Genomic DNA, 60948 nt, shown 5'->3' with positions numbered 1-60948 from the left:
GTTGCTTTCTGTAAATTTTTTTTTAAAGCAGATGAAAAAGATCACAGTAGGAATCAATTGACTAGATTCATATATCAATCTAAAACACAAACTTAGAATGGTACATGAAATCAGCCACTGTTTTGCAGTTGAGGAAGTACTGCACCATTCATAAACTGGGTTGTGTAAATTATCCAGATGAATGTCTGAATCAAAAGTAAACCCCATGACTTCCAAGTAAGTGTACAATTCTGAACTGCTTCAGGCAATTATAGAGGTGATGACAGAATGCGTTATTTCCCCCCCAGAATCAGTTATATGTCATTACTCTGTATTTACTGTATGTACTGCTGTTTAGTGTATTTCAAATACACAAGGAGTACTGTATATCTTTTGATGATCATATAAACGTCCCAAATAGGTAGCAGAATTAGATTACCACTTACATTTCTCCCATTAACTTCTTTTAAAAAATATTTCTAACAGAAACGGTAGGCATTGAAGAATAGGAGCTTAACTGTGATTGTTCCTCTAAACTGGGGTCTAGCATAGCTCCGGCCTCCCTTCAATACACTTGTGGGGAGGAGGGGGCTGGGGGCCGTGAATCACAAACTGGAGAATGTAGCCTTCTGCCAGACAGAATTAGACACACCTAAAGCCTGTATCCCTTCCTCTGCATATAGGACTAATCTCTGCTGCCTTCCCTGGCGCACTTAATTTTAAATTTAATAAATAAATAAATAAATAAATTACTAAATATGAGATTGGTGGGCTGACAACCCGACAGATCTTTCCACTTTCTATCCCACGTTAATGACATTTCCATACATTTCGGATTACGTCCCAGACTTTTACGTTGCTCTGATTCAAAGCATCCTAGGGACAAACCGAGCAGGGTAGCCCACCTCCCTCCCTTCTCCCTGCTGAGCATCCTTCGGCTTCCGAGTCGTCCGTCCTTCCTTTCTCCCTCTCCCCCCGCGGAGATTTCTCAAAGCAAGCCTTTAGGTTTCTCTTGTACTCTCTTGACTTTCCCTGGCCAGGACTAGAGAGCACTTCGGGAATTATAGTTCGCGAGCGGTTCTCTGGGCCTCGTCATTCAGGGGGCCCCTGGCAAAGGGAAAACTACAAGTCCCAAGATGCTTTGCGTACGCGCTGGGCTGCTTCCACCACCATCATCATCACCACCACCACCACCACCCCCGTGCGCGGGCGGCGGCTGGGCCAGAGCGTGTCGCGGCGGCAGGTCGCCCGTAAATAAGAAGGCGGGAGGGGGTAGGGCGGTTGCGTTCCGGCGGCCGAGCGACCTCCTCTCCCTTCCCTCGGCCCTGGACCCCGCCCTGCTCTCTCTTTTGGCGGCGGCGGCGGTTTGTCTCGGCGAGGCTCCGCTACGCCCGGCTGGACAGACGCAAAAGGCGGAGGGCGAGAGAAATGGCTGAGACCGTTGCGGACACCAGGCGCCTCATAACCAAGCCGCAGAACCTCAACGACGCTTACGGGCCCCCGAGCAACTTCCTGGAGATCGACGTCAGCAACCCCCAGACGGTGGGGGTTGGGCGGGGGCGCTTTACAACCTACGAGGTCAGAGTCAAGGTGAGAGATCTCAGTGAGGCGGCTGCCTTGGAGGGCTGGAGAGAGGAGGCTGGACTGGGTTCCTTTAGGGAAGAGGCGGGTGGTGGTGGAGGAGACTAACGCCTGGCTTTTCGAGCTTGGGGTATCGATTCGAGTTCTCAAAGGGGTGTAGGGCCCGTTACTCTTTCCCTCTCCTTGTGCTGTCAATATAAGCCTTTCCTGGGGAAGATTCCAGCTAAAGGGTCCCCCTTACTCTCTCCTCTTTCTCATTTTCTTGTCCTCCTGCCTCCTCACAGGAAGGAAGATCTTTATGGGCCCAGCACTTTCAGGCAAGGTTTGTAGATAAGATGCCCCACTTCAAGGTCCCCCATGGATTGCTCTCCATTATCTCACCCTGGCATGCTTAATTGAGGCTAAGAGAGATTCCTTGTTGCCAAAGGTGACTTGGGGGTGGGGAGGGCATGCTTAATGCAAACAGTTTAATGTGCTCAAAAGTAAATACAGTCTTGAATCCTGCTGGATTCAAGCTTTTAACTCCCTGCCTACTCTACCATGCAAAATGAATTAGATTAAAAACCACATGGAGCAGGATTCTTAAAGCTAAGTCAAGCTCCCAGTTATTGGTGAACTTTTCAAATGCTTGAAATTTAAAAAAAAACAAAAAAAAAACGAATAGTTCGGTGTTTGTTATCTCTTCTGCCCAAAATGTAGTTTGCTTTGGCTTTGCATTTGTCTGTGCTGTAGCCATGTGCTGATCTGGCATAAGAATTATGCAAAGTAGAACCTCAGCTGATTTCTCCCACTTCTGTGTGGGTTTCGCAACCTTTCTGATACAGTACTTCAGTGCTTAAGTTACTCTCTCTCTAGGAGATTATCTTTCCAGGAATTTTGAATGTGTTATCCAAGGGAGAAAAAAACAGAAAACTTATCACAAATACATGTCTGCATTTAACTTTTACTCCTATTTGTATGTAACATTCTCAAATATATTCATCCTGTATTAAAGAATCCTGTGTATTTACTCAGAAAGAGGGTACAATTGTAAATGAATTCAAATACAATTTTCTAAAAGTGAAATTGCAAATATTAGTACATATTACAAAAATACACCTTTGTACTAAAAAGGGTAACACAGACAACATTAAGGAGTGTGTTAAATTATAACTATGTTTATAAAACAGTAAAAACATCCAATGCTTCAGTAATGTATTGCTATTTGATGGCAGTCTTTCAGTAATCTTTGCCTTTCACTGCACTGAATAAAATGTTTCTCTCATTCAAAAAAGAAAATATAGGGAACTTTTCAGTATTCTCTAAAATCTTTCAAATTTTCCGTTGGAAAAGCAGAAAGTCCCCGGGCTTCCTTTTTCCTGATTTTTCTTGGGTTCCCAATTTTTCAGGGCCTTCGTTACCATTGGAAAATTATCAGGCAAAGTTCTGATTCTAGATCCTTATATAAAAAAGAAATATAAATTTCCTGGTCATTTGACAAGAAAAAAGTTATTTTTTTAGAAAAATGGCCAGTAAAATGTTCCCTGAATGCCTATAAGAAAAGTTTTATAGTGGTTTGTCTGTTGCGTGACTACCTGACAAAAACTTGTCAGAATTGCCTCTGAATACAGAAACATAGGCTTGTTTTTTCACTTCCCTCTAGTGTGTCCATAGTTCCTTTTGTACCACAAAAGGAAGCCCAGCCTGACTTTGTTAAGGATGTGTGTTGTTCTAATGACTATCTCCTTTGAATGGTATTTCTCTGCTTGGCTGCCTGCATTTTTGTAAGTTAAAGACTAATCAAGAGAATGTATTCTGTTGTGGATACCTCACATTCATCTTATCTCCATGATCATGAAGAGATAATTTCAAGGCTATTTGGTTTTAAAAGAGTGTGTCAACTCACTCTTGGTATGGAGGATTTATGTCTTCAAAGAAATTATAACAGATAAGGACCTACACCTGGATCATACAGATTGCTTCTTAAATATGTTAGTAACTTGTTTTGATAACTTGTTCTGTCCTTCACCTCCTAAACACCAAAGCTTTAGATTATACATTTAAAAAACAAATATTTTAACGTGCCATATGCAATTCTAGAGAGTTGTACAGTTCCTTAAATTATCATAAAGTAAACATATTTTAGATGTTTGCCTTTATTGTAAGTTTGATATGAAGCAAATATGGCTGGCATTGGTCCCTGATCTTTTGTACTCACACATTTCTAGAAAAGTTGAAGATGTTGACAAATCTGTTGACTGGTGCGCTTATTGTTTCCTGAAGTTAGAAAGAACTTGGAATATATCTTATCTCTGTATGTGAGTAGATAAAGAAGATTAATGTGTGTACTTAAGACATGCCTGGTAGTTAATAGTATATCAGCTGAGATAGGGTCATTTTGACTCTGGACAGAGTGGCACTTCCCTGGACTGAGCTGGTATGCAGTTTGGGGGCCCTCGAGCAGTGGTAACTCTGCTTGGGGTGGGGGGAAGGGGCTTTGCATAGATTCATTTAGTGCTCCAATTGCGCCCTTTCTTGGACCAGGAGGCCTGACTCTGAGTCACTCATGCTTTGGTTCCCTTCTGTTTGGATTACTGCAATGAGCTCTACATGGGGCTGCCCTTGAAGACCACTTGGAAACTTCAACTGGTCTAGAATGCATCAGTGCACACAATAATGGGCTGCCTAGGTTTGCCCATGTAATACTCTGAAATGTGAACTGCATTGGCTTCCAGTTTCTTTCCAGGTGCAATTCAAGATGATAGACACCGGTTTTTAAAGCTGTGAAGTGTTGACTTGTGGCATGTCACCTTTGGTATGCATATCAGAAATTCACCATCGCTGCCCTAAGGACATCTACCTATGCTACTAGATCGGATACGGTGGGCATACTTCTAGTCACTCTAAATATTGCCATCTTATGGGAACTTTGTGTGGTAGCCTCTGCTCAATGGAACAGCCTTCCCCCCTGAAGGTCTCTGCTCTCTTAGCTTTCTGAAAAGCATTGAAGACCTGGCTTTACTTCCAAGTGTTGGGATAAGATAAAGTGACTACACATCACATTTAACTTGGCACCAGGTTTTTGTTTTTAACATATTTAATTTTTACAGTTTTAATATGCTGTTTTAACTTTTGATTGAGAGCTACCCAGAGTTGGTTAAAAGAGGGGCACCTATATACAGGTATTCCTCAACTTTTATTCTTCAATAGTTACGTTTAGTTTAGTGTCTGTTCAAAGTTACATCAGCTCTAAAAAAGTGATTTATGATAATTTTTCACGCTTATGACCATTGCAGCATCTCCATGGACTTGTGATCGAAATTGGAGCATTTGGCAACAGGCATGTATTTATGATATTTGCACTGTCCTGGGACATGCCATTTGTAGCCTTCCCAACTGGTTTCCAACCAACAAAGTTAATGGGGGGAGCCTGTTTCATTTAACAACCACATGATTCACTTAACAATTGCAGAGAGTTGCTTATGGGAAAAAGGTTATAAAAATGGGGTGCAACTCACTTAATTGTCTTGCTTAGCAACAAAAATGTTGGGCTCAACTATCATAAGGACTACCTATAAAGGTTATAAATAAACAAGGATGAGGTGGTTAGGAAAACCTGTGTCTTAACAACTTGAAAGAATTGCTTTAGACTGAGTAGGCAATACTGCATGAGGTGGACCAAAACTATATTTTGTTCTAAGACAGCATTTTTATAATGTTACATGAGGAAATACTGAGATGGCAACTTATGATGAAGCCTTCTTGCCGTGCTTCCTTCTTACACACTGCCACATATTTGGTTGTACTTGTTCTAGGAAAACCTTTGATCTTAAACTAATCCAATAAATGAAATTGTTCAATTTCTTCAAAATATATTAACCCAATCAAAGGTTATTGTATTTCTTGCAGGAAATACTTTGGGAACCATGTTGCAGGAACTGTGTTTCTGTTCATAAGTGCTATTTATATGAATTATAAATTAAGCATTCCAACTGTTAATTCGGTCTTACGGATCAGTGCCAGCCGCCAATACCTGTACAATATGGCCTGGATTGCTACTATAACAAAGCTGGCATTAATAAGAACAAATGCAACTTTCAAAAGGAACAGTCCTGAGTGTCGCACCAGTAAATTGCAACAGAAAATAGGTAGTCCTCAATTTACAACTTTAATGGAATTTGCTCATGGTAATAAGTCGTAATGGTCATAAAGCGGGCCATCACATGACTGACCCAATTTTATTACAGTACCTCTTCTTTTGCGGTGGTCATTAAGCGAATCACTATAGTCTTAAAGTGAACCCATGGTCATTGAGTGAACTCATTGATCGCTATGGGACGTTTTTACCCAAAACAAGTAAATGCCAGTTTTTGACAAAAACGTCATAGATTACTGTCATGTGACTGTGGGGTGCTGTAAATGTGGGCTGGTTGGTAAGTGCCTGAAATGCAGTCTCATGATCATGTGGAGGGGGACTTCAGAACTGGGTTGTATGTATCTTTTGGGGGGGGGGTGTCTATCATAATTTCGGGATTTTAAGCAGCCTGTCATTAATTTGAGAACTACCTGTACTGTAGATGGACTATGTGAATTGCTGCATTGAAATCTTAGATTCCTCAAAAGCCAACAGAGTAATATTTAAAAGCATGGGAGGCAATAATGATTGAAAAATTAATTCAGCTATTGTGAGACTTGAAGAATTCTTCAATTAAAGATGGGTTTATTTACAATTAAGGCTCAATATTAATTTCTGAAGAAAATGGATGGTTTAGAAATATTATATAAATATATGACCGCTTGAAGTTACGATGTTGCGGAAGGAGATTTCCAAGCAATCTTTAAAGTTGTGGCCATAGCAGCATCCCCAAAATCATGTAATTGTGCATTGGGGACACATTTATGATGGTCGCATTGTCCCATGGCCACATGATTGCTGTTTGAGACTTTCACAGTGGGCTTCCAAACAGCAAAATCCATGGGGAAACTGGCAAGAAGTTGCGAGTCGCAGTTGGCTTTTAATTATTGTGGGTGATTTCCTTAATGACCACAGCATATGTTGGGATATTGTGAAATGTTTCACTTTATGACTACATTGCTCAGCGACAGTTGCCAGTCCCAAATTTTGGTTGGTGAGGACTACCTGTAAATTACTTCCAGCTGTACAAATGTCTTTTTTTAATAGAAATATTAAATATGGCTATTTTAAATGTTGGGTTTTATCTAAAAATGATATATGTGTGTGTACCCCCAATTTCTACTGGACAATTTTGTTTGTTCCCAGCTTGGTTATATACTCTTCATTTACAGGTTACAGTTTGGATGATGCCTCATTTTTTTTTGGACCAAATAGCATATTTCCAGTTCAGCATATATCTGCTGAATGTGAAAAGTGTTCCTCCTGAATTAAATATATCCTACACTCCTATTTTTGTTGGTTACACACACCATTTCAAGTCATAATATGACTTAGTTAAGGTTTATCGTGTTGAGTAAGTCCAGCCATTGTAAGGCAGGATTGTGAAGCCACCCTGCTGATTACATATGTTATGTATCTATGTTGCCAAGCTTTAGGATGAATAACTGCTGAATTTGTTCTTCCTTTTTCTTGAGTTACCAAACTCGTTTTTTTTTCTTTCTTTCTTTGATGTCATCTATGACTACAACTTGTTGGGTTACAAGTATCTCAGAATCCCAAGGCTAAAATTAATTTGTAGACTACACTTGATTTCTAAGAGCTTGGGAAGCTTTGTGAAAATAACTAGTATCAAGTACATGAATCTGCAGTACGTGTCTTTCACAAAAGACAAGGTCAGATATCTTTCCTTCATTTAACTAAAAGTTATCATTGAAACTTCTAATGGAACCTGCCTTTCTTAGCAAGGCTCAGATTAGATACTCAAAAGCTATTAGGTATTATATTTACCACTTCACGTATATTAACTTTAATATAAAGGAAATGGATTTATTCTTTCGTGCTCAAATGTTTTAAAAAGTAGTTACTGTCTTAATATGCCATCCAAAATATCTTCATTGATAAGTTGATTTAGTACTCTATGTGAACACATGTTCCTCTTACCCTTTTGGCTTCTTGTTTTAAGGAGTCTTGGGGAGATAAAGAAATTAGCAGTGCACTCCACTTTTACTTTAGAATTTTTAGCTGAAATGGAGAAGAGCTGAAACAAAGTAAATAGCAGGTGATGACTAAAATAATACTTCATGCATTGTTTGGGTTGCCGTTGTGATAAAATAAGGCTTGCTTTCTAATGGAATTCTCCTTTAACAAGGTCGTCATTTTTTTAAAAAAAAATCCCTTGCTTCTATTAAGCCAGTTCCTGTTCTTTGAAAACTTTGGGGTAACTAATGGAAAACTGGTGACATTTGCTAGTTAAGAGTCTTTACAACAGTAAAGAGTTAAAATTATTTATATAATTATTAATACAAAGATTGTGTATATGTGCGCACACACACATATATAATAATCAGGCTTATATGTCATTTTTTAATAATGTACATATTTTTGGGTTTTGTTCCCTTTGTTTTTTTCTCTTTTTCTGTTATTAGTTTAAAGCAATAATAAACAAATAAAAAAGGAATCTCATTTGTATTCTACCATCTCAAAATTCAAAGTGGAGAATGTTTTAGAGCATTTCAGATCCCAACAATTCATTGAAATTGGCTCTAATTCCATAGAGCCAAAAGAGATCAGATTGCACTGCAAGTCTATATTTGACTGAATGTCATCTTACTCTATTTCTGTATTTCCAGCTCTAGCTACTTGTGTATATAAAATCATACACAAATAATGCTACTATAAGATTGGTTTGAACTACTATTTATTTAATTCCAACAAATTGAGGTTAGCTGTTATTAATAATAAATTAGAAGAAAATGACAGTTAATCATGTCTATGGAGATTCTGAGACATCCAGGTCATGGCTGTCCCAAAGGTGTTTTTTTCAAGAGGCAACTGGACTTTCTGGTTTTTCTTTGAAGACATTTTGCTTCTCACCCAAGAAGCTTCTTCAGCTCTGACTGGATGGTGGGAAATGGAAGGATTTATACTCCTTGCAGACAGCTGGACAAAATTGAACAGCCCTCTCTCAACAGAGGGGGAGGGATATGACATCATCGATCTCCAATTTACAACACAGTCCTTTCAAGAGTTCCAGGAAGGCTCCACACCCATTTGCATTATTCAGGTGACCCTGAGGATACAGATAAACCTCCAAGTGACCTCAACGGCTCTCTAAAAAGAATGCAACTGTCCACCTGCCTGCAAGAAGTATAAATCCTTCCATTCCCCACCATCCAGTCAGAGCTGAAGAAGCTTCTTGGATGAGAAGCAAAAAGTCTTCAAAGAAAAATCAGAAAGTCCAGTTGCCTCTTGAAAAAGCACCTTTGGGACAGTTAATCATGTTAAAGCCCATGGGCAAACATTAAGATTGTATGTAGCCAGGTTTCCTGTCAAATTGAGCTTCATCAACCTCCCCTATTTTTGTGCTTTCCAGCTACATAGAAATTTATCATGGTTAGCAAACTAGGGAAAAAGAAGTCCCTTAGTTCTGAGGGGATTTCATGCTATTTGAATGTGAGATCTGTTCTTAAAAGAGAATGCATTCATAGCTGAGATTTCTTTCTTTGTTTGTATCCCGCCTTTATTATTTTTACAAATAATTCAAGGCAGCGAACATGTCTTACACACCTTCCTCCTCCTGTTTTCCCCACAGCAATAACCCTGTGAAGTGGGTTCAGTTGGGTTGGGTTGAGAGAGAATGACCTTAGGCCAGTCACTCTCACAACTCACCTCACATAGTTCGGTCACCCAGCTGGCTTTCATGCTAACATGGGACTTGAACTCACAGTCTCCTGTGTCTAGCCTGGCATCTTAACCACTAGATCAAGCTGGCCCAATCTGTGCACATTCATCTACTGTCATCAGTAATATCAAAAGACTAGCCTACAATTGAGAAGTTGGAAAATTAAATTCTTCTCATCATTCTAGTTGTTAATCTCCAAATTGAGCTCTAACGTTTGAAGCACAAATAATTGCTGCTAGGTAATTGTCCCTGAACCAAGGCTGTTTCATCTTCTGTTTATGTGATTATTCATAATCATATGTAACATAGACCAGCAACTTACTAGGCTTGAATTGATGACAGTGGTTATGCCCATTTCTCTTACAAAAAAAGGGGGGGGGGAGATGATGGCTTTTATTAACTGATTTGATTACTACATATACTCTCCTGCTTGGAATTAGTCTTATTTGGAACCACCTTCAGTGGGTGATGGAAAGGAGAAATACAATTAGATAGCGAGAGGGTATTTCTGGCCAAGTACAGTTAGATCAGGAATGGGGAACAGAATCCAACTGGACTAAAATGATGGAGAGCCAAAATGTGGAACCAAGCAAACACAGCGCCAAAGTGCTGGCAGCGTTTTTAAGTGTCTCCAGATGAGGCGGGTATACTTACCTCTTGTTTCTTGGATAACCTTGTGGCAGTAGCTCATGGCTATGAAAAATAGAGGCTAGCTTTTAACATCTCTTCATATGACCAATTCCTAATGAAGTCACACCTTAAAGGAAGACTAAATCATATAGTAGTAGAAACTTGTAGTGTGTATAATTGAAATCTAATTCAGAGGAAATGGTTATTGGATTTGGGAATTGGAGAAATACTGTATGCTACATGAAATAATGCTCTTACAGAGGGGATGATCACATTTTTCTTCTGTACAGATCTGTCACTACAGGGATAAGTATACCTAACAATTGAGGCTACCTATGTCCAGCTTCAGCTGGGTAGCTAGGCTTAGATTTTTCTTGGCTGAAGATAAGTCTGGTTTCAGTTACACATGTCCTGATAAATTCTCTATTGAGTTACTGCAGTGCCTATTGAAAGTGTTCTGGAAACCACTACAAAATAGGGAAATTAATTTGATTCATCTAGCAACCATAAAGTACTGTATTTGCTGCTTGTAAATTCCTATGCCCAATTCAGAACGTTGATATTAATGTACAGACCTTCAAATAACCTAAACCCCAATATGGATTTATGATGATCAAGTCATGTCAATCTAACTTGATCTCCTTTTATGATGGATTTATTAGCCTGGTTGGTCAGGAAAATGCCGTGGACAATGTCTCACACAATATCCTTATTAACAAAATGATCAAATATGGATTTGACAGCTTAACCACTGGATGGGTCCACAGTTAGGTCAAATATCATACTTAAAGGATAGTTATAAATGGCATCAAATCTTGGAAAAACATCCCAAATGAAGTGAACACTACAGGGATCTGTTCAGAACCCAGCAGTGCTTTCAACATATTTATAAATAATATTTATGAAGGAATGCTGATCAGATTTGCAAATGATCAAAGCTAAGTGTGGTGGCTGAAAGGGAAAAAATAAAGATCTAAACAAGCTTGAACAATAGGTGAAAACAAATAGAATTACATTTAACACGGAAATGTGAAAAGTCATGAATCTAGGCAAAAAAATGAAATTATTTCTCTCTCTCTCTCTCTCTCTCTCTCTCTCTCTCCATTCATTCATTCATTCATTCATTCATTCATTCATATTTGATAGCATAGTTCTTGCTGTGACTGCCTGATTATGACATTCTCTCCTGTGGGAAGTTTGCTTAGTCCATAGACAGTGGTTAGGCAACTATTAAGAAACGTGCCTGTTCATGCAGACTCTTGGGAGGTAAGATTGCTTTGGGAATTAAAAATCTTTGGTGCTTGTTTCTACAAATGGTTATACCGTGACTTACTTACTTTCTCATTCCGGCCTCTGTACCGCTCTTGTTTCTTGAAAAGGACAGAATTAATAAAAATGCTTAAGGCGTTTTTGTCTGTTCTCATACTTAAAATACGCTGAAGATCCAATTTCATTTCTTCAGAAAATTGTTGAAGTTTGTCATGTATCCCAATAGTATTAACCAAAAGGAATTAACCAGCAGGAGGCAGTAAAAGAACATTAATGTACCTGCTTCATAATGTGTCTCTGTAGTATTTCCCCAAATGTGCTGTTTTGATTGTTCTATATATTTTCCCTAATAGCATGACTTCACAAGGTTCTTGGAGTATTTTGTGAGTTATTAGTAGTATCTACTTTCTGCTAGCAATTGAGTTGCCAATAGAATTTTACCATAGTCTGTTCTTCAAATTGGTGCTATGGTAACAGTGTCTTTGTTCAGCGAAACTTGGGGGGGCGGGGTGGAGTTTTACTTGCAGGTGTGCTATAGACTTTGAGAAATTGCCCAAAAGGAGAACAGTTTTTCTGTGAAGTAAAATGAGAAGTCTACACAATGCAAGTGGCATATCAGATTCTTTTCTTTGGTACAGCAGTAGCCTGAGTGCTATATAGATCACTATAATTTTCCTGACTGTGGACCTTTTTCCATTCTGCTTTTGTAAATCAGTATCTTAATTGACAATCCCATCATCTTCCTGGTTCATTGGTGTTTGGGCCTCTTGTCAAAACATTGCATTTTGGGTTATGTTACTTGCGGAGTCCCTCAAAAAGTCAGGTGCTCATGTGATTGATTTAAAAATAAACTGCAGCTAATAAAAAAAACCAGAAGACTCTTATGGAGATTCAGATAATTAAATTAAGTATTAAAGAAACACATTCCTAGGGATTCTCTGGGTGTTATGCTTTAACATTCTTCATGTCTTTCCAAGTTCAGAGTTCAAGGTTTAATTTTGTGGGCGTACTTTATAACAAATGGATATACCCCAGCTTTCTATTAACAACTTGCATAATAACTCTGGTGGCCATCTAAGGAAGAAGAGGTCATTGGAGGAGAGGTTTGCGCCATCTTTCAGAGATGCTCTTGACTCTGGTCAAGAAGCTGACAGAAGAACGATAGATTGTTCTGCCAGTGTACTTACTAGGATATTTTTGTTATTTGACCAAAGAACAGCAGCCTATGTTTCTATGTAATCCTCAGAAGGATGGGATTTTCTGTTGTGTGGCCAGCAGGAGTCATCTTTTTGCAGATTGTGGGCTCATTTTAGAAGGCTGATAAATGTTTTGTGTGGATGGGAAACAGACTGGCAAACTGCATAGCTTTATCCAGTTCCAGGAGATCTTTCAGTCAACTTCTTGAAAGAAAGTAGCAAGGCCACAGTAATAGGCCCACAAGGCAGCTTGTTTTGGCTTTGGCACCAGTAACTGAGACAGTCTTATCCATTCCCATTGGCAACAACATGAAAATGAAGGGGAGCAACAATAATATAACAGCTGACTGGTTCCTTTTCAAAAACTAGTTAGAAGCATTGGTTGATAGGTAATTATAATTATATATTTTTTCTTATTTTCTGGCTTATTTCTTTTCATATTGGTCACTGGAATAAAGAATTTCAAAATTCAATCCAGCTTTTGAAAAACTACCTCCTGATTTGGAGAAGTATGTTGGGTGATACTTTACATAGTATCGGCATTTAATCTTGAGAAATGCTGATGGAAAAAATTGGGGTGTAGATAAACATTTGACCCTTTCATTTTTTTAAAAAAGGTTATGTTAAAGGATTTAAACTACTTTTAAAATAGTAGGCAAATCCACAGAGTGTTTGTTGGCATTTTATCTGTCTTAAACACCTGTTGCTGGATAGATACCATTGCTGGATCTGAAGTTTAGATTCTGTATCTTTCTGAAGATCTAGAATTGAGATACCTCTCAGTAACCTGTTTTTATAGGAAACTGAAGGAAGGTGATGGAGCCAAATATAGTTATTTATAAAACAATGGAATAACAAATTCAAAAATGCCATTCTTATAAATCAGTGGACATTTTATATGTACTCCGATTTCTTTTGGAGCATCTTATTATGATAAGAACATTCTTAAAATCTAATTTAGCAGCAGATATCAATATGGTGTCATATGATCACCAATTCGTCTAGTTCTTTAGTCCCTCTGAAAACATTCATGTTCAATTAGTATCATGTTTGAATGTATCCTTCTGACATCTTTTATCATTAGATGATGAAACTGAAAGTATACTCAGAACCAGAAATGCATTCCTCAAAAGACAGAAATGTATTCTGTTTGCTTGTTCTTTATAATTCCTTCCTCTTTCCTATGTAGATGTTTGGAATTATGCCAAATTATATTGGATTTTTTAAAAGTGTAGTCTCTGTCAAATTTCACCCTTTAAGGGTTCTCTTGTCCACATTTTGTCTGCATTCATATTCAGACTGTTGATCTAAACTAATTCCATCCCTCTAAATCCTTTATTCATTTATTTATGGAGAATAAAAGAGATAAACACTAATAAACATGGTCATCCCTAATAGAAATGGTCATAAAGTCTCAGAATATAAGTTGTCTCCTAGTGACTTCATAAATAAAATGTACAGGTATATGTACATAGCAAATGTATATGCTGTGTATTATTATCAAAACAATTCCTAAAATATCCACTGTAATATTTTTGAGCCAAATTCAATTTTTGTATATCAATTATAATTTTAAAATCTACTTTAAATTTTAAAAACAAAAAATAGGAATATTTGAAGAGAGTATTAAAATATCATGGTTGTTTCTTAGCCTCACTATTATTTAATTACCGGTTGTTCCTTAGTACAAGAACTGCTATATCTTATTGCTATTTTGATTATTATTATTCTGGGGAATTCTGTCTTGTAAAAAGACAGAATTCTTAAGATTCCTAGGTGTCATCACAATTGCTACTGAATTATCTGTAAAGTGGAAAATGTGGAAGATAAATTAGTAGGTATTCAGATTATAACCTTTGTCTGGTTCTATTGACTTGATATCTTGTGGTCCTAAGCATGTTACTCAAAAATTAAATGCAGTATTCCCCTTCAGAAAAAGCTGTAAGTCCTGTTACATAGGCTCCAATTTAGTCATGCAAACAGAGCATATTCTCTATTAGTTGTATCCTGTAAAGTAAGATATTTATATCCCCTTCAAGGTTCTTGTCAGTCATGCATGCAACACCATTTGACAGATACTTGAAGATATCTATCTATCAGACTCCTGAATTTTATTATTTTAACTACTCAATTCTAGATTTCCACTTCCCATGGTTTTTACACTGGATTTTAAAATGCTATGAAATTATTATTGGATTAATACAATTCATCTTCGTTCCCTTCCTCACCAATAATACTGAGTGAGGGCTCCAATAAAGCAGAATCAGATGCAAAACGAAGATAATTAAAGAAGACCTAATTGAGAAATATAATTAAAACAAATTCTACTGGTTCTATAATAAACTAGTTATAAGTTTGGATGAATTTACAATCTGCTAGACGTAAATTTAAAATGTTAAGTCTGTCTCTCTGTCTCTGTCTCTGTCTCTGTCTCTCTCTCTCTCTCTCTCTGTGTGTGTGTGTGTGTGTGTGTGTGTGTGTGTGTGTGAGTGTGAATGTTTAGAGTTCAGAGATTTTCACATATTTGCCTCTCCAAACAGCTAATGTGAAGCAGCTTCTATTTCAGAAGTAAACTATTTTGAAATAATAAAGTAAGATGCAGTAGAGAATAATTGTGATTGTTTTGGGAGTTCAAGAAAAACGGAGAGGTGCAAGTTCCAATTCCATTTTTTCTTTAGCACTGTACCACTAAGCCTTTATATCTTGCTTAGAGATTAACTTTTATATGCTTCCGCATCAAGAAATAAGAATTTCTGAGGCGCTCCTTTCAGGGTTTAAACTTAACTTGCTGAATAAAAGAGCAGTTAACAAGGAGGATTAGGTAACCCGAGCAAATGGAATGTTAAAGGTAAAATCTCACCTGCAGAAAACACAAAACTGTACAGGCTTTAGACACTTACAATGACTTATTTTGGAGAGTTGAACTCTGTTAATAAGCCAAAAGGTGAAATCAGAGCTCAGTAATCCATTGTTTTTAATTTCTGGGAATCTTTCCCTTGAGCTCCAAAGGAACTGTATAGTGGTGCTTCCTAACTGGGTTGAAAGTAGTTTCACAAAAACAAGTATGACTTCTAGTATAAAGGAGCTTCTTAAGGTTATATTTCTTGTAAAGCATGAGTACAATAAATCATATTGTACTTAGCTGGGAAAATGCAGGTGCCTTCCCAACTTGGCTTGGGTTTCATGCCTTGTACATACAGATGTTGCTGTATATGATAACATGGGTTTTTCTCCCGAAACATTACTTATCAGACTTTTTTATGATAAACCTTCTCATTAGCCATACATTTGGCTGGAGGTAGAAAATTAGAAAGTATTTTAGAATAGAATAGAATAGAATTTTTTATTGGCCAAGTGTGATTGGACACCCAAGGAATTTGTCTTGTGTTGGCATATGCTCTCAGTGTACATAAAAGATACGTTCATCAAGAATCATAAGGTACTATGACACTTAATGATAGTCATAGGGTTTTAATTCATTTTCATACATTTCCATGGCTCTAGGTAGTAAGTACATATTAATACTGCTTTTTCAGCTTTAATATTGGGCACATGTATGATTGATGGATCTTTAAACTACTTTTGGGATTTCTTGAGTAACGTGAAAGGATTTTTCATTTTAAATCCAAACACGCTGTGTAATTTTGGTGCAAAAATCACCTGTAGCAGAGATTTGAATGCAGCTTTCTGTTAACATTCTAGAGAAAATCGCCTATGTGATAAAACACTCTTATTAGCTTCTACTACAAGAGAAGCTGATAGTCCATCCTTGTGCCATCTTTGTCCCAGCATGCAAGGAAATGATGGCCTCTCTGCCAAAGGAATGTGAAGAATTATTTATACATATTCAAATTTGCTTATTTATCAGGTTTATATCTTACGTTTTATACAGGAGCTCAAGACAACATAGATAGTGCTCCCTCCTCCTATCCCCCCCCCCCACACACTTGTGAGAAGGGTTGAGCTGAGTGATTAACTTGTAGTTGCCCAATGAGCTTCCGAGGCTGAAGTTGACCTGGAATTTGCATCTCCCTGCTCCTGGTCCAACACCAGTCTTCACAATCTTGTACATAATATTATAAAATTGGATTAAGAGAATGTAACTTTGGCAATATTCCTGAACCCTTGGGTAGTTTTGAGTACTGTATTAATTCTTAATCCCTATGGAGCCTGGTAGGCATGATGGCTTCCTAGAGGATTGATAGAAGAAGATAGTAAGTATAAGTATAATTTTATTTCTATACCGCCCTTCTCCCGAAGGACTCAGGGCAATGTACTGACAATCTGTTGTCCTACCCTAGAGTCAATGTTATGTAGGGTGCTTGAAGATCCATCTTGTCCTCTCTATATTTTAATATCCACATGGGAAAGCTATTTGAATATTTGAGCTGTTATTTCAACAGTATGCAAATAATATCTTTCCTTTCCTTTCAAACGTTAATGTCAGAGCAAGCAACCAGGAACCAGGTAAAGCAGAGTTTCTGAGAGTAGGAAAATAAATTTGGAACAGCTGATCCTAGGAAGACATGCTTTCTTCTTAAGGGGTCAAATAAACATAGAGTGGGCAGCATAAAGTCTTAAACACTTGGAAGACTTGAATCACGAGAACTGTTACCATTCAACATTTACTTTACTGACCACAGAGAACAGGAGCTGAAATGGCTACTCCTATCCTAAATACTTGCCTTCATTTCTTGGTCCTGCAATTAAACTAACATTTTATTAGGATCATTGTATAAAATGTGATGGTATCTTTGTGCTTTTTAGGCTTATTTGTTGCACAACTCCTTGGGAGGATTTGCTCCAAAATGTTTTGAATGCCTAGGAAAGATGGGCTGTTTTATATTTGATGGACAGCCACTAAAAGGATGCTCAACTCCATTCCATACAACTATATTCATTTATTGCTTTCAGTTTGCTCGTCTAACCTGAGGAATCCATTTGAAGTGTAATATCTGTATAAACATATGTTGTTTCAACATTGATAAGCTCTCAGATGTCAGCTAAATGATTTCTGAACCTTGGCAATTTTACTAAGTGTGGGCTTCAACAAACTGGATTCTCCAGCCAGCATTCTAGAAGTTGAAGTCCACATGCTTCTTAAAGTGGCTAACTGAGTCACGTGAATGGAGAGTGATGGGTGCTGTTTCTTTCAGACAAATCTTCCGATCTTCAAATTGAAGGAGTCTTGCGTCAGGAGACGATACAGTGATTTTGAATGGCTTCGAAGTGAGCTAGAAAGAGAAAGTAAGGTGAGGCAACAAAGTTTTCTTGATGCTTGATGATAATTTAGCAGTGCAAAAGTTTGCACTGTGAGTTTCCATGCTTTGATGGCAGGGAGGATTGCCAACTTATTCTGGTGTTTTGTTATAATTAGAGCACGTACACTATAAGCCATTTTGCCTCCTAACAGCTGTGTTTAAGCCTGGAACATTATGTATTTTCACCCCAAATCATCTTGGTGCCACATTCCTAAGGAAGGGAATGAATCTGAATTTTTTCTACAGTGCTTAGAGAATTTTCAGAGCTCTTTGTGCAGCAGCGATAATGATGGTGGTAATGGTAATGTTGACGATGCTTTAATTTTTAGCATAACAGAGTTAGAATTGAAAATGCCAACTCTTTTTTAGGTGGTTGTACCTCCTCTACCCGGAAAAGCTTTTCTTCGTCAATTGCCTTTCAGAGGAGATGATGGGATATTTGATGATTCCTTTATAGAAGAGAGGAAGCTGGGGCTTGAACAATTCATAAACAAGTAAGTGGGATATTCTATTTCTTGTGTTGCACAGAAACTTCAGTAATGAACAATATGCTGGTACACCGGACTGAGTTCCTAGCAATGGTGTTAACATCTGAGTAGATTATATGTTACACCTACTGACATCTAACAGTGACCTGTTAAGTCTTTTCAAGACCAGTGGAGCTTGTGCTAATATAAAGAAAAGCTCAGTTTACATTATTAAAGACTTCTGAACCACTTTCCAGGTTGAACTGCAAAGCAGTTTCAATATCCAAGCTGAACAGTAGGCAGCCACTTAACATGCTTGCTGCAAAAATTGAAGAATTTGTAGTGACCTGGGTTTTGTTTCTTAATGTATGCAAATTGCTTAGATTGCAGTATGTAAAGATAGCATCATACAAATAAGGCTGGGGGAGATAAGTGTGCTCATCATCGAACAAACAATTTGGTTATAATTTCTGACTGCAAGTATGATCCCCAGTACAGATTTGTATGCTTGAATCTAGATGATATTAAAGATACATGTGTGCTAATTTGGCCTTCAGAAAAGATCCCTATAAACCTTCTAAGTTGGAAATGAGATGGTTTGTGCTGTGTATTTATCAAGAACTTCCTTTTCCTACTGCCTGTAATTAAACAGCAACATTTTTGCTTTGGCAGTTCATTGCTGAAGGAAATCATTCTTGCTGCAGCCGAATTCTCTTTGATAAACCTAATCAATAATATTGGTTAAATAAGCCACGGTTGACCCATAGTACATCACCCTATTTGATATTGCCATCTCAGAAATTTATTCTTAGTGCCTTATGTGAATTCAAAAGAGGCAAACTTCTATTAGATATAATAGCTTAAAAGCTGTCAAGGGAATGTAGTGCAATTTTGCAGAATTATGAACAAGGCACGGCATCAAAATCAGTATTTTTAAATACACTGGAATTTGGGGAGGGGGTTAAATTGACTTTTACTGGACTTGCGTCTGTTTTCTGTTTATCCCATCACAAATAGATCAATGGGCCTGTTCACTGGTACTTTGCAGGAAATTTCACCTTAATTAAAGATAGGAGACGGCATGGTGGTTCAGTCGTTAAGACACTGGGTTTGTCTGCTGGAAAGCCAGCAGCCCAGGTTCAAGACCTGAGAGCCATAGTGAGTTCCCGTCCTTGCTCCAGCTCCTGCCAACCTAGCAGTTTGAAAGCATGCAAATACAAGTAGATAAATAGGTGCAGATGGGAAGGTAACAGCACTCTATGATATCATGCTGGCCACATGACAACAGAAATGTCTTCAGACAGCATTGACTCAATGGCCTTGAAACGAAGATTAGCACACTAGCGGAGTAAAATTCAAGTAAAAATCTTACCTAATTAAGATAGAGAATGCAAAATTTTAGGCTTTTTAAAAAATGCTTAGAAGCCAATTACTGACAAAGTAAAAGTATGTTGGGATTATTATTACAGGGCACATGGACCCCTTTGAAGACTAACCTTTTAATTTTTAATTTTCAGAGTTGCAGGTCATCCTTTGGCCCAGAATGAACGTTGTCTTCATATGTTCTTGCAAGATGAAATAATAGATAAAAGCTACACACCATCGAAAATAAGACATGCTTGAATGCTGCACAACACTTTAACCGGCATAAATGTTAGTGATTAACTTACATGGTCCAAGATTTGTAGTTAAGGTTTTAGCATGCTCCAGACCAATTGGCACAAGAAATTTTTGGTATATTAATGGCACTGCTTGGTCTTTGCATTCATTTTATGGCATTAAAGAAGTTTAGGTAAATCTGCTGTCAGATGTTTGATTAAATGGCTTTTAAAAATCTAAATACTTTGAACCTCTTTTCTTCCTTTGCAGTGACCTTGTGGGGATTACTGACTTGGCCTTACTTGAACTTGCACTGTTCTGGTATTGCACGTTCACTTTTATTTGATTAAAACACTAGAATATTTCTGTAAAATAAGTAGTATTGCACCTACATTTTGGTGACTAACGTTGTTTCATTATCCCCTTGTGTAAAATAAGCACTTCTGAGGTTGTATCCTTAAGTGGTAAAACAAATACCTTTGTACTGAGAAGCAATGAGGAAACTATCTTTATATTGTGTAAAAAGAAATCAAGATTTGTATACTAAGATCATTTGTCTAAAGTTGTTTTGAAATAAAAAAGTGAAATACATTTAGTATGCCTTTATTGCTGTGATGATGGGGAGGCAATTGGGCTGGATTATCCCAAATGTCAGTTCCCTTGTATATACTGGAAGTTTGATGCATCTTCCATCTGTTTATATTAGCTGTTTTAATATTACATTCATTCAGTGGAAAAGAAACTATAATCCCATGGGTATTCTCGCTTTGGTGCAAATCTAAAATCAAATAGATCCTTAAGTTAACTTGGATAGGATGGGCTGTTCTACATTGATATTCAGACTTCTGAAATTCCCTGCTTACGTTTCTTTCGGTAAGGTTTCTAACAGCAGCATACTATTGGTGAAACTGCCATTTATTATATTTTGAGTCAAGAGTGCAGTTCTACTTGTGTTTATTCAAGAGAGCAACATTCACTGTAAACTAAAGTTAATTTGTTAGAACTCTAAGAAGTCCAATTGATGTCAGGATCTGAAATTCCAAACGCTGTTTCCTGTAAAGACAGAATCAGGTCCAATAAAAGAAACAGTATATCATGTTTTTTTAGTAGAATTAGAACCATCTATTGCTAATTCCAACACAGATGTTAATAATTTGTGGCAAAATCAGGGATGCACACTTTCCAACAGTTCAAGAATTAGACTAGGCTTTGCATAAGGTGTTAAGGGCCACATTCTGTAGCTGCCAGAGGTGCTTGGGGGAGGGAATGTTTCAGGAATGTTTTGAGGTAAAATTGGGTCCTTAAACATCTGCAAAAAAGGGACATGTGTTTGGCCACACTCAGCAATGCAGGGAGAGGCTCTAGGGCCATAAATGGGATTCTGAAAAATGCTGACAATTGATCTTTGGGCTTTGCTGTCACACCAAACTCGGGCACTTTGAAAATGTGGATATTTGGTTACCAAAGCTTCACCATTGTGGGACTCCAATCTTATAACCCTGATCCATTTCAGGGACTACACTGATTTCTGAGAATAATTTCTTCTGCCAGCTAGGATTTAATTAAATGTACTCTATATATTAAATGGTCCTCTGTAGTAGGGATAGATAAGAAATATTTTTTTAAAAGTATGTACAATATTACACATAGACCAACTTCCAGAAATATTGGCTTACTACTGAAGTGTCAAATACTGGCCCCGAATAGTTTATTTTTTAAATGTTGGAATGATTTGATTTTGGAGACACAATTGTCCAGTGTTCATTTTGCTTACTGCTTTACTTTATTTAGCCTGATTCTGGCTTGTTTGCAAATTTCCTAGTTTTTACTTGCAAAACGTTGCAGTTTTACGGCAAAGAGGCATGGATGTAAAATCCAGTCTCAGTCCTGCTAACTGTGCTCACTTGCTTACCCAAGAGTAACTTAAACATGAATAATTAAATTGGCCCAATTTTCTATGTTTCTATGGCATATAATCCATAAACTAAACTGAGTTCGACCTGTACAGCTTATCAGGCTAAAATATAGTTGGCTAGCGTAATTCAGTTGTCAGACAAACATTGCCTGTTTCTTTCTTTAAAAACAAAACATTCTCCTCCAATTCATCTGCCTCGGAAGATGTTGAATTGGGCTATATTAAACCTGTTAGATTGTTCTGAGCATAGTAGGATAAATACGGTACTGAATGACATACTCTCCCAGAACTTCGGTAGGGGTACGCTAAAGACAATTGTTGTACCTGAGAAACCAAAGAGCCAATCTCATATTTTTGGATTAATATAACAATATCAAGAATATGCATTTAGCATCAGTGGGAAGCAATTCTTAAGAATAGTTCCAGTTTAAATTTAATATATTTTTTTTATTCTTTGTAAATACAATGGTTACAACCTTAACTTCACAAATCAGTTAATGCACTTTTGTACAAGAGAAGTTTATTCATTCTAAGATATTTCAAGTGCTGATTTTCCTTTCTCAGTGCTATTTCCTAAAAACAAAAACCTTGAAAAGTACAGTGGTTATTTCCCGCCCCTACATTTTAATACTCTCATCAACTTAAGCAGCTCATAAATGTGCTTGGGGTGGTGAGGATTAGAAAGCATATGAGAAAGGTTTTAATGGACCTGGAGGTTTATATATATATAAATACATATATATATATATATGTATGTATTTTTTAAAAATCTACAACAGCCTTCTCCACCTTAACATCTAGTCCTAGCCAACGTGACCCATAAGTGGAATGATATGTTTCCCAGGACAGCATCAGGCAGACTAGACCGTCTCAAAGATAGTTAACATTTGATGTATTGATCAACTGCTCTTTCAATAATTCATAATATTTTCCATTCTTTTGTAAGATGGGTCCCTTCTTATACATCTCATTAACAAAGAGTTTGGGCATCATTGCCTTTGGTTTCAGCCTTATGCCAGTGGAACAGCGATGAATTCACTGTGTCAGTCCTCTCCATTATTTTTTTTTATTTGGTTTTGCTGTTTAGTCTCTTCATGTGTATTTTTCTAAAAAAAGGAAAACTCTTTTTAAAGCTCTTCTGTCTGACATATTAAACTGAAATGAAATGATGTCAAGATTTAGGCATGAAGTCCACGATTGGTTTAAAAAAACCTTAAATAGCAGGCCTGGCAAATTTGAATTCAAAAGGTATTTGCCAGAGTACACCCCTTAAAAATTCATTGCAAAGGCCACTTTTATTATGTTATAACTGACACAAATGTTTGGATAACCTAGTATTCAATGTTTCCTTTCATGTAAAAAGGGTTCACCAACAAACTAGTTAAAAAAACACACATATACACAAATCGTTGAAGGCCACCTCATGACACATTACAACAGAACAACGTTTGGTTACCCAACTTTTCAGAGTATGGAATAAACAAACCGTAGAGCTTCTTTTGCTTCAGCTTGTTATCTGTCCCTGTTAAACTGTGGTTTTCCCAACCTGGATCTAGGAGCAACAGTGGAACGGGCAGCATCAAAGCTGCAATGATGGGATCAGCTGTCAAGTTCAACCAAGCTCCACTTTAATATGTAACAGTATTTTCTCCCAAACTTGCAAAACGATCTCTTATCGATTTTGTTGTTGGATTAAATGTCTCCAGGATTCCATTTCTTGTAGAATTATGTGATGTTTGCTCTCCCATTAGTTAAAAAGGCCTTTAGAAATGATCACCTGGCTTCTCTTCGTCGTGTCTGATCTATATGTCACTGGATTTATACATATCTGAAAGCAGTCTTGTAATTGGCACGTTCCCAATTGTTTTTTTGAAAAATACTTCTTCTATCGTTGAGGGGCTAATTGAACGTAAAGCTGGCAAGAGCAACAGCAGTTTCCCAAAACGACACGGCTGGGTAGGATACCTAGAAATCAAACGTGGAGGTTAATCCTACTAACAACATATAACATTGATAACCACGTTAAAGCTATAGATCCTGTCTCTTGATAAAAACAGGCAACATGCCAACTTTACAGCTTTATTGTGCTTTTGAACAGAAAAAGAAATAATTCCCCCTTGATTAGTTATTTCTACATCCAGGGTCAGCATGTAGGCCTATATATCGGAGCAAGCTGCTCAAAAAAAGGCTTTAGCCAAAAAGATTAATTGCTCCACTTAGGAGGAGAGGAGATTTTATTATAACAATTTATATATATTGTGACTCTCCTGAGATTATATTGTGGTGATGGGTAATATTTAAGTAAATATCAATTCTCTCCCCCCACCCCCCGTAGACAACATAAATATAACTTGAATATATACATTATAATTTAGAGTCCTGAAAGCCATCCAAATGCTTTACTTCCTTAAGGAATTAAAATATCAAACTAAAGCGAAGTCTCTTTCCCGAATCAAAGCCAATTGGCAGAAGCAGCTCACTTGGAAGCGTTTAAGAAGCCTCCTAAGGGCCAAAACAATGCAACCTGCTTTCCTAGGGTGCTTCTTCCTTTTGAGTCCCCCTTCCTTCTTACAAGGCTCCTCAACCTCTACAACCAGGGTGCATTTATTTCTTACAAAGGTAGGACTAGGGTATCCTTACCTCGTGTGAATGTAGCTGTTCAGGGTGAGCTGAGCTTCATCTTGAAGAGCTGCAATGGCGGCAGCATTCCTGAAACTTCTCAGTTCAGAACCGCTGTGTGTAGGTACTGCAAGCAGACAGTCCACTTAGTCAGTGAGGTAACCGCTCTTCGCACATTACCAGGACAATCAAGTCAATCTTGGCAGCATGGCTGCACTTCATTAGCTAGCAATTTCATAATAGCGCTAAATTAATGGAGCCAGCTATCTAGGTTTGAGGGCACCGGCAGGACAACTCGCCTGGAAAACTGGGAGCAACAATGTTTTAAGAAGCAATTCTATTTATTTTCATGTAACTTTAAGAAAGTGCTACAGCTTGTTTGCAAAATTCCAGTTTTGAAACACCAGCCAAACAGATGGTAAACTTGATACTGCGAGATTCTGAAGCTCTGACTTTAGCTGAGCTTGAGCGGTTTCTGCATTATCTGTGTACACACGCTTATGTGAAGCAGGCAGCCATGGGGTTATCAATGGGCTGTAAAGAAACAGGATTTTTCAATACATCACAGATTGCAAGTTTCTCATTTCCTTTATTGCTTGCTGTACCCCTCCACAGGATTACTTGATTACTTTTAATGCCAAGGTGTTGACTTGGATATAACTTTCCTGTTAATATAAACAGGAACTGATATTAATATGCTAATTTCTTCAATACCTGTAATTACTTCCGTAAAAGAGCAACCAGGTTGAAACGAAAAGTTAAACTAAACTAAGCTAAACTAGCAAAGATGGGCACATTTTTCACATTGGAATCTCTTTGCTGCCTAAATTGGGGGAAAAATATCTATTTGCTTTTGCAGCACGATAATTCAAAATGTTCTGCAATTTAAAATTGGAGGGAGGTCACCATGCTACAGGGCACAGCGGCTTGATGCATGCTAGTAAGTCGTTTTTTATATTCTTCTTACCTGCTTTGAAAGTGACAATACATTTGAGGCAGGCAAATTCTGTGGCATCTAACCGAAGCTGTCTAAATCGAGCCACCACCTCCTGCAATGCTTGTATTTCTGAGATAATCTTATTCAGCTTTTGAGAATCTGTGTTGTCACCATTCATGCCTGGAAAAATGTGTGAAATGAATACACTAATAAGTCATTTTAAGTACTTTGATAGATTAATTTTTTTTTTAGAAGTATCAATAGCCATGCTATTGTTACTTTCTCAGATCTGCTTCGACACAAAACTGACGATATTGTCGGAAAGTTAGTACAAAATCTTTTCTTGGATGATAACAAACACAGTAATTTGCATTTAAATGACAATGCAAGCAGTCATGAATGCAACAAAACAACATTATTTGCATTTAAATATAGATTTATAAATGACAGGTATACTCTATTGTTTGGAACGGATTTGGTATTCTTTACATGTTGTCTTGTTTTCAATAATGTATTTTTATGGTAATTTCTATAACAAAGTCATTAAATTGTGCAATTCTTACCCGATACAGCCAGTAGAGTGTTAGCATCAACTGGAATGGCCCATTGTGCTATTCCTAGAACAAACAGTTCTCTCCAAGCATCTTCCAAAAGCATCAGCTGTCATATAATAGAGGTACGATATAACATGGTGTATAATTTATAGATTGGTAAACAATTTCAACATGTAAATTTCTGCTGTTTGAAAAAAAAATGTCTTTAAAATGCCCATACTTACTCTTTCCCCACCCCACCCCAGTTTGAATTATTCTTTTATCGTTTTGAGGAAGACGAGTCTGTTAGCATTCAGAAATATTAGCAGATCCCCAGATTATGAAACTGTGTTTGTTGGCATGATGGGATGAAGGTATCACTTCCCATGGAGGTACTGTGTAAAAACAGCACATGTCAGGACTTCACCCTTAAACAACTGGCCAATATCTTCCAGGCTTTGTCTAAAGTTGCAGTCACCCATCCAGGCGTCTTTCTTTTTCAGCCATTAATAATACGTTAGAGCCGAATAGAACAGAGCATGATTTGTATTCTTGAAGCTGAGTTAACTTCAGTCAATTATCTCTGCTTTTGCAATCCAGCTTTCTTGTGAAATTGACCAAATTGGCTAAGCAAATTACTACTATACAAATATTGCTGGCTTCAGTAGGGGAACTTCTCTTTGGGCAGTAGCATCCTTCCCTCTGTACAGGACAGGTTGCTCCTGGATGATGGATTACCACTGCTTTCTTCAGTCCAAATTGGAGAAAGCTAATTCTAACTGTAAATCGAAGGAAAACCCCCACAGTACCCAGTTTGCCCATTGGCTATACTCACTGGAAACACTGGACATATTTCCCAAACATAACTTAAGAAAAGGTTGAAAGGGGGGGGGAGATCTCTCTCTCCCTCCCCCCTCCCCCCTCCCCCTCTCAATATCTATCTATCTATCTATCTATCTATCTATCTATCTATCTATCTATCTATCATCTATCTAAGTATCAGGGTCAATGCATCCTAATGCTGCTCCTCCCCACTGAATAACACGTTGCCTTGGAAACTTCCATGAATAATTATGTCATTTAACTATCAGATCATTGAAAAGCTGGATGAAATGGTTTTTTAAAAAATAAACTCATCTGACACGATGCTGTCCAAAATCCCTAATGGGTTAGGAAGAGTAGAAAACCTGAACATTCTACGTTCTCATGATGCCTTTATGGGTAACTGAGTCATGGTTTACTCTACAATTTTTAAGTTAACGCAGCATAGTAAATTAACTGCACAGGTTAGGTTTGTATGGACTCTTAGACTATAATGCAATTGGAAAGTTTATGGTTTAGCATACTAAGCAAGTGCAGCCTCTTGGTCTTTGATGGGCTGTTTCATCTAGGAATTTCCTTTTGCCCTGTTTTTCACAGCAATTGTCTCCTATGAAGTCAACAGGTCTAGCAGCCCTTATTATGTTTGTGACTGTTGTCCAATCAACAGAATAGGTCTTCTTCCCAACTCCAGCCCCTCAGTTCTTATCCCTATCTCATAGACAGATCTTTTTTAGCAGACTTAGCTAAAAAGGCAGGAAAAAACCAGAGCTCGAAAGCTTTTTGATGGTTTGATGGTTATCCTTTAACTTCTACCATTTCTGTTGTCTGATTACAGCAAAGGTATGCCCATTTCTATCCAGGCCTTCTTTTTAGGGCCTCCAGAACTCTCATTTAATTCCACCACTTGAATATTAATTTTGCATCTTTTGGGAGGAGCAAACATGTTTTTAAAATATCCCATGCCACCAAATCCTGTGCTTGTTTGTATATATAATGTGGCCTCAGTCGCTTTATATTTCCTTTTTCATAGCAGTTGTTGCTCTTCACAAAAACATTAAAGTGTGGTCCTCAAGCTCCAAAAGATGGGACGTGCTTCTTTTGTGGAACTCAGAGGTGGATTGTTGCCTTTGTGCTTGACTTTTAATTTGCGGCAATTTTTTTTTTTTAATTTGATTTATATGCCGCCCTTCTCCGGAGACTCAGGGCGGCTTACAATGCGTTAAGCAATAGCCTTCATACTTTTGTATATTTATACAAAGTCAGCTTATTACCCCCACAAAATGGGTCCTCATTTTACCTACCTTAGAAAGGATGGAAGGCTGAGTCAACCTTGAGCCTGCTGAGATTCAAACTTACAGTAATTGCAGACAGCTGGTGTTAATCACAATGCTTTTAGTCTGCTGAACCACCAGGCCCTGTTTTGCTGTTCAAGAAGAGTTTGTCCCCCTCCAACACAGGCCAAGATGCTATAGTGGTCGCCTTGTAAATATTTCCCTTTCTACGTATACTTCTAGCAATTGTAATGTTATTCTCATAAGCATAGCTGTACAGTTATAACTCCAATTAAACTCAATAAATTTGCACCCTAGTGTAGATGCAGAAGCTTGAGCTTCAAACAGCCGACTAGTAACAGCAGAAGAGTAACTCTGTCACTCTTTCTGTCTCCCTCATTATTGTCTATAATTATTGAAACAAGAATCTGCATTTAAGAGAAGTGGGAGAACAATAGAAGAAAAAAATGTTCCAATTGCAGGCTGTAATTCTCAATTTGGAGTAAGCTGAAACTTTGCATCTCACAGTCTGGTCTCAAAACCTAGAGGGGATAATGGTGCAGTTAATGAAATCCTTGGGCTTTAAAAGGGTGGATTAATTTCACGTAACAACTCATGAAATTCGCCTTTAATTTTGAGTGCTAAATATGCAGCCAGTTCATTTAAAATGACAGGATAATCTGATTCCTGACATGGATAATAGGCCTATTTCAAAGAGATCTGTTCAGTGATAAGTTTAATCTGCAGTAAGCCATTCCTAGTATATTGATGGGACTCTCATTTCTCTTAAATTCCCCCATCTCCCTAACATGGACATGCCAATACACAGGTATTTCTCAGTGGAAAAATTACATTGGAAGACGTTCTGGTACTGTCCACCTATTTGGATTTCAAAAACTATCTTTAAAACTGGGATATTTTAGATAGCGATACATCTGGAGAGGTCCAGATGGAAGAAAGATTAACTACTGGACTAGCATATTTGTGCTACAACAACCTGAACAGCCACCAGATGGCAGCAAAGTGATACATAAAACTCTTACCTCTGTGCTGCCATCTACTGATTGTTCTGATATTTGCAGCCCAGGTTTGATAGCCTAATAATAAGGAAGCAAATAAAATCACATCCACATACTAGGCCTTTCAATAATATGCTGGGAGTGTCACTGCAGAGAATAAATGGGCCAGGGAGGGAGAATTGAAATATAATGCAATTTATTAAAGTACCATTCATATGATTATTTTCATTAAACTAATAATTTCCCCTTATTTGCATTAAAAATACACAATGAAGACATAGGGTTGAATTTTCTGAATTTTCAGTTTAGGCATCCTACATCTAACAGAAATCATCCATGTAAATGTCATGTTATTAAAGTACCATTCATATGATTATTTTCATTAAACTAATAATTTCCCCTTATTTGCATTAAAAATACACAATGAAGACATAGGGTTGAATTTTCTGAATTTTCAGTTTAGGCATCCTACATCTAACAGAAATCATCCATGTAAATGTTATGTTATAAAAGGAGGCGTACAGAAGCATGGGAGGGTGGGAGCTAATTTAATAAGTTATCTGTACTATACCCTTAAGAAAGCAGAAATCCACAAAGATACCAGCAGTTGCTGATTAAAGCTCACAATACTTATTATGCATAACAGTTATTATTCATAGTAAATAGCTATCACTTAAACCAGCTCAAATTCAATGTGATTATTTAAAAAGATCAAGAGAGAAAAACACCTTCCACTTTTTAGAAACAGAGTTAACTTAACCAAACTCATTAGATTATCAGACCCGCAGAAAGTTGCCCTTGCCTACATTTTTGGTTGCAATCAGTGGGAGACAGGACATAATCTTAATAAGAATTAAGTGCTATTGGTCACCCGTTCAGAAGCAGATACAATTCAATTTGGGAATGCCCCCATTGAACTCTGGATCCAATCAAAATGATGTAAGCTGGGATCAAGCTCAAATGTGGTTGCCCACTTTGTGAGTCATTGCACTCGAGTAGAGAAACTAAACTGGGAGGAAAAGAAGAAGTGGAACAAGAAATGCAAGCAGGCTGTTCTGTTCTCCAATTTAGAGAAATTGTGGTATGGGGGAGGAGGGGAGGATTTCCCAAAAGAGAACTGCTGTTCTCCTATCCATTATCCACTGCTGGGGGCCACTGCCCAAGTCTCAATCTGCTCCCTGGAGTGGATTTTTTGGTTAACGGTGCTTTAAAAATTCCTTGTTCTTTCCTTCTTCCTAAAAATCCACTTGCCAGAATTTGCCCTTGAAGCCTTTCAAAAATATATATGCAATCCATATATTTATTGTTCTAATCTAACCTATTCTGTATCCTTTAAAATAAATTTAAAAATAATAGCCACATAGCATCCAGCCGGATTTTCTATTGCAACACAAGTCTGTGGCCAACAGCTCTCAGTCAATCACCTTCATGGGGTGCTACACAGTGAGCTGGCTCTCTGCAAAGGGAATCTTGTTGCACTATGCCAGATATTTCAAGCAGGCGAGCCAGGCTCTTTGCTATGGAAGAAAGAAACTGATCTCAAGCAAGTTTTTCAGACTAGGTTTCACAGACTACGGGGAACAAGCCCGCCCCTCCTCAAATGCATTCAGCCACCCGTTTCTGACTCATGCTACTCTTCCCCCTATACTGGCTGTACATGGCAGCATTTGCAAGGCTCCATGCCAGAGGCAACTGGCTACCTTTCCCTCGCCTCACACACATACACAAAACTCTATTCTCTGCCCGCCCCAAACCCTCGCAAACATTTCTCACCCTTCAGAACAAGCGCAGTGAGTTCCTTCCTCTCTCTTTGCATTTAACGCCTACCTTTTCAGTGTTTATGAAACACTGAATTCAATTTATGAGACGCATCACCTTTTGGCTGTCCAATGATTTTTATTATCTATTTTATCATTAATTCTTTTTTTTTAAAAATCTGTGCGCTGGCAAAAAGGAAAAGATGAGGAATAAACCACACAAGTCTCTTTATTTGGTGAATAGAGCACCAGTGATCCCAAGAAGTAAATCAACCTTGAAGGATGAGTAAGAAAAGCAACACACACACACACAGTGATACCGCTTCCTCACCACCCTGTGTAAGGTTTACCTGATCTTGTAAGGAGAGAGTAGAAAAGGCCGGGACACTCTTGGCCCATTTGATGCTCATGAAGAGAAGCCTTGCTGCAGACTCACAGACGGATTCCGTGGCCACTTCATACAGATACATGGGAGTGCCGCTGACTTCATGGGGATACTAGTAATAATGTTTTAAAAATGTGATGGTTGGCAAAGTAGCACACAATTTAAACAAATATATTTCTTAGTTATTTAATCTATTTCTCAGAGAGAGATCAAGTCTAAACAGACAGAAGAAAAATGAAAGGAGAGGTTTGGTGACCAACCACGAGCTAGTATTTCTATCTTTTGTCTGAATTTACTCTCTGTCTACTGTGAATATAGATAAGGAGACTGTACAGTTTGTACCTTAAATGGTCATTCTTTCCCAGGGAAAAAAAAATACAGGCTAGAAGTTGATGCTGGGTTGTGTTTCTTGCAGACAGCTTATGCCCGTGCACATTCACATGCAGTACATAGAGTGGTGCATTTTGGTACATGTACACAGACACAGAGAGAAGCCAGATATGCACAAATATGTAACACTATGGGCTACCTAGTCATCCTTAGCAATTAAAAAAAAAAAGCGAAATAAGTTTGGAGTTAAAGTCAGCGCTGAAATCCAAGTGCTGTAAATTTGACGGGGAAGTTTGAAACTTTGCAGAGGTAACGGCAAACTATTTCTGGCTGGTTGCCAAGAAAACAACATGAGTGTATCTGTGTAGTAACCAGAAATCCAGCTCAGGTTGAGCGAGTTTACTTTAGAGAAACAGAGTAGGAAAATGTGTTATCTCACTTTTTTCATTTTTGAGGAGAGTTAAGGAGCAAAATGAGCAAAATGGGTAATTTAAGTCTCTAAAAGTTATAAGACTTATTAAGGGACATGGTGGCCCAGTGGCTTAAGACGCTGAGCTTGTCGATCGAAAGGTCGGCAGTTCAGCGGTTTGAATCCCTAGTGCCGCATAACAGGGTGAGCTCCCGTTACTTGTCCCAGCTTCTGCCAACCTCGCAGTTCGAAAGCACGTAAAAAATGCAAGTAGAAAAATAGGGACCACCTTTGGTGGGAAGGTAACAGCGTTCCATGCGCCTTTGGCATTTAGTCATGCCGGCCACATGACCACGGAGACGTCTTCGGACAGCGCTGGCTCTTTGGCTTTGAAACGGAGATGAGCACCGCCCCCTAGAGTTGGAGCTGACTAGCACATATGTGTGAGGGGAACCTTTACCTTTACCTTTTAAGAGTTATACAGTAGTACACATTTTGCTCTTTACAAGGCCCCCATTCCCCCAAATGTAAAAAAAGAGGAGCAAAACTCTTGGCCCTGCCCATTCCAGCATTATCACATCACTAGTCACATCCCTTCACTATAAAGCCCAAGATTTTTTTAACTTACAAAAAGTTAAGCCACCAGAAAGTTGATTATCTTTGCATTAAATGACAGACACTTATAAATAACAGAACTGCACAGGATAACACCAAGTTCATTAGGTTTGGTTATAATTGGATCTTCATAATCCTCCTTTTCTGTTCCATTCTGTTCCTGCCTCAACCAAACATGTCAGAAGAGGTAGAGTGGCAACTCACTTAAGCACCACCCTATGGTGATCCCTAAACAATCACTTGGGACCACTTGTATCAGCATAGTGCTAAGCATTTAAGAGGGCTGCTTTTCTTAGCAAACAGCCAACATGCAGAATAATAGACTAGCCATTATTAATTTATCCACATATAGTAAGCAATATATATCGATAAGTCAATCATCACAGTTACGTCTAACATTTGGTATTCAAAATACAATTTACTGGTAATTTAAACTCAATATTAAATAGATTTACTAGAGCAGGGGTCAGCAACCTTAAACACTCAGGGAGCCATTTGGACCCGTTTCCCACAGAAAAGAAAACACTGGGAGCCACAAAACTCTTCCCGTGCTTGACTATTTCCTGAGCGGCCACAAAACTAGCGTATACAGTTGAATTAAAGATTCTGTTTTCTTCTAAAACTTTTATTTTCTTGGATTTATCCATGATTGGCCTACCGGGGGTTGAAAAGCTTAATAAATTGCGGGTCCATGGGTGTCACAGATTGGCAGTTGTGACGCATATTTTGAGCAACAGGGAGCCACAGCAGAGGGATGAAAGAGCCACATGTGGCTCCAGAGCCATGGGTTGCTGACCCCTGTACTAGAGAGTAACCAATACAAGACACGGTGGAATGAATTTCTGTGCTCTTCCTTAACCCCAAGCTTTTACACAGTAATATTTCTTTGACAGCTAGGGAGCTTCTGGTTAGTTGGTTGTTTTGGCTCCTCCGGGTGCCGTCGGCCAAACAATGTCGACTGGCGGCCCCCAGGGGGAGAGCCTTCTCTGTGGGGGCACCTACTATCTGGAACGAGCTCCCCCCGGAGATACAGAGGATCCCGGATCTGCGTACCTTCCGTCGCGCACTCAAGACTTTCCTATTTCATCAAGCCGGCCTGACTTAAGTCTTTCCCCTTTTTAAATGGAAATTTTAAATTTGGTTTTAAATTATTGGGGTTTTAAATTTGTTCAGCCAAATTATTTAATTCGTTTTAGTCTATTTTAAATTTTGTATTTATATGTTTTATTCTATGGCTGTTCACCGCCCTGAGTCCTTCGGGAGTAGGGCGGTATACAAATTCAATTAATTAATTAAATAATTAAATAATTAAATAATTAAATAATTAAATAATTAAATAATTAAATAATTAAATAATTAAATAATTAAATAAATAAATAAATAAATAAATAAATAAATAAATAAATAAATATACCTTGAACCACCAGAATCATTTGGAATTGGGCAGGATAAATTTAAATAAATAAATAAACACTTGTTGTTTATTCAGATGAGTCAGGACACTAGAGCCCAGAGAAAAGCAACCGCCACTGCACAAAGACAAAATATGGAAGAATATTTTAAGTCTTTGTCAAGAAGGCAGGGCTTGCTTTTGTTTTGGTCTGGAGTTTGTTGGGACAATGTTGCATTTCCTCCCATAATAAAGTAGAATAAAGGAGCAAACCTTTGGAGTCGGCTGAGCTAAGCCAACTAGATTCTGCCTTTCAGATGCTGTAGAAACTGTGGCTAGTTCTAGATTATGAGGTTCCAGCTGTGTGACTGCAGTGAAGAAAGCTGGAGCAGGTAGAGCTGCGGAGGAGAAGTGTGGTGTGCTTCCATTATCTTGTTTGTGCCCTCTGAAATACAGAGCTACTTGTTTCCTGATGGTAGAAGTTCTTGGTCCCCTTTCATGTTGAACAGCTGGACAAATGAGAAGGAGAAGATTAGGAGAGGGCATAACCATTTTTAGTTAATTTGCTGCGGTATACACATGCCTTTAAGTTTAATCATGTCTGTGAAAAAACAAGTTTAACACTGACTTTTGCCTTTCATCTACGAAGACCAGTTGATAATTTGCTAACCTGTTGAAATATCGTGAAATGTTTAGAAAAAGCCTGTTTGAGAGTGAAAGCATTAGCAACAAAATTGTTAACACATGCTATAAGGAGGACCTTAATTTAGTTAGTGAGGGGACCTAAAGAAGAGCAGGGAGGAATATTTATTAATCTCAGGCAGTGGTGAAATCCCATTTTTTTTACTACTGATTCTGTGGGCGTGGCTTGGCGGGCGTGGTGTGACTTGGTGGATGTGGCAGGAGAAGGATACTGCAAAATCTCCATTCCCACCCCACTCCAGGGGGAAAATACTGCAAAATCCCCATTCCCTCTCCACTCCTTGGGGAAGGATATTGCAAACGCTCCATTCCCATCGCACTCTGGGGCCAGCCAGAGGTGGTATTTGCCGGTTATTATTATTATTATTATTATTATTTATTAGATTTCTATACCGCCCTACTCCCGAAGGACTCAGGGCGGTGCACAGCCAAACAATAAAAACACATACAATACAAAATTTAAAAAATAGAATAAAATCAAATTAAATAATTTTGGCCCCGACAAATTTAAAACCCCAAACTTTTAAAACCAATTTAAAATTGAATATATAAATACTAAAAAATATTTAAAATTTTAAAAATCTTTTATAAAAGAGGGGGAAAATTAGGCCAGGCCGGCCTGGTGAAATAATAAGGTCTTTAAGGCGTGGCGGAAGGTGCGCAGATCCGGGATCCTCCGTATCTCTGGGGGGAGCTCGTTCCAGATAGTAGGTGCCCCCACAGAGAAGGCTCTCCCCCTGGGAGCCGCCAGTCGGCATTGTTTGGCTGACGGCACCCGGAGGAGCCCCTCTCTATGGGAGCGTACCGGCCGGTTCTCCGAACTACTCAAAATTTCCGCTACCGGTTCTCCAGAACCTGTCAGAACCTGCTGGATTTCACCCCTGATCTCAGGGGAAGAAAGGGACAGATAGAAGAGAGATTATGAGATAAGACTGTCTGTACCACAGACAAAGAACTCGCTTCAGACTGGTCACAATGAACTGAATTTTACAGATTGTGTTAACTAAGTAGTTAAATCTTCAGTGATAACTGCACATGATTATATCTGAGGAGTAATTCAGATATTCAGTGGATAGAATACAGAATATTCAGATAACTCTGTGCTGCCTACAAGACTAAATAATGCACAAATTAAGAAATCTCAGTGGTCTGAAGAGAAATGGAAAATACGGTAGATAACAATTGGAAAATAGTACAAGAAATAAATTTGATTTATTATAAGCCTGACAGGAGCAGTAGGGAATCTCCTATTTGGATTAACATTAAAAAATGTTTTAAAAAATAACAAGATTGGGGGATGTATTTGTATAATGGGTTGTTGGAGATGATCATAAAAAAGGGAATCTAGTTTTGAAGCACCATGTTTTTGGAAATGAAAAGTACTTTTAATATACATAGATGCTGTGGCAATAAAAGTAATGTGTAGAAGCGTAAACAATCAAATATTGCTTTTGATGATATTATTTAGGTGTTTGGGATTTCAATTCATTTTTTTCAATGTACTGGATTTGTTCCCTATTTATGCCATAGAAATTGAATGAATGGATGCAAAAAAAATAAAATTAATTTTGCAATTTATCTTGTAGTAAATCTGCACCTACTTTCTGTTTACCCTTTGCTCTACTATGCCAGAATTGTAAATGGTTTGAGGCAATAAATGAATGAATGACTGAATGAATTATTTGTGGGGACAACATAAAAATAAATGGGAATTAAATTCTTTGGAGGTGGTAGGATGGGACTGAAGTTCCTGAAGCTTGACAGAGTGTAATAGCACAACAGAAATACACAAAGAGAAGGCAGAGAAGGCAGAGAAGGAAAGCAGCACTTGTTCCTCCTATGGGAACTAGTTGGGTTGTATGTGGCACGAACAGCAATGATGAGGCTGCTGCAGGGGTGAAATGCTCCCGGTTTGACCGGATCGCTCGATCCGGTAGCGATGGGGGTGGGTGGTTCGGAAAACCGGTAGCAGAAATCTCTGCCGCCCCCCCCCCATGCCCAGCTGAGCTGCGCAATCATCAGAGGCTTTATTTTTACTTTTAAAAGCATTTTTTCTACAAATGCTTTTAAAAGTTTTTTTTTAAAAGTTGGCCACACCCACTCAGTCACATTACCCCCCCCATCAAGCCACACCCACAGAACCAGTAGTAACAAATTTTATATTTCACCACTGGGCTGCTGCATTATCTATATGCTCAATCTGTCCTTCAAAAGTCATGGAGAACCATAAAGAAATCAAATTCTTAAAGAGGAAGAAACCGTATTTGTTTCCTACTGATTACCTAAAATTCTGAGAATGTGTTGTGGAAGGCCCTCACTAGAACAATAGGGTGGAATGGAGTGGGGAGAAGACGAAGTTGCAAAGTTGATAACTGATTAATAGCATTCAGACAATGGCAGTGGGCAAGTCAGGAAAATCCCTGTCCTCCCCATCTCTTACTATATGATCTTGCTACATTACTTTGATATTCCTCGCATTTACTTTTTTGTGGAATCCTATGATTTAAAATAAATCCTACTGAGTTCACTATCTGTTAGTATTTCAGTCTAAATAGGCAATCTAATATGTAAACACTAGGTTTGAATGGAAACCACTGTGAAAAGCTATTATTAAGCCAAATGTCTCAAAATAGACTAAATAGATTAGGAAACAAACTACCGTTGTTGCTTATAAAAAGACACAGAGACAAGGAATGCTAAAAGCAGAGCAAATGATCTGAGCAATGATTGGGGCGCAGGAAAGAATGTGAAAGGATGCAAAAATACCATCTTTATTCATGTTGACTTCCAAGCATTTCTTCAGCCGACATGCTCTGCATTGGTTCCTATGTGTCTTGTCCACTGGACAGCCTCCCTAAAACACAGATATTTAAGTGAAAGGGAGGGACAAAAGTGAATCTCAACAATCAACTTATAGAATAGGAAGGTGCTTGATAATATATCTCAATACACACAAATATATGTATTATCCAGAATAGAGCTTCATTTTAGATTACCCCAGAAAAAGGAAAGTGGTGCTTTCCACAAATGGAAATCCCCTAAGAAAAAAAAAATGGAACCACACACACATTATTCCCCAATCTGGTGTCCTTTAGATTTGTTAGCTACAATTCCCATTATGAACAATCAGCTTGGACAATATATGTTAATAGGTATAACTAGCATATCAGAAGGCAAGTAGTAGAAGAAGCTCTATGGACCAGCTTTTTCCAATCTGGTGCATCTCAGAAACATCATAATTTAATTTTTTGTATTTCATAACAGTACTGACAAGTGTCGACAGGATACTAGGTAGACAATGAGCTTCTTTCAGCACCCAAGACAGCTCCCTTCCAACCCTCCTGAAAAAATCTCCTTTTCATCAGAGGACTGTGATGTTCTTACTCTACTAACCCATCAGTCTGAAATGGAACATTCTCATCATCTCCCCACCCTTGTCTTCCTCCCAGTTTCTTATGTCTCCATAAGACTTTCCTCCTTGGATTTTTTTTTTTATGGGAAGCATAAATTGCAGAACTATATCAGGCTGCTGACAGAGTTGTCTTTGTTTGTGTGGAGGCCTGCTCAGGCCTCCTGGACTGAGCGGGTGCCTCACTATTTCTCCAGCCAGTCAATATCTCATTGGTTAGTAACAAGGAGTCTACACTTTGTCAGGTAGAAATGCATTTATATCCAAGCAAAACCCAATTATGGTGAAGCAATCACCTACTGAATGTATTGGGTTAGCTGTCCATAGAACTGGCTGGAAGATCTAGCTCTATAATGGACAGTGAGACACACTGATTATAGGCCCCATGCATTCTGGATGCAAAGCAGCTGGGATGGAGCCAAGAAGAAAAATTGAGATTATGTTGAGAGGGTAGATTAAAATTCAAAATTAAGGTAACAGAAACCTATCCCCTGATGTAGGACTACAGGAAGTCTTTGACTTATGACCACAATGGAACCCAAAATTTATGTTGCTAAGTCAAAAAATTGTTAAGTGAGTTTTGCTCCATTTTACAGCTTTTCTTGTCACATTTGTTAAGGGAATCACTACAGTTGTTAAATTAGTAACCCAGTTAAGTTAACATGGTTGCCCCATTAACTTTGCTTTAACCCATTAAGGTTGCAAAAGGGGATCACATGACCCAGTGATACTGCAAAATGAGAGTCAGTTGTCAAGCATCCAAATGTAAAGCACCTGACCACAGGGATGTAACGATTTTAAGTCTAGAACATGGTCAGAAGTCACTTTTTTTCAGTGCCGTTGTAACTTCGAGCGGTCACTAAGTGAACTGTTGTAGGTCAAGAACTACCTGTACATGCATACACTTCTAGTTTCATGCCTCTTTCCCTTCTAGTCTGTTCATGTCTAAACACCGGAGGACAACTTTGTGGGAAGCGCGTCAAAGCCGCGGGGGGGGGAGGGGGGGCAGTGGTGAAATCCAATTTATTTTACTACCGGTTCTGTGGGTGTGGCTTGTGGGCATGGCTTGGTGGGCATGGCAGGGGAAGGATACTGCAAAATCTCCATTCCCACCCCACTCCAGGGGAAGGATACTGCAAAATCTCCATTCCCTCCCACTCCAGGGGAAGGTTACTGCAAAATCTCCATTCCCACCCCACTCCAGGGGAAGGATACTGCAAAATCTCCATTCCCACCCCATTCCAGAGGAAGGATACTGCAAAATCTCCATTCCCACCCCACTCCAGGGGAAGGATACTGCAAAATCTCCATTCCCTTCCACTCCAGGGGAAGGATACTGCAAAATCTCCATTCCTACCTCACTCCAGGGGAAGGATACTGCAAAATCTCCATTCCCTCCCACTCCAGGGGAAGGTTACTGCAAAATCTCCATTCCCTCCCCACTCTGGGGCCAGGCAGAGGTGGTATTTGCCAGTTCTCCAAACTGCTCAAAATTTCCGCTACCGGTTCTCCAGAACCTGTCAGAACCTGCTGGATTTCACCCCTGGGGTGAGGTGGGACTGATTTGGGGAAAGGACGCTCCCCAGGAGAAGACCAAAGGCGAACTCCCTCTGCTGCACATCATCGAGAATCTGCTTGCGGATCAGCCTCGTTTCCACCTTGGAGAAAGGAGGAGCAGCCTCCGGGGTCAGGAGACCCGCTCTGAGCCTAACCGCAACTTAACTTCGTGGGACAGACGGTCAAGCTCCGAGGCTCGCTGCGCTGAGCAGACCTGACATCGGCGTGTAGGTCATCGGGTGACCCAGAGACTGGCGCCTGGAGGGTTCGATCCTGGAGAGTGGCCGAAAAGTCCTCCCTCCGCTGCCCTCGGAATAAGCCTCCCCCGAAATGAGCGTTTCAGAGCAGAGCCGGACCGGTGGGCTTCGCTCCCATTTGAAGGGCGATCGAAGCGCGGCGGAGGCGGCGGGGCTCTTGGCTTTTGCTGCTCGGCTCTGCCTTCTAGCAGCCACTAGTAACGGGGCATCAGCAGCAGAAGGGCGAAAGGGGAGCCTGGGGCAGCTGGCTGCAAAAGCCCCCCCCCCACTCCTTTTCTGGAAGAGGGAAAGGGCATGGAGACACCTCAAGGCAGTTAGAACAATCAATCAGTGGAACAACTTGCCTCCAGAAGTTGTGAATGCTCCAACACTGGAAGTTTTAAAGAAAACATTAATCACAAGAGCCTTAGTGACACAGCAGACTAAAGCACTGTTAAGTAGCACCAGCTGCCTGCAATTACTGCAAGTTCAAATCTCACCAGGCTCAAGGTTGACTCAGCCTTCCATCTTTTCGAGGTAGGCAAAATGAGGACCCGGTTTGTGGGGGGCAATAAGCTGACTTATGGTATAAAATAGAACACCGCTTTGGGGGGGCGGGGCGAAAGCCCTACTAAGCAGGTACATACAAAAGTAGGAAGGCTGTTGCTTAACGCATTGTAAGCCGCCCTGAGTCTCCGGAAAAGGGCGGCATATAAATCGAACCAATAAATAAATAAAATCATTTGTCTGAAGTGGTGTAGGGTTTCCTGCCTAAGCAGGGGGTTGGACTAGAAGACCTCCAAGGTCCCTTCCAACTCTGTTATTCTATTCTATTCTATTCTATTCTATTCTATTCTATTCTATTCTATTCTATTCTACTCTACTCTACTCTACTCTACTCTACTCTACTCTACTCTACTCTACTCTACTCTACTCTACTCTACTCTACTCTACTCTACTCTACTCTACTCTATTCTAATTGTATTCTATAAGGCTTGGTCTGGATTCTGGCTTAGCTCGCTGGGTGTATCCAGCAGGCTGATGGCTTTAGCCAAATCGTGCTTCAAGAAATCAGAGCTTAGATGTGAATCCTGTCTAAAGGTAGAGCCCGTTTCTTTTAACAAGCCGCTTCCCTCTCTCCCTGCCCCCCGCCCCTTCCCCACACAAGCACACCTACAGCTGCCAAAAGAGCGATCGGGCAACCGAGCAATGGTTAAACCCCGTCTATTTCGGAGTGGAGTCTTCTATTTGCTCCCTTTCAGACGGGCGGGCAACCCCCGAGACTGCATTCTGAAGAGCCCGTGGAGATCCGCCCAGGGGCCACGCCCTGCTCACCGAAGGGGGGAAGGGGGCTTTCCCGTGCCTGCAAAGATGCTCGCCTTGCCCTCGACGGCAGCGGGGAAGGAGGACTCGCCGGCGGCTCTCGGAAGAACTGAAGCCCTGGGGACCTGGAGTCCTGCGCCTGCGCACCGTGGCTCGGAAGTTAAAAACGACCGCGGCTCCTGGGCTCCAAAGGGAAGAGCGAAGTCACCCGGCCAACTTGCCTGGGGGATCGCGCGCTGGCCTGGAAGGTGCGGTGAGCAGCCGCCCCCTTTTGCAACCCGGGGAGGGGGGGCACCCTGGTGATGGAGAAGATGACGATGATGAGATCTGTGTCACCTAACAACAGGTTGGAGGAGCGCCTTGTTGGGAGAAAGTTGGCCTTCAAGGGGAATGGAGACACTGGCCTCCCCTGACCCCAGACTGTGCTGGTCGGGGCTAATGGGAAATGTCTCGATATGTCTCCTGTGAGAGGAGACATAACTGCAGTCTTGATCTAGAGCAATCATCCCCCAAGACCTTCTCAGGGATCCCCCCCCAAAAAATTAAAAAAAATTGCCAACCTATGTTGAAAAATAATACATTAAAACCTACCAAATAATGGTAAGAAGCTGTAGTGGAAGTAAATACGTCATTTAACATTTTTAATATAAATATTATAACCCATAGAATCAAAGCTCTTTTTGAGTCCTCTGTATTTATTTATTTATTTTTTTAAAAAAAATACTGGTCTGGACAATGGTAGTCTTAAGAGCCTAAGGTTCTTAAGAGAGACCTGTCTGACTATAGAAGCAATTCTCACTGTATTCTTATTTTGGCTTCTTTCTGTAAACTCCAAATGAATCGAAGCATTAATAAACTGGGGAAAAAATTCTTTAAGTCAGTTTCTCGGGTAATAATTGGGGCAAAGGAGGGATGAGCAGAAGAGATTGAAATTATCCTTGGCCCCACACGGAGGCAGTGATGCAACACTCAATATTTTATAAATACCTTGGTTTTGTAAAATTCATATATAGATGGTGCTGGATATTTACAACTCCCAATCCTCAACTTTTCATTTTTCTGTGGTTCCCTAAAGATCTTTCTGCTTTATTCAGGCTCCTTAACTTCCCTCAAGAAGAGAGTGGAAAACTTCAAATTAGGTTTAGGTTTTGTTACTTTAAAAAAAATCTGTTCTCAAACATTCTGGTTCTAAGTGAGATGACCACACACAGACACACAAAACCCCTCAAAGTTTCATGATAGTTAACTAAGCAACAATATAGCTGGGAGGCAATATGAGGGTGAAGAGAAATACAGTATAACAGGAGAAAAAATAGGTTCAGAACAAATCTTTAAGTATAACAAATGGCAGATATTCTTCAATCTACTCTAGGTCAGATTCTACTTTAGAATGCAAGTAGTGATGTCTGCCCGCTTTAGCAAAAAATAAGTATACATAGTAAAGGTAACAATTGTATCATATATTTCTATTCAAGGATTTGTCTTTTTTAACTTGAGGAAAAGTTTAAAAATATAATACTGCATCTGCCATTTAAACTGAGCACATCGCTATGGACTGAAAAGATCCTGGGTACTTGTTATTAAGTCACCTCAAAAATGAATTTGGTATGTCACATTTAGCAAAGGCGTTCAAAACTGAAGCATGCTAATCTACATATATTTAGAAATAATGACTAGAACCTTTAAATTTCACAGAAAGTAGCCAATTTCAATTCAAATAATCTCAATAAATTCTTCTCTGGATTTTTACCTCACTCCCCAGGTCGTCTTAAATAGTAGTTCCTTTTCAATTAATTTACTACCATTTGATTTTCATTAAAACAATTTAATTTTCATTTAATTAACCTCGTTTGTTTTAACCCAATCACCTCTGGATTTCAGCAAGAGAAATATGTTTTGTCGGGTGGCAGAAAAATTAGAAAGTTGCCTAATTTTTTTGAAAGAATGTATATGTGGGAGAAAGACAAAGAAAGAAGAAAAGGAGGAGGAGCAGGAAGAGAAAAATAGCCCTATTATTTTTTTCTCTTTTATGAATCTATTGATAAACCACAAGATATAGAACATTATTTTCTAAAAACAGGCAGGAGAGTTTGCATCTATCTAGATGCTGCTTGTCTGGCCTAATTGTTTATTTCAAATGCTTATCAAAGATCTGGATTTTTCACCAATGAAGAAAATATCTTTTTGTGGATCAGTTTCAAATATAGCACGTCTCAATGTGTCTTTCCAATAATTATTCCAAATAAAATAATCTCCTATCCATGGCTCAAAGTGTTCTTTAAAAAAAGACAAGGCTTTCTTTTATATGCTTTTGCATACAATTTGTAAGTTGGCCCCACAGAAATACAGTTCAAATGCAAAAAGGCTCACAACCTACAGTTCCATTGGACTATAGCTACATAACATAATCTGTGCAAATAAGAACATTTGAAAAGTGAGTTAAAGTGAAGGAAATGGCACTGGAAGAATTAACACAGATGAGAAGAATTACTTTTCACAAGAGAGTAATTTCTTGCACTTTTAATAGCCTTAAGAAAATAATTGTGGCAGAAACTATTCAACATGGAAGGAAATGAGAAAGTTGCACAATTCCATGTTCATACCACTTTGAAAAGTATAAAGTATAATGTAACTTTATTTGCATAGGAGTTTGAAGGAAGAAGAAGGGAGGAAGTGTATGTGCATATGTTGTGTGTGTTAATAAAATGAAACGGGAAAGGAGAAATTATAGGAAAATATGAGTAAGGCGCATACCTGGTGAGGGGGAAAAAGATCAAGAGAAGAGGATTATCAATAGAAACTTTCCCAGAACCCATGCTGGGAAAAACACAGTGACAATTGCTCTTCCCAGCCATTTGACTCCAAATAAAACTGATTCAAAAGTTCATCGGTTTTAAAAATGAAGGTGCTATTATTATGGGACAGGAAAATGACAGAAAACACATAAAGGGAAACTAAGATCCTAGTTTTGCAACATATCTGATACTCTGATTATGAGAAGGTAAAGAAAAACAAACACTGTCTGGGAGTTTTAAAAAGGGTTGAAAGAAAAGAAATGATTGGGGTATTATGGGGACCAAAAACGTACTTGTCAGGGCGCTGATTAATCCCATTCTGCCTTTGGGATAATCGCACCTTGATTAAGAGGGGTGGATTGAGACCTTTCCTTGCCAGCATACTTTAAGAAAACAAACCGGAAGATATATCTTCTAAGAAAACTCATTTATTTGTTATAAAGAAAATAAAACATCTCACTAATCTAATAGTTACATTTTTATAACATTCCTGCCGGACCAGCCAGACCTCTGGCAGGAAAAGAAAAAAAAAGGTGTGAGAGCAAGTGAAAGAAAAGAATGTGGGTGGAAGACATGCGCAGTTTAGCTTACTGATAAAGATTCTTGGCAAGCTACGGAAAGTCTGATAGTCCAGAAATAATGAGCTACGGAAAGTCTGATAGTCCAGAAATAATGAGCTCTGCTGGTAAATACAAAAAACACAGTGACAGTACTCTATTATTTTCAGCCATCCTAGTGCTGTGCTGTGCTCACTCGTGCTACAATAACAGCAGCTACCAAGTTACAAGAGGAGGAACATCCTCTTAGGCTTTTTTGCAGCAGCTCTACAAAGATCACAGAGGTGCTCCAGCCATGATTCCAGGGACCAGAATCTGGGCCAAAGAGCACCCATCCATTGATTGGTTCAAGCGCCTAGCAATCAAACTCTATAAGAACTTGTAGAGATGGGATGAGATTGAAATGCAGTGCACGCGATCAAACTGAGGTAAAGGGAGAAGCAGATAACACATTGCTTGGAAGGTGATGTACCATTAATATCTGCCAGAACGTCCTTTGTATCTTGTCCACCATCTGCCAAAAGAAAACCTCAGGTGTTACCCTGTTCCTTCTCAAAATTCCACCATGCAAAGCTTGAGTTTCTGGGTTTTGGGGATTTGGCTTATTGCACACCTTATTCCTGGCTCCTTGGAGAATATCTCTTTCTCTCTCTCTCACACACACAGAATATTTAAACAACTGGGCCAATTTTACAGTTCCAATGACCTTGAGCTTTATACTACATTCTAAAAACACTTTTTCCATTAATGGAAATGAGGGGGGGGGGAATTGCCCAGGTAGATTCTATCTGGGTCACACAAGCCATTTTGTGTTAAAAGTCATACTTGCCTTATTGGTTTGGTATAGTAAGCTAGGATTAAAACAAAACTGCTATTAAATTTAGATGAGTAAATAAGTTGATTCCTCATCCATTTAGTAAATGTCTCCTGTCTATAATCAAATACAGTGAACTTGGGGTGGGAATACCCTGACAGCTGCACCCAGGTCTTTGGGAGATTCAGCTTCTGCACTTTTTCTTGGAATAACTGAGGGGTATTTTTATTTCCTGGCAACAATACAATGTTAGCCACAATTTTTAAGTTTCCTCAAGGCCACCATGAGAGTAACTCTCACATTTCATGTTAATTTAGGAGATAACTATTTTCACTAAAATGGTGGTTTCTATTCTCTCTCTCTCACACACACACACACACACACAACTGCCTATAAATAAATATCCCACAGGACACTAATTCCTTCCTTCCTTCCTTCCTAATATTTTAAACAATTGGCAAACCGGGACCAGGGAAAGGGAATCATTTTTAAAGGGACAATGAGTCAATCAACTCAGGATATTTACTCAGGACCACTTTGGTAGGTCAGTGAAGTGAATTACCCTGGTGCTTTTAGCTCTACAACTACAAAGCCCATGGACTTATTCTGAGTATGTCCAATTCCTATATACTGTAGCCATCTTCACCCAGCTCCTCAAAATTTCCAAAAGATGATTTAAGCTGTGAATTTCAACCCTGCCTGAAATATTTCCTTGCCTGAAATTTTATACTATAAAAGACTGCATTGTAGCTCTAATTTAGAGTAAGCAATATCAAATCAAGCCAAATTTGCTTCTAAATCAAAATGCATGGCACTGGGCTATACATTTTGCTAACTACATCAACTTTCCTTGCTCATTTCTTGCTCATTGTGCACTGAATGGCAGCTTTAAAAGTAGCCCAATTTTTAAAGGATCTTAAGCTGAAAGCTTCAAAGGGAATCTATCACACTTTTGTTGACTCCACAATTTATTTTAGGGGGACAAGAGAAGTGTTGAGCATTTTCTTTTTCTATCCGCTTTGAAATCTTCAGACTATGAAAGGCATATTTAGTAGATATGTCCTTAATATGTTGGGTTGACATATTCAAACATATTGTTGGACACACTACAAACTCTGCTATGTTAATAGAAATTTGGTGCTCACCTAAGTATACATCGTTTTGAAAAATCAAGAGGGCAATCTGCCCAGGTGACAGGAATTCCCACTATAATATACAACCTACTTTGCCCAAACCAGAAGGAAACTGTGTGCAGGGAGGGGATCACAAGAGGTTATGCTATAAACAATACCTGGTTTCCAGATTTGCAGACATAAGTCCTATTCCTTCTGATGCTTCGTTTGAAAAACCCTGAGCATCCATCGCAGGCATAAACCCCATAGTGCTTGCCAGAGCTGCGGTCACCACACACTTTACATGGGATGTCTAAAATCCGGCCTGAAAATGAAGGTGGGGAGAGAGAAAAGTGATCATTTGGAAGCAATAAGGCATCAGAACTGGCGTCATGATAGCCATAGAGTTTGAGAGAAATGGGTCATTTTGCTAATTAAACAAAGCCAAGGAATCCACAGAAATATACATTTCTTTAGAGCAGATGTGAATCTGCCTTAAGAACTGAAGAGGACGTGGTCCCATTTAATGCAAAGAACGTACAATAGGATTAAAGCAGGTGTCCTTAATCTTCCACTTCCAAATTTTGTTAGGTTACCTGTCAGGAGCGAGATGATCAGCATTAAAATCAACAGGCTGGGAGAGCATCAGATTGGGAAGATGGTTATCTTGATAATATAAAAGATTCTTCCAAGGTGAGTTTGACTGGCAATGTCTTCGTGGTCATGTTTCTTACATCATAAATGCATCATTCTTGGTCCCAATACAAAAGTACTTTGTTACTGATACCTTTTGGGGATTCCTCCCGCCCATTTCCCAGTCTTAACTACTAGACATGAGATTCCCCAGTATTAGTCTTCCATCCAAATACTAACCAAACTCAATCTTAACTTTCATAGCTAAACAAAGTCAATCAGGCGCTAACATATGCTGAGATTCGACAGCTACTCCACCTTGAGTTAATTTCCAATCAGTTAAGGAGGTGTGCGTATTTCCCCCTTTTGTCTTTCATTAATAACCCCTAAATATCCTGAGCTAGGCTGGGGACAATAAAGAAATTGATTTACTCAAGATCACCAGAAAATTTTTTTGGTGAGTAGTGATTTGAAGATGCATTTCTCCAAAACTATTTCCACACCCCAACAATTGCATAAACATTGTCTGTGTAACCCAGTTTACTGATTTCAGAGATTTATTTTTAAGTAGGTTTTCTTAGGAACATGATTTTCATCTGTAAATGGAACATATTAGTACTAACCTACAAATGTATTTCTCATGAAAATGAAAATATTAAATATATAATACAATCCCTTGTACAGTATTCCTAAACACATGTGTTGTCTGGTTGAACATTACGATGTTTTGTTTGTTGGGGAAAGATGCAATTTCTGTGCTTTATTTCTGAGCAAATATGAACCATCCTTTCAGCAGGGTCACAAGTCTACACATTATCTAATCTGATCTTGACCGTAGAAATAAATGCTGCGTCCAAGACAGATAGAAGTTGGATTCTGTTTAAATACTTCTAGCAGAGCGGCAATGACTTCCTCCAACAAGTCTGGTCCTACCCTTAGATAAGGGCTAAACCCTAAGGCTTTAGCCTTAGCAGATGTTTCTTCTCCTGAAAAAGCTACCGTTATTCATTACATTTGCACCTTGCTTGTCAGAGAAGTCGGGTGAGATTTCCTACCAAGTGCCAGTTTATTCGCCATGAATGCATCCTCTTTTGGTTCATGCAGTGCATAGATTGTTGGCAGGGCTGGATTTAGATGAAAAGAGGCCCTAGGCTATTTCACTTATGAGTCCCTTTCACCTATAGTGAAAGTGTAATTTTAATTTTGCTAACAATTTGAATGTAGGCCCCTCTTGATCTTGAGGCCCTAGGCTGAAGCCTAGTTAGCCTATAGGAAAATCCGGCCCTGATTGTTGGCACAACTTGCTTACCCATAATGAACTCTAAACTTAACTGCTTGGGATGGCTTTCCTCCACCCCTTAGGCCAGTGTTTCTCAACCTTGGTAGCTTGAAGATGGGTGGATTTCAACTCCCAGAATCCCCCAGCCAGCAGTGCTGGCTGGGGGATTCTGGGAGTTGAAATCCACCCATCTTCAAGCTTCCAAGGTTGAGAAACACTGCCTTAGGCTAAAAAATGGTTGGCTAGATTGGGTTCAGTATGTTCTATCAAAGCAGCACTATTTTGTCTTCTGCTATGTTGCCCCTTCAGATGCCTGGTAGCATTTATCCAAATTCTGCCTTCCTACCATTATCACACTGTACTCTTGGGAGTCATATCACATTCCCCTCAAAATTCAGAGTTCTGGCATACCCCTTTCTCACGGAGGACATCCTGCCAGAAAGTTTCCTTAAGTACAAATGGCCTTTATCACTTAATGAGTCACTAACTCAAAATGAGTCACTAACTCAAAACAAACACGCGGAAGCAGAATGCCCCTCTTCCAAGGAACAACATTTCAGCCTGCCTTCTTCATGTCAGATTTGTTGGCACTTCTCCTGGTTATAGTATTAACCTGAAATTGCCAGCAAGGTACAGTACTTCAGAAAGTTTACACGGGGAAAAAAAGCTCGTCAAATTTGATGGGTCCAGCTGTCTAACATTTCTCACTTATTCTATTTGCTGCCGAGATTAGTCAGCTGAAAACCAAATGGCTGGGATCCAACAACTAGTTGTTTCCTCAAGAGTAACTGTTTCAAATTCCTTCTTCCTTTTTCCCCAACCTTCATCCTAAACCTGACAATGGTTCTTCTGTTGTCTCTTAACTCCCAAGATAATTTTGATAGTACGCTTTCATTACTTGGCTCTAAAGAGACAAGTTCTAACTAACCTAACGCCTGCCTTTTCCCAACTGAAGGCCCTCAAAATATGGTGGGCTACACTTCTCATCTACTAAGGGCCATGTTATTTAGTGAGCAATGGGATGGGAATTCTCATCCATTGATGGAGTTTCAGAAGTTGCTCATATATGGATTAATCTTGCCTTTCTGCTTTCATCTCCCATGTGGATTCCTGCTAGCTGACAGCAGTTGCCTAAAAAAACCTTGATCACCACCAAGGATTGCCTTATCCACACTCCTCTTTAAGTAACCAGTGTGCAGGCCATCATCTTCCCCATAGAGTTGAGAGAAGGCCAAGTTCTTGGACTTCAATGTGACTAAAATGCCCCCAATTCCAGTCTTCCTTGATATCAGTTCTATCAGAACCCCTTGCAACTTCTTAGAGATGAAATGCAGTAACGAACGTGCTTTGCTTACAACTTGGCCAAAGTGCCTGCAATGAGACTGGCAGACAAATGAAGATCTGGCAGCATATTGTTGAAAACATTGGCAGCTCCAAGACTTAGATGCTTAGAGATAAGGGAGCACACTTACTGTATTTCAAAGTAAACATGCATTAGCCAACGGTGTCCATCAGATCCTGCCCAGGAACACCTAGAGCTCAGTCCTATTGCACAAAAAGTTGACTTGCATAGAGAATACTATGACTGCAATCGGTTGAAAGAACCCTTGATACTGGATGTTTAGAGGATAAAGTGCCGCAGAGCAGTTTGCTTTGTAAAACCAACCCACTGTCTTGGAACTGAGATGTCAAGAGGCTGATGCTTAACGTCAAATAAGCCACAACGGAATGGGCCCAGAGATCGCCCTGAGCTATAAACCAAGTTGGTAAACCGCAACTTAAGGAATTCCCACAACACTGGGTACCAAAACCAAACTAACCACATTGGTGGCTTAGTGCCAAGTGGGAACCCGGGCATGGGAAGCCCTGAACACCACGCTCGAAATGACTGATCCGGGAGAGGCAGGAAAGAATCCGAATCTCCCCGGAGCCGATTCGGTCACCGACGCTTCTTGAGCCGAGGGGTCTCTGAGCAAACCACCCGGAGGGAGTGGGAAGGGCAAGGTCAAAAATCCGGCTCTCGGGAGACTCGGAGAAGCCGAACTAGGCTCTGAAACGAGGCCTCCCTAGCAGACAATGAGGACATTAGATAAAGTGTTAAGTTAATGATCCCCCCCACCAATGGAAACTCATCTGACTGCCTCCAATCAACGTAAGCCGCCGGCTTCTCCCCCAAATGTAACTCGACAGCTGCTCTTTGCAGCAACTCGGAGTGGAGGAATGGGATTAGGTGGGGAGCCTGGGCGGGGGCGGAGGGGGGGGAAGAGTCAGAAAAGAGGAGGTGGCGGCGATCGGGGGTTGGGCCAGCCAAGCGAGGGGAGTCCTGGGGGAGGGGAATCGGTAGCCCTCCCCCCCCCGCGTAAAGTTGTGTCCTGTGGTAAGAGGGAGGGGTGGCTGGAAGTAGGCGTTGTCCAGGAAAGTCGGGCCAAGCCAAGCTTGGCTTCTCAAGCGCTCTAATTACACGCCTTCCTTGCCACCTGCCTATTGGGTCACCAGTGACCCGTCAAAAAGGGTAGCATGGGAATTCGGATTGCACACAAAGGCTCCGGAGGAGAGCACTCGACTCTCCCCCCCCCACTCCTCCTCCTCCTCCTCGCCCCGCCCCCTGTCCCTCGGCAGACTTTCCACAGTTCTGGGCGAAAGTGTGGGGGAGGAGGAGGAGAGAGCAAATCGGACATGCAACGGTGCCAGCCCCTGGTGTTGGGTGTCACCTCCGACAAACCGGGCCATTTCCTTATGCAAATCTCCGGCTCGCCTTCTCGACTCGGGCTGCTTCGGATCCACCCCTCCCGCCAGCCCGCCTCTATTTTCCTTTCCTTTCCTTTCCTTTCCTTTCCTTTCCTTTCCTTTCCTTTCCTTTCCTTTCCTTTCCTTTCCTTTCCTTTCCTTTCCTTCTTTCCTTTCCTTTCCTTTCCTTTCCTTTCCTTTCCCTCCCTTTCCTTTCCTTTTTTTCCTTCTTTCCTTTCCTTTCCTTTCCTTTCCTTCCCTTTTTTTCCTTCTTTCCTTTCTTTTCCTTTCCTTTCCTTTCCTTTCCTTTCCTTTCCTTTCCTTTCCTTTCCTTTCCTTTCCTCCTTTCCTTTCCTTTCCTTTCCTTTCCTTTCCTTTCCTTTCTTTTCCTTTCCTTTCCTTTCCTTTCCTTTCCTTTCCTTTCTTTTCCTTTCCTTTCCTTTCCTTTCCTTTCCTTTCCTTTCCTTCTTTCCTTTCCTTTCCTTTCCTTTCCTTTCCTTTCCTTTCCTTTCCTTTCCTTTCCTTTCCTTTCCTTTCCTTTCCTTTCCTTTCCTTTCCTTTCGAGGAGGACAATACAATCCGGGCTGTGCTCTTAAAAGCGATTTCAAAAGTTCACCTCACTGTGAAATACTACTTAAACCGAAGTAATTTTGGTCTGAGGTATAGGGGAGACCTCCCCCTTCCCCACGAATCTTAGCTTCGATTAGTTTTAATCGAAAGAAACTAATCGTGGGCCGAATGGGACTTTTAGATCCGAATAAAATATCTGTAGCTAATTAGGATTGGAAGCCTCTCTCTCCCCCCCCCCCATCCCTCCAGTCGATCCAGTTCAAATGCTGGAAGATTATTTTAACACTGCGATCCAAGCAAAGAAATATTTTGACCCTTAGTGCGAGCTTCTTTAAAAGTTTATTTCTCCGAGGAAAAGTAGGGTGAAACCTGAAGTACATATAGTGGGAAGTACATGAAATTAAAACACAAGTTTATTTCCAACTATTCTGGAGGGGCTTTCTCCCACTTTTTTTAAAAAAAATCTCATTTTCCGTGGGCCCGGTGACCACACGAATTAATGTATTATTTAAAAAAAAAAATTAATAGAAACATACAGCAAGAACGTTGTGGGTGATCATTCCGAAAACTCTTTGCGTCCCTGTAACAGAATATTTTAAAAACTCCCAATTTGGAATTGGATTAATTAAATTCCTAGCTAACCAAATAGATGGAGTTGTTTAATTTTGGCTTGCAAACCACCTTCAGCGGAGCAGGCCCAGTTTCTCGCAAAACCTCACAGAACGGGTCTCCTCTGAAGTAAATTCCATCCTTTGCAGAGACGCTCACTCCAACGCAGGCTTGTTCGAAGCGGAAGGCTGCTTGCAGTTTGAATCCCGGGACAATTTGCGGCAGCCTCCTTGCTCAAAGATCGCCTCCGAAGGAAGTTCTCAACAAGCCTAGGGCGGCAGGCGCTGGCTCCCCAGGGCCCCCCGGCAGAAAGAGACCGAAGCCCTTGGAGGAATAGGTTCTCTGGAGCCTCTTTTTTCCGAAGAACCAAGAGACGCCCCATCCCATCCCAGGAGGCCGGAGCGAAAGTGACTCTCTGCGAAGAAGAGCAACAATCGTAGAAAACCCCTCTGGGAAACAGACCGAACCCTCCAACACGGACGTTGTTTTCGATTGACAAATCAGTGGCAGTTTTACCTTTAATTTCGGGGACACTCTGCACAGCCTACCCTAATATATTTTAATTAACCGGTATTAATTCTGTTTGTATTAAACAGGCGTCGTTGCCCTGATTGCATTGACGCCCGCTGGGATTCTTCCAAACTCCTCCGGCGCTGCTTCCCGTCTATCGCTCCGCGCTTCTCCACTCCGACTAATTGGGTGCTGCTCTGCCTCAACCCCCCCCCCGCCTCCTTCGAGCGCCCGGAGGTTATCGCCGCAGGCGGTGGGGTCTCCGATGCCCGCAGTCTCTCCTGAATGAGCCCGTTGATTTAAACACCAGGCGCAGGAGCGCAGCCGGCTCAGCTTCTCCGACTTCCCAGGTGGCTTTTTCAGGATGCCCTTTCCCGCCTCCTCTCTGAACGTCGGGATAAATGCGAGATCCTTGCTGGGGGGAGGGGGGGAAGGACATCCAGCCGGCCTTGCCACCCTTCCAAACCTCCCCCCTCCAGGAGGGACAGCACACGGATTTCTGCCTTAAACCCGGGCACCTTCCCCTCCCCGTCTATAAATCTTTGCCCGTTTCTATCCCGGGTCTCCGTCCTCTGCTTCTCTTTTGGGATGGGGAGACGGGCCCTTCGGTTTCAGCAACGGGAGACCAAGCTGGGGAAAGTAAAGAAAGATCAAAATCCAGAGGAGCCTGGATAGCTCAACAGACTAAAAGCCTGTTATTAACATTCAGCTGTCTGCAATTATTGCATGTTCGAATCTCGCCAAGGCTCAAGGTTGACTCAGCCTTCCATCCTTTCTAAGGTAGGTAAATTGAGGACCCAGTTTGTGGGGGCAATAAGCTGACTTTGTATAAATATACAAAAGAATGAAGGCTATTGCTTAACGCATTGTAAGCCGCCCTGAGTCTCCGGAGAAGGGCGGCATATAAATCTAATTTTTTAAAAAAAGAATTGGGGGGTGGGGGGTGAAGGAAGCTCGGTTCCCTTCAGGCAGGGTCAGCCCAGTACCGTCAAGCGCGGGGTGGGTGGGGGAAAGGCCTGACTCCACGCAGAAAACAGGCTCGGCCCGTTCCTCGACGGGGCGTCCGAGCTGGAAAGGGTGGGGGCTTTCCCCCCCCTTCTTCTATGCCGGAGCATGGCTGTAAAGCTCCCCTGGCAGCTTCGATTACTGTAATTACCATCACAGACTGCTGAAAGAAGTTAGGCGGCTCGAAGAGGACTCCGCGGCGGGGTCCCCCTTACCACCCAAGCAGCCAGAGCCTCGCCGACCGCTCTCCAGTCTGGCGGAAGGGAAAGCGCAGCCACCCGCAGGCCCCCCCAACGTCACCCCGGGCTGCCGTGGCAGAAAAGGGGCTTCCTTCTGTCCCGGGGCTCCCCTCCCCTCTCCGACGACCCATCGATCTTTCTGAGACCCAAAGCAGACTGACAACCCCGCTTCCACTTCTGGTGGGCGCCGGTGGTGATGGGGGACGGTCGGGCGAAGCCTGGTCTTTCGCCGGGCCCCTGGGAGGCAGCCGCCTTCCCTTTTAAGGCATTGAGGCAGCATCCACCGCCATCTCCGACCGAGCTCAGCGCTTCAGGGCGAAGCCGAGCGTCGGTAGTCGTGGCTGCTGGAGAAGGAAAGCTCCCGCGGCGCCTGGGGAGGCCAGCAAGCCTAGAACCCACCTTCGCGCGTGTCCTTCCCTGCTAGGGGGCACCTCTCGCTTTCGACAGCGCCTAGTTCGGAAAAGACGGTCCTGAAAAATGGAAACCACCAAGCTTTCGCATATACTTCATTGACCTAAGAAGGAGCTTTGGCCTCGATGCTTACGGGCTCTTCCACCCCAGCCCCACCCCCCTTGCACAGCTCGCTTTCCTAAACCCTTTCCAAAAGTTCCTAAGGGCCGAAGGGTGGAGGAAGGATCTTTACGACAGACGGAATATGGAATTGTACACACGGCGGGGCTTCCGAGTCGATGAACCGGAGCCGTGTCGGCCCAGCTCAGCCCCTTGCTCCGGCCTGCATTTGATTTCTCCCCCGGACTCGCGCCCCGCGTTTCCCAGTCGCTTGGGTGGGCCTTTGCGTCGGTCTCGCTGCGATTGCAAGGCAATGCCCACCCGATCCGAGAGAAAGGAGAGTTGATCAAAATCAAGGGCCTTTCTCGCCTGAAATCCCACCGCTGTGAACCCACCTGTTCACTCCCCTTCAGAGAAGCCGGAAGGTTCTCTGGCCGAGGGTTTAGAAACGGGGGTTGGTCGGTTGGTTCTTTCCAAGTTTACTTTCCAGCAAGTTTTCAAAACTTTCCCCTCCGTGCTGGAAGCAGCAGAAGCTGAATAGAAGCACCCCGGAGCCTTCTCCTCTTTTCCAGGCCGAGCAGCTCAGGAACGATTCCCCTGGAGGCGGTAGAACCGTCCCTACTACCTTCGGTCCGGAGAAAGGCAGCTGGGCCGAGCGGAAAAGGGCCAGGGGTTTCCCCGCTCTCTGCCGAAACGTTCCCCCCCCCAGAAAGCTGGCCCTGCGCCCCGCACCCCGTTTTCCCTGGCAATTGTTACAACGTGGCCTCGATCCTTCTGCCCATTAACAGATGGAGGAACCGCTCTCGCCTTTTCTTTTCTCGAAAAAGGCTTCCTTTACACCGCTTCCTATTTTTCTTTGATTTTGTTTAAGATCCCTTTTTGGGCGATTTCTACACCTCAGTTTAAAAAAGAGAGAGAGAGAGAGAGAGAGAGAGGGAGAGGGAGAGAGAGAAAAGGAGAGAGAGAGAGAGAGAGAGAGATATTTCGGTTTGTTTGTGACCTGCGACAAAGTTTCTGAATGCCACCCCGTTGGCGCTTTAGAGAGACAGAATTCGAAAGAAAGTTTAGTTAAACCACAACTTTGCAGGGAGACAGGCAGCCCGAAAAAGGCGGCGGCAGCGATCAAGGGTGAAAGAATCTAGAATTTTAAAAGCCGAACTGCACCCACGTGTTTCTGTTTGCCACCCTTTCCTTACTAGTAAAATAATAATAATAATATTACAATAAAATTATAGCCAGAGGAATTCCTTCTAAACCGGCTTCGCCCATCACCTGTCACAGCCCAAATTGGATTGTGCCTGCTGCTGGCTCCCTCCCTTATCACAGTCGACTTCCAAAGTCTCTTCTTGAATTTCTAGCGTCTGAAGCCAACTTCTACCCACAGCAGTCAATCAGACTTAAAAAAAAAAAATTGGAGGGGGGGGACGGGACGCCTTCAGTTATGAGTGTATTCGGACTGGGGATTAAGTGAAATGTGACTTTTAAATTGTTTCTGCTTCCCCGGGTTTTTTTTTTTTTTTTTTTTTTTTTTTTTTTAGGATTATTCACCAAGGCTGGAAATGGTGTGCAAAGTATTCCCGGTAAATCCTCTTTCAGCAAAGCCCACCCCTTCTTGCGACTGTAGCTTTCAGCTACGGGATGTTTAAACTTCTTATTAGATGTATTAATTGCAGAGAGGGGGAAATGCCTTCTTTCCTTTTTCCTTTTTCTTTCTTTCTTTTTTTTTTTTGCATTTCACCAACTCGTTCACATTTCAAGAGGGGGGAAAAGACGATCTTTAACAAAAACAAAACAAAAAAAAAAACCCTCGTCCCGAGATTTTTTTTCACACCGAAGACTTTTTTGACACCCCTACCCCAAGCAAGTGCGTCTCAAGTTCATTTTAGGCCCGGGCGGCGCAGCTACTACACTTAAAAGTCAGCCAGCCTCCCCCCCCCCAGAACCCTGACCTTCCGTGCGTTTACTTGGGGGAAGAAGGAGGTTTAGGAGAGGAAGCGGATCCCAGGCTCAATTGCCCGAGTGGTCAAGCAGTGGCCCAACGCTCCCCTCTTTCTCTGTGGAGGGAGAGACCCCGCCAAGCATTACTCACTTGTTGATCCCGCCGGCTTGCTCATTCTGGGCTCCTCCGGGACGAGCGTGGCGGCGTCGTTGCCTTAAAGGAGGCTCGCTCTGGAAGAGGCTTGCCTGCACTTGGGCTTGCCGAAACTCCGCTCGCTCTTAGCGCTGCTCCGGACGGCGTGACAGGTGCTTTTAGAGCCCCCTCCGCCAGGCCGAACCCCGCATCTTATCTTCTTCTTCTTCCTTCTCCTCCTCGCAACCTTCTACGAATGGCTCTGTGTGTGTGTGTGTGGTGTGTGGTGTGTGTGTGTGTGTAAACTTGGACCGCTTTGCCGAGCCGAAGCTTTTTTTTTTTCTCTCTCTTCTTCTTCTTTTTCTGGCGAGGAAAGAGCCGGAGAAAGCGCTCGCACCGTCTTTTTCCAAGGATGAAGTGGTGCCTCTGCCCCCGAACAGGGATCCGAAGCTCGGTGGCAGGGGCTGGGTGGCTGGGTAGCTGGGTGGAAGGGATGGGGGTGGTGGAAACGCGACGCCTGCAGAGAAAGGCAGGGTTTGAGAAGCGGAACGCGAGCTGACCAGCTCAGTGCGCCCAAACACCGATCGGAGGCTGAAAAAAGTAAGAAAATGCGCATGGGAGGGGGGGGATTCGGAGGAGGAGGAGGAGGAGGAGGAGGAGGAGGAGGCAGGGTCTGGTTCCCAGAAAGTGAATGGCAGCAAAATCAAGAAAGACAGGAAAAGTGAAAGGGCGCCAGAAGTTCCTCGCCCTGGGTTGACTTGGCGCTTTGAGCCTCCAGCCTGAAACGCCTGTAATATCCCTCGGGAATTCTGACAAGCAGGCAGCCGGGGAGTGGGGGGGGAAAGGAGGGAGGGGAGGGGACGCTCCCCTTGGCTTCTCTTGCCCCCTCTCCGCCCCCGCAATCCAATTCTTGGAGAGGGCCGTGACGTCAGCCGGGGCTTTGGAGGAGCGAGGGAAAGAAAAGCCCAGCAAATGAATGAATTTACCTGCCCGCCTTCTGAGCGGCAGCTTGGAGAGCTTGATTTTTTCCGGAGCCTTGTCCTCTGAGCAGCCACCAAAGCTTTGGAGTGGGGGGGGGAGGAAAGGAGCGAAAGGAAGGCAAGTTTGGGGGATGGTTCCCGGGGAACGTCTTAGCGAGTTCGGTTCCCCTTTGGAGGGGCGATTAACTTGGTAATCGCCATTTGCATCAACAAGCCTCTTTTCCCCCTCGGGACTTAAAGCGACCGCCACCCGCAAAGATGAGGGGTCGCTACCAACAGTGAGGGGCGGGTTTAAAAGCCGAGGCGGTCCGAAGTCAAGGGACAGCGACCTGCGGCGAAGCAAGGCCCGTAAAACCTTGACTCAGGGAGGGAGGGAGGGAGGCTGAGGCAATGTGGTTTTCCCATAGGGGTCCCAGGCCCCGGGGTGAGAGGGGCTACCAGGTCCCAAATCCAGCCGCAAACAGAATCGTTAACACCCTCTTCTTTGATGCCACACTGCTTTGGTCTGGATGATTTATTTATTTATTTATTTATTTATTTTTGCAGCCCAGACTTGGTGGCCCTCCTTTGAGGAAGGACAGGAGAAAAGATGCGGGCGTTGTCTCCAAGCCTCCCTGTGATGGAAAGATGCTTTTTGCAAGGACTGCTGCAAAAAAAAAATGCCTGAAAAGCGTTTGGGAAGACTCTGGGCAGCTCTTGCACTTAGCCCCGGCGAAGGTTACAGACCAGCAGGCATCTGACTCTCCCCATTTGAGGAGAGTCAGATGCCTTTCTCAAGGCACTCGTTCTTTGGGTCGCTGCCATGCCAAGGAAAGCTTAAATTCAGGCTGGCCTGGCTGTCGTGTTGGTTGTAAGAATGACTGACTGAGACCGTGGGAAGATCCTCACAGCTCCTTAAGGTCCCTTCCCCACTGAAGGAAGAGGCTGTTTTTATAGCCTCTTTCGGCATCACCCGCCCACAGCAGGTGGCAGCACCTAATTGCTGGTGACTGGTCTCGAAAGTTGAATTGGTTAGATTTGGATGGAAGACCAGCAGGAAAGACCACTTCTCTGGACCACAGAAAGCGCTTCCCTACATTCCTGTGTGTGACTGGGTGATGGAGAAATCCTTAGAGAAGAAGCGTTCTACGTTAGGATTTCCATCCATGAGATCCTAAGATTGGTCACCAAAGCTCCCATGAGTCATTTTACCTAAAACTTTTCACTACATGAAGATTCAGCGGTAGCACATCCGTGTTGCAGGAGTGTCAATTGTATCTCAATTGTATGCGTAACATACACACTATAGATATCTGGGTATCCAAAGTGCACACGTGCACACACAATTATTTGAACAACTTTTTTTTTTCCAGTGCATGTTTTGGAGAATAATTAACACTTGATAATGTAACTTGCTCATCTAACTACAAAGCGATAGCCGAAGTTATAAATCCCATCTTTCTGACCAGCATTAACTATGCTACTAGAATGTTGGAAATTGCAGTCCAGCAACAAGGTTCTAATTTCACGAGCAAAATGCTTTGTTCAAGTGAAGGACCCAATAAACGGGGGTCGAACTATTAGCAACGGTTCGTATTATTTAGAGCTGGGTAGTATAATCTACAGAACTCCTGAAAATCCTAGCCAAGGTTTCCAGAACTTCTCGAATGTTGTCTCCCTGACGATCATTTTTTTAAGGTGATCAGAGACCATTTAAAGGAAAGAGCTCCGTGTCAGAATCCCTCCCCTCGACTCAAACCTCCTGATCATACTTACCTCAATTATAGCTCAACTCCAGTTGCAGCCTTCAAGGTGAACACCCAGCGGACACCTGATCTCCGGACTCCAGAGGAGTAAGGTTGACTTCGAAAAGCAAAGACACGCGTGTGGGTCCGTGTTTGTGCGTGTGCGAGCACGTTTCCATCTCGTTTTGTATTCAACTCCTGTTCCGCCACAGGTCGAACCACTGAAACCCTCGCTTCGGACAGTGTCCCGGGGCCATTCCGTTTTTTCCAGAGAATCCACGGAAGAAATCCCGGAGCTCCAAAGGAAGCCATCAGTTCGGGATCTCGATTCCGAGCCCGGAGGGAGGGCTGGCAATTCACGACCACCTGTCAAAGGGAGGCCACTGTATGTGAAAGAAGAGAGGCCCTTCCGAAATACAAGGCCCATCCTCCTCACCGTGCTTGCCCATCCGCTGGCCCTAGCCGAAGTTGCTTGCTTTCCTTCCTCTCGGACCGCACTCTCTCCCCCCCTCCCCGTGATCTGGAGAGTCTGGCTAAAGAGAGCAAATTGCCCTGCCCTGATCTTGAAGAGATTACTAAAGTCGAACTTTAAACCCAATCAGAGGCTCTGTCAGTCAAACAAGGGTTTATTAACCTCTCCCGGTGAAGGGGGCTTGTTTGGGGCTACTTTGCATCATTTAGTGGTGGAAGAGGGTACATGGTGGGAAAAGGGACCCACCAATTGGAGAAGAGCTGTAAATAGAGCTAGAGACAAGCCACCTTGTCTCACATGGCTGGGTAAAGGAATGTTGCTCCCTTGTGCTCATGGACCGGCTCCTTGAATTCCTTAGGCTCTAGTTGCTCTAGAATGGGAAAGATCTGAAAGTATTTATTGGTCTCTATTCCAGGAGTACTTATTGCTTCAGAGACTTGTACTCAGTGTAGAGAGGAGAGCAGAGGAGAGGAGGGGAGGGGAGGGGAGGAGAGGAGTTTTTGTTTGGACCCCAGGTTTCCAGCTCCCTACAATGTCCAGAGAAGGAAAGGTGTGGGGATTTGGCAGCTGTTATGTGCCACCTTAGAAGGTCCCAAGGAGTTGGACTTTAAAGATCTAAAACTATTTGGAGCCCACAAGTCAACATGGAGGTGAACTAACAGTGTTGATTGAATGAACCAGGAACGTATTGACTGAAGTTAAAAAGTAATGTGGATTCTCATTTAATTTAAAAGCCCTCTCCTTTTTAATGCTGACACCAGTTTGGGTTAGCACTATACTCAGTCTCAGTCTCACATTTCGGTCATGCCTAAACATAATGTTTAGGTTCAGATCTCATAGTAAAATATACATTGTGATTTGTAGATTGCAATGTTTTGGTTCACTTATCACCTTGAGCTGAATCCAAATAACTATACAGTATGATGACTTAACCTAGTTTGACGTGTGTGTGTGTGTGTGTGTGTGTGTGTGTGTGTGTGTGTGTGAGAGAGAGAGAGAGGGGGGGGGGAAGGAGAGAGAGAGAGGGAGGGAGATAGTTTCTCTGAATGCCATGTAGTACATCCTTCGATGTATGATACAACTACAATTGGTTGGGGATGCTGGAAACTGGAGTCCTATAGACCTAGAGGAAACAGATGTGGAAAAGGCTGTAGCAAGTTTGTGAGTTGTCACCAGATTAAATATCTGTACATTTCACAGAAAGACTCTGTTCAATAGTGTACTGCCAAGCAAAAGTGATTAGGACTGAGGCTTTTACAATATAATATCCTGCAGATCAAGCAACCATAAAATTAAATTGATCTTCTTCCCAATCAAACGTCTATAGTATTGTA

At 41.2% G+C, this 60948-nt stretch overlaps 2 protein-coding genes across 3 annotated transcripts; one reads left to right on the top strand and one right to left on the bottom strand.

Moving 5' to 3' along the window:
• Nucleotides 1-1114: 1114 nt before the first annotated feature.
• SNX3 (sorting nexin 3) lies at nucleotides 1115-20369 on the top strand. Its single transcript, XM_034409120.3, has 4 exons — nucleotides 1115-1569; nucleotides 17608-17703; nucleotides 18082-18206; nucleotides 19697-20369. The coding sequence occupies exons 1-4, from the start codon at nucleotides 1408-1410 to the stop codon at nucleotides 19800-19802; spliced, it is 489 nt and encodes a 162-aa protein (XP_034265011.1). The 5' UTR covers nucleotides 1115-1407; the 3' UTR covers nucleotides 19803-20369.
• Nucleotides 20370-22126: 1757 nt separating this feature from the next.
• NR2E1 (nuclear receptor subfamily 2 group E member 1) lies at nucleotides 22127-57024 on the bottom strand. 2 transcript variants are annotated; one of them, XM_034409116.3, is made up of 10 exons: nucleotides 56457-57024; nucleotides 46465-46610; nucleotides 37249-37336; nucleotides 34054-34289; nucleotides 31002-31148; nucleotides 28919-28972; nucleotides 25813-25909; nucleotides 25280-25429; nucleotides 24334-24439; nucleotides 22127-23658 (listed from the first exon to the last, which is right to left on the bottom strand). In XM_034409116.3, the coding sequence occupies exons 1-10, from the start codon at nucleotides 56479-56481 to the stop codon at nucleotides 23496-23498; spliced, it is 1212 nt and encodes a 403-aa protein (XP_034265007.1). In that variant the 5' UTR covers nucleotides 56482-57024; the 3' UTR covers nucleotides 22127-23495. The 2 variants fall into 2 exon arrangements, with proteins under 2 accessions (XP_034265007.1, XP_034265010.1); XM_034409119.3 differs by lacking the exon at nucleotides 28919-28972.
• Between the last annotated feature and the right edge of the window lie 3924 nt (nucleotides 57025-60948).

This window comes from Pantherophis guttatus, chromosome 1 (assembly GCF_059756535.1).
Source record: "Pantherophis guttatus breed Tessera chromosome 1, ASM5975653v1, whole genome shotgun sequence".
NCBI classification, from domain to species: domain Eukaryota; kingdom Metazoa; phylum Chordata; class Lepidosauria; order Squamata; family Colubridae; genus Pantherophis; species Pantherophis guttatus.
The sequence above is the reverse complement of the archived record's forward strand: the minus strand, read 5'-3'. Positions and strand labels throughout refer to the sequence as shown.

What these genes read in the sequence shown, in the direction of transcription:
- NR2E1 (XM_034409116.3), bottom strand. Translation starts at nt 56,481, where the DNA reads ATGAGCAAGCCGGCGGGATCAACAA. An exon ending in CACTCTACTGGCTGTATCGG is followed by an intron (nt 25,430 to 25,812) that starts GTAAGAATTGCA and finishes ACATTTTTCCAG; the next exon opens with GCATGAATGGTGACAACACA. An exon ending in AACAGCTACATTCACACGAG is followed by an intron (nt 23,659 to 24,333) that starts GTAAGGATACCC and finishes TTTGATTTCTAG; the next exon opens with GTATCCTACCCAGCCGTGTC.
- SNX3 (XM_034409120.3), top strand. Translation starts at nt 1,408, where the DNA reads ATGGCTGAGACCGTTGCGGACACCAGGCGCCTCATAACCAAGCCGCAG. An exon ending in AGCTAGAAAGAGAAAGTAAG is followed by an intron (nt 17,704 to 18,081) that starts GTGAGGCAACAA and finishes ACTCTTTTTTAG; the next exon opens with GTGGTTGTACCTCCTCTACC. An exon ending in CTTGAACAATTCATAAACAA is followed by an intron (nt 18,207 to 19,696) that starts GTAAGTGGGATA and finishes TTTAATTTTCAG; the next exon opens with AGTTGCAGGTCATCCTTTGG.